The sequence below is a fragment of the Bidens hawaiensis genome, unplaced genomic scaffold (genome assembly GCF_021521415.1).
Source record: "Bidens hawaiensis isolate Kalapana, Puna unplaced genomic scaffold, B.hawaiensis_p1.1 tig00013519_1, whole genome shotgun sequence".
Classification (NCBI taxonomy): Eukaryota; Viridiplantae; Streptophyta; class Magnoliopsida; order Asterales; family Asteraceae; genus Bidens; species Bidens hawaiensis.
In genome coordinates this window covers 20,256-92,344 of record NW_027492147.1, presented here as the reverse complement: position 1 = coordinate 92,344, position 72,089 = coordinate 20,256, and the positions used below count along the sequence as shown (strand labels likewise).

Sequence of the window (72,089 nt, the reverse complement as noted above, 5' to 3'; positions counted from 1 at the left end):
CTAATTTACTTATTTGTTTATTGTTAAGTTTGTTTAAGTTTGAATAATTGCTAAGAACTCGGTCAAGTCAGTTAGAGTCCTGGTCTTATGCTTAGCCCTAGTATTATGCATTTATCCGTTGTAAAGTTCTCTATTTATGAGAGCTCTTTGTTTCCTTGATGTATGCAATTATATATTATCAATTCAATCAATAGCCTTCATCATTCCTTGATTAATCTTTGATATTAATGTTCTGATACTAACAAAACCTGATTAAGGCTGCAGACCCCATAAGCATTACACATGTTGTACTTATCACAGGCATCTCTAGGGAATGACACGGCCTGCTGCCACCCTCTACCATCGTCTACCCACGCCCAACTTTCTAGATGTGCAGAAGCATTCAAGGTGACCCTTGATAAGATTGAATTGTCTTCAAGATTATAAGCAAAAGACACCTCACTTTGGTTGACAATCACATCATACCTAAAGGTTAAGTTCTTGTTGAATACAGAAATCCACTAAACTGACGATTTCTCCATGGTCCACCATGAAAATGGATCACCGCCCCTTGTTTTAGTTTGCTTTCAGGATAGCCTACTGTGTCGGGCCCCCACGTCAATTCGCCTGGAGCGGGATCTTCACTGCTCTTCAATGATGATAGATGCCATTCCTTGCCTTTCAAGTAATTTCTCCCTGACTTCATGCCTGGTAGAAGAGTATCGGTCGGGTAATCAAAACTCTGCCAGATAACCTTCTCCTGTTGATCAATTACAACTAGATTTCCATTGTCACGAAGCTTTGCAGTGGCGTTCCCTGATGTTGTTGTGTTAGATGACCAAATCATGCTGCTATTGCTGAAGAGGCCAAGAGTTCTTTGATCAGAGAACTTTAACTCAGATAGTGATCCACCAAGAAGCGGACGGTCTCTGTTTGCAACCCAAATCCCTGTTCTAACAGAGATGTTCTTGTACCATATGCCAAGATACCTATTCTCAAAGCTACTTGGTTGAAAAAATCCCAATTCAAAAATTCCAGTAGCCGAGACCAACGTGTCTGCGTTTGTCAGAAACCTTGAATCTGAAATGACGTCGAGTTCAGCAGCGTAGCTTCTGTATAAAAAGAGTAAGGAAAACATAAGCAGGGGCGGACCCACATAGTGTGGATCGGGGTCCCGGGACACCAATGTTTTTTAAAAATTTATTAGAAGCGGTATATTAAATTTTTTGAGGACCCCATAAGATTTAATACTTGGAACCCATACTATTAATGTTGATGTGGTCTGATGGAAAGTCCCTTGTTTTATCTTTGAAATGTCATGGGTTCAAGTCTTACAAGGCTCAGTTTTTGGTTTTTTGTGTTAATTTTTAGTGTTAATCAATCATTTGATTGCTAATGTTGCAATGATAACTTTGGAAACATTCAAACACCTCTAAAATACATATCATTGTTTTCAACTTTATGCATGGTTTTCTTTAGAAACATTCAAACACTTTAAAATATCAGTTTTATTTTTCACTAGTTTAAGTTAATGGTTTTCAACACATGCTTATGAAAGGGTGGATCTAGGTTCTATCTCAAAAATGTTTAAGAAAGGGAAAACAAAGTGTTTATGTGTCAACCCGACCCATTTTGACCCGTTCAGGTAGTGATGATTGAAAAGAAAGTTTTATTATGATATTGTTTTTTATTATGTTCTTCGCCTCGACCCGACCTGAACAACGACCGACCCGAAAAATTTGAACACCGAAAATATGGGACCCCATTGGCAAAAAATCCTGGGTCCGCCACTGAACATAAGTATTGCTGCTCCAGCCATTGAAGTTTTGAGATTAGAACGTGATTTGTTTCAGCAACTGATGATTTAGTATGCTATTGTTATATCCTAGTGATAGTTAATTTATATTAAACATAAATGTACATTCATTTAACCCTGCAATATTAAATACACGGATCGTTTGGACCGGCATTTGTAACACATTACATCAATCTTTTGTTAAGACCTTTTTTTTTCCTTTTTTGTGTTTATATTTTTAAAATGATGATTTACCACTATAACTAAATGGCATTATTTGCAATTTTCAGAATTCTTTCTTTATTTCCTTCCCTTCTTATACTTTTTTCCCTTTTTTAGTCATCTTATTGCTTTTATTTTATAAATTTATATTAATAATAAATAAAGGCCCATTCATTTTTTTTTATTTTTTGGATGGCTAAAGGCCCATTCGTTTAACACTGGATTATTTGAGAAATGAATTGTCTGGACCGGCATTTGGTTTAACCATTAAACAACTTAAAACCAGGAATATAAAAGAATTTGTTTTTAATTTATATTTATTATTATAAAAACGTGTAACACATTATATTTTTTTCTACTAATAGATATATTTAATTGTATAATAATAACCTCCATGTAATTCGAATTATTATTTTTAACAAATCATTGATTCTAACATGATATAAAAACTTATGAAAGAAAAGATATAAACACTTGGCTTTTTAAAAAGTTTCGTTATGTTAATTTATATATTTCATAAAAAAAATCATTATGACAGTAAATATAAAAAATTCACAATTTTAAGTTCATTACAATACAATTGTTAAAAAAGAATCATACACTCTTTTCTATAAGTTTTTTAAAAGAAGCAAAAGAATAAATTATATGAAAAATGATAATATATTAATTAAATATTAAATTTCAAAAAAGATTTAAAAAAGTGATAGGAGGAGGAGGATACTCTTTTAGATTATTTGGTTGGACTTTAATTTGTATGTTTATACGTCATCAACACTTGACGATATTCTTCCACTAAACAATGAAACGGGGACCTCCTAGTATTTAGTTACCTTTACAAGACGTAAACTTAAAATAAAACCAAACTAATGTACTGGCGACCATACAGGTCCATGCCTTATGACAAAGGTCATCCCAACTGTGACAGCCATTTGAAAATAATACATATGAAACAATGTTCTTATATGTGGTCCATAGAAAGTGAAGTTTTCTACCGAGCATTAACCTCCGTAATTGTGAAATCGATCATTGAACCGCCTGTGTGACTACTTGAAGAGTAATTTACTACAGGTAGCTCCTTTTCGGTGAGAAATGATGGCTGCTTAGGTTCTGGCAATTCACTGTCGCTGCCCAGCATCAGAATTACAGATGACATGTTTGGTCTGTCTACCGCATTTTGTTGAACACATAATAACCCAATTTTGATTGATCTTAAAACTTCAGGAGGATTGAAGGATTCTACGCAACTTTCATTGATTAAATTCAGTGACTTGCCTTCACTATAGAGCCTCCATACCTTAATAAAAGGTGAAATATATAAGTTATTATGTTGTATGAATGTTTTTGAAAATGAAGGTATAGTTTGTGAGTATGCACATACATGTCCAATGAGATTATCTTCATTTTGAGGTTGGATAAATCCTCTATTTCTCTTCCCACTCACAATCTCCAACACCAAGACACCAAAGCTAAATACATCTGACTTTATTGAGAAAATACCATCTAGTGCATACTCCGGGGACATGTAGCCACTGCAAGCACATGGCTGAATGTTTATACGAGAATGCTAATGTTTCTAAGAAAAAATATAATGAAAAGTCGGTTCCATGTCTTACTATGTGCCAACAACTCTTTCGGTGTTCGCTTGGGTCTCGTTTCCTCCAAAACTTCTAGCTAAGCCAAAGTCTGATATTTTGGGGTTCATATCCTGGTCTAGTAAAATGTTGCTAGCTTTAAGATCTCTATGAATAATTCTTAGTCGTGAATCTTGGTGCAAGTAGAGAAGTCCTCGAGCAATTCCTTTGATAATGTCGAAACGCTTTGTCCAATCAAGAATCGTGCTTTGAGTTTTGTCTGACCAAAATGTTGGTTTACTAATTTTTAGTTTCTTACTATGGAAGTTCCTAAATTTAAACCAATGTATATAAAACTGGAATTTATGTAGTTTGTAGATATGATTCTTACCAAATATAAATGAGTCCAAGCTTTTATTTGGCATGTACTCATAGATCAACAGCTTCTCATGATCTCCTTGTATGCAACAGCCAAGAAGCCTCACAAGATTTCGGTGCTGAAGTTTTGAAATGCATATGACTTCGTTCTTGAACTCACCAAGTCCTTGAGTCGAAGTCTTGGAGAGACGTTTAACTGCAATCTCCTTCCCGTCTTCTAACGTACCCTGGAGATTTACTATTTACAATGTGAATAGCTATACAAACTGCAAAGGCCACTTTCACTGCCAACATACTTTTTTAATAGTTTGCATGACTATACTGAATGGTTTCATTTTCTTTGCACAAGGAATGACAAAGCAAATTTTTTATACATTAGATGTTTCAAAAGAAATTTCAATTGTATGGTACGGATCCTTCACATTTACTATAATCATACAGTATATACCTTATAAACTGGTCCAAATCCACCCTCTCCAAGTTTATTGTCAGGTGAAAAATTGGCAGTGGCATCAGCAATAGTAGAGAAGCTAAATAATGGTAGCTCCATGTCTTCTGCCTGGCTTTTAGAAGCATTGAAGACTTCCTCTACAAATTAGGCAAAATTTACTTGACACGTGGATAATATGTTCTGAGGTACCTCTATTAAAAGTTATACTACACATGTTTACTGGTTAAGATATGTAACTTCTTACCTTCCCCTGTCAGTTTAATATGTTTCCTTTTTCGCCGTGCATAACACAACCATGTCGCGATCATCAGGACAATGAGAAGAACGATCGGAATAACAACAGCTAAGATGATTTTATTGTTTTCTCCTGCCTTCTTTTTGGAAGTTGATTGAGAATCTGCAATGTTAACAGAGCAACAAAATTACTTTACCAACATGGTAACGGTAAAACAAAAATGAAAAGGCCTATCATAATTCATTCTCTTGGAGGTCAGATATTTACCTAAATCAGATGAAGCCATCCTTACAAACATATCAAGACCGCCGTCGCTGCCTGCTGGTAACGCTTGAATGTCTAGAAGGTCACTGAACCAATGCAAGCAAACCTTTCTACTCTTATCCGGATTTGCATAAGCCATACAAGAACAATTCTTTAGGCACTCTGCACCACATTCTTCCAGACTCATGTTCATGTTATACCAGGTCTTCTCTGTGTCTGGCAGTTTTACAACAGAGTACTTGTTAAACCCGTCTGATCCATTTTTGCATTCCAACGGTGTTCTCCTAATACAACCACCTGACCAATCAGCAGTGTCCCAAGCCTTTTGGTCTCTAGGAATAAACCTTTTCTGGTCTAAGCAAGAACATGACTGTTGGATCATATTAATGTTGCAGGTTCCATAAGCATGACAAATGTTGTACGTATCGCAGGTACTTCTAGGGAATTGCACAACCTGCTGCCAGCCTCTACCTTCTTCAACCCATGCCCAACCTTCTAGATGCCTAGAAGAATTCAAGGTGGTCCTTGATAGTAAAGAATTATCTTCAAGATTATAAGCGAACGACACCTCACTTTCGTTAACAATTACATCATAGGTAAAAGTTAAACTCTTGCTAAATACAGAAACCCCAACAAATCGTTCATTACTCCACGGTCCACCACGGAATACAATCAATTCCCCTTGTTTTAGTTTGTTTTCAGGATAACCGAGTGTGTCCGCACCCCACGTAAAATCACCTGGAGCTGGATCTTGATTACTCTTCCACGGTGTTAGACGCCATGTGATTCCCCTCAATAAATCTCTACCCAACTTCATGCCCGGTAAAAGAGTATCGGTCGGGTAATCAAAACTCTGCCAGATAACCTTCTCTTGTTGATCAACCACAACAAGATTTCCATTATCCAGAAGCCTTGCCGTTGTGTTCCTTGATGCGGTTGTGTTAGTTGACCAAATCAAACTGCTATTGTCGAAGAGGCCGAGAATTCCTTGATCAGTGATCTTTAACTCAGGCCGTGATCCAACGAGGAGCGGGTGGTCTCTGTTTGCAACCCACACCACAGTTCGTTCTGATATATTATTGTACCGTATACCAAGATACCTGTTCTCCGAACTACCTGGCCGAAAAAACACGAGTTCGAAAACTCCGGTAGTCGAGACCAGCGTGTCTCCATCTGTCAGAAAACTTGAATCTAAAATTGTGTCTAGTTCAGCAGCATAAATTTTGTGCAAAAATAGTAGGGTAAACAGAAGTATGGCTGCTCCCTCCATTGGAAATTTGAGATTTTAGATGGGGCTTTATCTTCAGCAACTATTAATTTAGCATTTCTTTTTGTTGAAATAAAAAAATTTATACTTTAAATAATAATAAACTAAAATACAGTTGGATATTTTGATCCCTGGTCCATTCATTTATATCTGCATTAATTGGAACGGCATTTAGGTTGACCATTGACGTCTGTTGTAACAGTCATGAATGTTAACAAGTGGCAGGCAATCCAAAATTAATATTTGATTGCTACTGCAACGTAATTCTCGGTGACGATAACTCTGAGATCCGACATGGGGCTAGCTCGATTAATAGAGGTTCTTGACTTTTAGTGAGAGGCATTAGGTTCAAACCCAGACAAAGGATGTATTTATATGACAGTTTTTTGAGTGTATCAATAGCATTGCAACTTTGTTGTTCAAAAAATGGTAACTCTTAGAAAATAAATGAAGCGCGACATTAGTGCCTATCGGTGAGGATATCTTTTTCGAACTTATAAACTAACAAATTGAGATTTACTAAAAGTCTAAAAGTTAAAATTGGTTCGCGCTAATAAATGCAAACGTCATATATCATTGAGAATTTAAAAAACGAGAAACTAAGTAAAATTGGATTTAACATTTCTTTTAGTAGTTAACCTTGCATGCGTTAATAACTACTACAGAATCCTTATCGAAATGATTTCGTTATGTCTACCTTATTCTAGGACACTTAGAATGCTAAGGCTAACACCTAGGTGGGTACTCGCAGTCTGGCACCTAGAGCTGACATATGTCTGGAAGAGGTGGATCGCTATGTTCAAATCGTCTCGTGCCGATTCATGCGTTCTAAAATGACTTAACGTATCACTTAAGTCCAGTTAAAAAGTGTTTTGGTCAAGCACAGAGAGGGTAGTCACAATTCACAAAATGTGATTTTGGTCATGTAAAACGATTCATGCGTTCTAAAATGACTTAACCGGTATTCTTTGATGACTTTTTACAATGGTTATTTTATATAAACGATGTTCTTTTTAATCACGCAGAGTAAAATAAATGAGTTGCGTGGTCCACTTGGCAAGTCCACCTCTTAAGCGTTGGTGAACAAATTAAATGAGGTAGTTGGTCCACTTGCCACTCGCTAGATCTTTCATACCCTCCACTTAATTGAATCTTACAAACTATAGAGAATATCATATTAGATCCTCTTCAAGAATCCCAAGATCATTGTTTTAGAGTATTCCATATCAATATGTGAAATTCAGAAATAAATATGTGGACAACTGTGATGTTGGAACCGTCATGTGTTGCTCCCACTAGCATACATGACGCGCTGTTCCAAAATACAATGTGGAAGGGAACTATGTGCTAACTATTCTACATTGTTGTTTTGGTATTGGTAAAAGTCAATATTGAACTAACCATAAAAAAAATATCATAGAGAAACTGCTGTAAAAGAAGATTATAGAGAAACCACTATATTTAATAAAACAATTGGATTAATATGCCTCTATAATTTTTTTTTATTGAGGTTTAATTGAGTTAATTAGAAATGTTTTAAATGAATTTATTATGGAAAAATTCTCAAAATGTTCTATTGTAGGAGAGATTCCAATTATATTCCTTCAAAATTCAAATTCCTTCTTTGTCCCCTTAGTAGCTAGCTGTTGCCTCTACGTTAGGAGTTCGAGACGATATGCTTATTAACTCACCGTCTCCCCGCCATGTTAGCTCAAAACTCGTCGTCTCACCGTCAAGTTAGCTCAAAACTTGTTGCCTCCCCGTCATGTTAGCTCAAAACTCGTCGTCTCCCCATCATGTTAGCTAAAAATAATTCTATCTTATTTTACTAAAAACATGTATCCTAAACTAATTTAAAAAATATTCAAATATTTTTAATTTTATTGGTTTTTAAATTATTGTTTATAGGATTTTGGATAATATTAAGAAAACTAACGCATACCATCAAAATCATTTTATGTGTACCTTGTTTAGATATAATTTTTTAAATAACAGAATTTATTAAATTTAATGTTTAAGCTAACATGGCAGGGAGACAACGAGTTTTGAGCTAACATGGCAGCGAGATAACGAATTTTGAGCTAACATGATGGTGAGACAACGAGTTATGAGCTAACATGACGGGGAGGCGACTAGTTAAGAAACATGTCATTTCGAACTCCTAGTGTTGAGCTAACGACATGTTAGTAAAGGGACAAACATGGAATTTAAATTTTATGGACATATTTGGAATCTATCTCAAAAAAAGAAAAATTTTGGGAATTTTCCCATTTATTATTTGTCAACACGCATATTTTTAACGGTCCTATAAACGTTGCATTAGATGTTTAGGCCATGGGTATACTCTAACCCCTCTTAACTCCACATAAGCACCACATAACTTATTTTTCTCTCTCTCACTCTATCTCACCCAAAGAAAAATGGTTTAATCCATAATTAATAACAAATCAATTAGTAATTAATATATAACTAGTTTTTCTATCCGCGCGTGTTACGCCGGTGCAGATGGAAAAATCCCAGCGTTAGTAAAACCCAACGGTTACGATGATTAGTTGACACAAATTCGGTCAGTACCGGTTGTGTTCGTTACGATATAGACACTATTGGTAAAATTTGAGGGTTAAAACCCAAAAAATTAATTCGTCAAATTAACATATAACAACATTAATAGAAGAAAACAAAATATTTAAAACGATGTTTATTTGGTTGGCAAACCCGGGTGGTGGTAAAATCCAAACGTTATCAGTTCTGAGCATTGAGGTGGTAATTTGACATAAATTCGATCGGTTTTGATTAGGTACTTTATGATACCTGAACTAAAAAATGAAAAATATAAAACTTGAGGTGGGCCAACGACCATTTGGGGGGGGGGGGGGTGTCGGTCTGTAGCGTCGTCGCCTGTCGGTCATGAGCATTAAATAAGGCCACAAGTACTCGGTCGGTTCCTTTTATATTTGTCATGGTCCCCGAACTAAAACAAAAAAAATTACTGTTTAGTCGGTTTCCATTATGTTTATCATGGTAACTGAATTAAAAAAAATCACATACAAATACGGTGCCGAAAGTGGCCTATTACAAGTGACCCAATAGGCCACTTTCGGCACCAAACTTGTTAATTGTATATACTAATAATAATTAATACATATTGTTCCTTTTAACCCATGCAAAGCATAATCCATGAGCCTTTGTAACAAGACAAAACAGCAAAACTAGTCCTTTATATTTGCATGTTTTTTCAATGGTCGTCCTTTCGCAAACTTAATGACAGAAAGCATCCTTTTTGTTTAAAAACTATATCACCTTATGTCTTTTTGGCCTAACCCAGATAACTTTTCTCGTTAAATACGGTCATGTGCAAGGCACATGAGGGTAGTTTTGTACATTTACATATTTATTTAATAATTGAAAAAATAAATATTATATTATATATATATATATATATATATCTTAAACTCACACACACACACACACACTCTCTCTCTCTATCACACACACACACTTCTTTCTTTTATTCTCTCTCTGACCACCGCCACCACACCGTCCGGCGACCACTCACACCGCCGGACCACTACCTCAAAATCCATAAATCCAAAGGTTTTGGATGAAGATGGTTCGGTTTAAAGATCTGGTTCAAGAACAAATTTAGGGTTTTGGGTTTACAAATCTAAAAGTGAGTAAACTTTCAGTTAAGAGATACATTCAATCTCCATCTCTATTCTCTCTCTACTTTCTCTACAACCTCCTTAACCATGGTCGGATTGATGAAATTAGCCGCCGAAAATACACAATTATTATCACGTTTAATCGTTCTAGATCTGCGATTGAATAAGAAGGATGTTTATAGATCTGAGATTGAGTAGGCCGGTGGTAGCATCAATGGGCGAATTGTAGGACACAGAAATTGGGGCTGAAACGACCTTATTAGGGTTTCTGATTGGTTGTAAATGAAAGCGATGAAAGAGTAGATGATGCAACGGAATAGGGATAATTGAGTGTGAAAACAGGTTAGTGGAGGTTGAGGGGTGAGAGTTTGGTTACTTTGAACGGTGGTGGTGCATTGCCGCAACAGTCGGACGACAGTGGTGGAACCTTCTCTTGTGACCTAAACCGTTAAGGCTTCATTTTTTCTTCTTGTTTTTCGATGAATTGAATCTGACGGTTTGAGGTGAGCGTAAAGACCAGGTGGTGGTGGTACAGAGAAGTTGGGGGGGGGGGGGCAGAGAGACGATGCGGTGAAAAAGAGAGAGGGTAAAGGAGAAAGAATATTTATTTTGAAATATATATATATATAGGGGATGGCTCATGCGAGAAGTGATATTAAGGCGAGAAGTGCGAGAAGTAAATAATAACCATTGATTATGTTTAATATATGGTATAGAATCAATATGGCAATATTGTAATTTTTAGCTTCTACATTTTAATGCATTTTAAAACAAAAGGATAGCTTAGTCCTTTTGTTGTATAGAAGTCATAAATGAAACGTACTTATCTCAAATAAATCCCAAATTTTTTGCTACAATTATCTCTCAATTTCGGTTACTTTAAAATTATTAAATCATCATCAGTTACAAAATAATCTACCTTTCAATAATTCAGAATACGGATTACTCATTTTTTATAATAATTGACAATGACTTCTAGTAATCTAGTTTGAATTTTGACTTTTAAAAATTAGTACGTGTGGGCTATTAAAAATATTAGGTAGTTTTATGTTGATCTTCCTACGCCTATACATATAATCTCTGAATGCTTATGTTAATTTTTTGTGTGTTTATGCTAATCTAGTTTTCTAATATGTATAATTTGGTTATGATCATACATTTAATTTGTGTAGGTTCTTTAAAATTTATGTAGGTATATATGTTAATTTGGTTCTTCAAATGTACATGCATACGTAACTACATATCCATACCTACATACATAACTACATGCATACATACATACATGCATGCGTACGTACATACATGCATACTACGTACATATATGCGTACATACATACATATCTACCTATGTACCTACCTACATATATACATGTGTATGTACATACATGCTTACGTACATAGATACATGCGTGCGTATGTACGTACATCCATCTGTACGTACTTACGAGGGGCAGCTATGATAATAAATATATAATATTAAACGCACACTAAATGACGATAAAAATCGCACCATGCTAACAACATTTAATGTGATTTCTACCCAATTCATTCGGTTGCCATCATTATTTGTTTTGCTTCGATTTTGTTGGTTAATCATCGTTACTTATGTAAGCAAAAACAATTAGACAAGTGTTTATGATCCCTGTTTATGGAGTTAGGATAAGTTTGAATTCTTAATTTTTGATGTAATTTGATGGATTTGTATTGCATTTTGGTGTAATGTGATGAATTTTTAACTTACACTAAGTTCTACACAATAAATGAAGACAAGAATCATGTAAGTTGGGGAATGCATTTGAATTTATGGTTAATCTTTTTATTATAAAAAACTCACGCCTTGAATTAGAGATATATAAGAAAAAGATTTCACTGTATGTTAAAACAGTATACAAATAACAAATTCTTGAGAGATGAAAAAAAATTAATAATAATAATTGAATAAAAAATGGTTATATTCATAACTAAAAAATGTTGGTTTATTTTCTTGACAAAGAAGTCGTGATACATTTCTGTTGATAAATTGTAATGTGGGAAAAAATATATAAATTAAAAAAGTATAAAGCAATTAATATGTAACTCTTTTCATATAATAATTAGTTACCAAACATAAAGAAAATCATTTGTACTAAAATTCTCTTATTATTAAAATAATTCATATAACAAAAGAAAATTTATGATTGGTTAGTGTTATTTCTCGCACTTCTTGCAATAAAAAAACTTTTGAAATGAACCTAATCATATATATATATATATATATATATATATATATATGTTCAATTATTAAATAAGTACGTAAATGTACAAAACTACCCTCATGTGCCTTGCACATGACATGATTTAACGAGAAAAGTTAACTGAGTTAGGTTAAAAGGACACAAGGTGATATAGTTTTTAAATGAAAATGATGTTTTCTGTCATTAAGTTTCCGAAATGATGACCATTGAAAAAACGTACAAGCATAAAAGACTGTTTTTGTTATTTTGTCTTTTAACAAACTTAACATTGGTGGGAAGTGGTTTAACACATATTTAAAATGTCATATTATCATAACTTATGTTAAACGTTAGAGTATACCCATGGCCTTATAAGTGCTTTAAAATGATTTTTTTGTTTTTCTTACAAGTGCTCCCACATGGTTTGAAAACCAAGTCTGAACCTGAATTACGTTTCAAAACGAATATCACTAAACAATTATTTATTGTTTGAAAACTTATTTCAAACAGATATTAAATAAATGTTTGTGGTTTAGTGACGAACACGTGACGGCAACAAAAAGGGAACAATGGCGGTCGAGGATTTAATTCATCAAAGCATCTTGAAAACTTTTTCCATGGTTTTCACCGGTCAATTCCGGTTAAGAATACTGAACCTTTTTCATCTTATTCCTTTGTTTACGATTGATTTATTACTCAAAAGTCCATAACTTTTTTCTTTTCAATTTTAGTCTTAAATATTAATAATTTACTAAATTGTAAATTAACATCAAAATATAAGGTATTTTCATATTTTGTTTTGTATATATAAGATATAAGATATATTAATATTGTTTTAAGTTTCTATATTTTTTATAACATCATTGATTTCTTAAATTCGATCTAACCGGTCCAAGCAGTAAACCAGTAGGACGGCTAGTACGATATCCGGTATGGTTCTAAGAAACATTGAGTTTTTTTTTTCCATTACGTGATAAACAGTCGTGGTGTTTAAATTGATTATTTTTTTATTATTAAATTAAAAATATCGTTTAAATATAAGCAAGGTACTGATTACATTGAAACAGAATGTAAGCGGGCAACAAGCGTTGATTACATCAAATTAATTAATCCATGTGTTCAGAGATGAAAAACTAATCAAAATCACCAAAGTTAAGAAGTTAAATTCGGTAAGCATTGATGCAAGGACGCAAACTGAGGTGATGCAGTGAAACTAGAAACCCAGCGCGAGGAGATTGACATGATGGTTGAAAAAGAATCTGCTCAGTGCAAAATAGCAAGATCAACGGTTGTGGTTTATTGGCTTGATACCATGTTATGTATTGTGCAAGTTCCCAAATCAGAGTTTCTTTTATTACTCACCGGTATAAATACTAGTAATGGAATAAATAATATTTAAAATAAATGCCCAAAATTGTACGTGCTATAAAATAAGGAAATGCTTATCTATCTAATCTAATAAAGTAAAATAAATATAGACATTTGTTATTTTTTGGTTAATTCTTACAACTTTTTCTCTCCAAAATTAATATATATGTAATAGATTAATTATTATTCACTTTCCTTTTACACTATATTTATATAATATCTATATATTTTTATAAATATAAATATTAACATATTATTTTACTTTATATTTCAAAATACTTGGTGAATTTCAAAAATCAACAACAAATCATGTTTCTCGAATGAAAATTGTTTCGGGTTTGTTGTGAAACCTAAATTTGATTTTATGGGTTAAAAGTTGGTAATAGATTGTTTGGTACAAGTATTTAGGTCAAAATTTGTTACGGATCAACAATGAAAATTTTGAGTATTTTTAAAAGTTTGAGAATGCAAATTAGATTTATTGTCAAATTTGTTATGGGTTCAAAGTATTGATTTGAAAATGTTAAAAGTATGAAAGTTAGAATTTTATATATGATTCGGGTTTCAAAATTATTTTTAAGGGCATTTTTGAAATAATTAAAAGGTTCTGGATTTGGCAAATTGACTATTTTTCCTTCAACTATTAAAATTTAAGAAAAGATTATCTATCAATGCTTTAAACTTTTATCAAATTTGAAATATTTATATCAAACATTAATTTTTTCTTCATGGTGATCCGAATGTTATATGGGAAACATGCCATGCAAAATTATGCTCAAATGAAACAAAATATTCACAAAATTGAATGGGATAGCATGTTATTTTTTATGTTGCCATTATAACAAAATCGAAAAGCTCCTTGAAACTTATCAAAATCTTTTTCATTGTGTAGTTTAAAAGAACATAGTTCTTGAAGAACATTTATCGTTACAATTTAATGTTCTATTTTCCTTTGATTGGTGGTAAATTGAGAAATATATCAATAAAGTTAACGCTCCTTTTGTATTTAGGCTGAGTGGTTAGAATTACTATCATATGAGAGGTCTTATTTCCGAAATTGGTTCATAACCAAAATTCTTTGAATTATACATATATGACACCGAGAATAAATTTTTCAGTAGAAAGATGCATTTTCAGGTACATTTTTGCACGGACATTTTTTTTATTCAGTTTAGTTAAAAAAATCATATTTAATATAAATAAAATCAATTTATGTACAAATAGTATAGGTACAAGCATAGATGTAATACATGTTTTTTCATATACACTAGTAATTATTTGTTTTACTTTTAATTTTATAATTTAAATTATTACGTGTATAACACGGGCTCTAAAACTAGTTATTTAATAACAGCAAATGAAAAATATATGCTATTAACCACCAAAAATATCTTTCACGTGCGTTCCCATGCTACTAAGGATAGAACCCAGAAATCTATGGGTTTTCAAATATGCACACCCATCCATATGGATTAATCATCTGTCGGGTGGGAGAAATCCGCATAAAACCCATGTGTGTACTTATACTGTAATTTTTGTTTTATCAATGTCATGTACATACGGTTACAACATCAATAAACATACCCAATAAATTCTTTAAATAGCTAACTAGTGGTAGAGTCTGTAAAGGGTGAGATATAAAGAAATATTACCTCTATCTCTGCAGATACACAAGCTATTTTCAAAGAGACCCTCATCTCAAAACGCACAATAGACAAATTTAAACAAACATAAAATATATAAGAAAAAAGATACAAATAAAAAAAAGAAGTGATGAAAGACTAGCATGGTAATAATAGCCCGAAATAACATATTCGAAAACAATATAAAGGCATAAATATAACAGACAATTACAAGTAAAGTCCATATAGAGCATAAGAGAATCTAAGCCTCTAAGTCATAGCTAAGACATACCTGAATCATCTCCAATAATTCGTTAACCTTAATTTTATATGTTCACGAACTGTAATCCTAGACCATATATGTCCTCAGAGTTATGCTGATATAGTAAATCATGCATTATTCGTTCATCTCAAATTAATTTGGGTATGCCTCTATTTCTCTTCCCCTCCATAGTGAGGTTTCCAATGCTCTAACTAAGCTTTGTGAATATCTACCTCCTCTTCACATGCCCAATCATCTCAATATATCCTTCTTAATCTTATCCGATACTAACCACTCCTAACTTTTTCCTAAAAACCTCATTTCTTATCATGTCTAACCATATGTGTCCAAGCATCCACTTTAACATCCTCATCTTAGCCATCTCCATTTTGTGTGTTTGTGCCTTCATGATAAACAGTTAATCCCATATAACATGAAAGGTCTCATTGCAACCCAAGAAATTTACGGTTGCTTTCCCAATCACGGCCTTCTACTTGTTTACTTTGCACATTGTTGCTATTCATGTGCCAGTGAACAAACCCAAGAAATTAGTCTGTTAATGCCCTTTTGCATATGAGACAATTTCATCATTGTTTATTAATTATGAATCTTATCGCAGATATGTTATCCATTCAACAAAATAAGAATTTGTAATTTTCAAATAGTTCAAAAACATCATGTTTTGGTTAACCCATATTAATATAAAATGAAAGCCATGCATATGCATGATAATTCGATATAGAAGATGAAAAGGAAACACGTATTTGTAATTATGTTTGAACCGGTGTTGATTCAATCTTTTCACTCCCATCAAGACGCTTCAACTTGACGATGCCTGGTAAGTTTCGAAAATTTAGAAGAAAACAAACAAATGAAACGACTAAACTAGGTCAAGATGTGTCCTCATCAAGTATAGTCTGACAAACCCAATTCAAAACTCTATTGGGCTTATATTTGGCCCAATATAACCTACATTATTACAAGTCCAATTCAAAACCAAATCAAAGAAATATTTTCACATAAATTCATAAAATACGCTTAACTTTTATTGGAATTGGGATTTAGACTTGGGTCAGACTAAACGTATGCCGCACTCTTGCTAAACGTACACTCCTTTAACTTTCATTTCACTTAACACTTGTAATTGTCTTGCTAGTCACTCTTATTTTATTTTATAATTCTATCAAATTTTAAATAAAAAACTATTAAGTTTTTTTTTATTTACAGTCTTTTTATATTTTTATTATTAGTTTTATTATTTAATTTTCTATAAAATCTTATTAAAAGTTTGTTTGCTTTTTACATGAATTAAAAAGTCTTGTATACTTTCTCTAGCTAGTTTTTTTCTAATATATATAAAATGTATTCAAAACAATTATTTTTTTTGTAAGGTTTGAATACACGAGATTAATGTTACATGAGAAAAGAGTCAAATTTGTTTATCAAGTTGTATGTTATGCAACCATTTTGTTTAAAAAAAAACAATATAACTTTTTTTTATAAAAGAATGTATACTATCTCTTAATTAAAAAAAAAAAAAAAAAAAAAACCTCTTAAAAAGGATTAAAACAAGTATATATAGAAGAAAATAGCATTTTTTAAAAACAAGAAAAAAGTTTCCTAAATAAGAAAAAAAAAGTTTTTCTAAAGAAGAAAAAGAAAATGTTTTTTAATGCTTTTTAGTATACATAAAAAGATAAATAGAAAACAAAAACTTTTAAATAAAAATAGAAAAAAATGCTTTTTTAAAAATAATAATGACAATAAAAGTTAACAAAATGACAAAAGAGATAACAAAAAAATCTGAATCATATTAGTGTAAAACTTGAACTTGGTGGTGGGGGGGAGTCGAAAGTTTAATGTCAAATTCATTTTACTTCATAGCATCATCATCCAAACCAATTCATTTTACTTCATAGCATCATCATCCAAACCGATCTTCATACCCGAATCTATTAAGCCCAATACACCTTCGTTGATGAAGGCAACATGTACGACGAAATGTCGTGTGGAGCCGAAAACTTCAACTCAAAACCAAACCCGATGGCTTGCTTTACTTCCTCAACCGTTTATGGGTTCCCGATCGTGACGACCTTCGTACTTTCATTCTTGGCGAAGCTCATAAGTCACGATATTCTGTACATCCTGGTGTGGATAAAATGTACTTCGATCTTAGTTCTATATATTGGTGATCCGATATGAAGAAAGATGTAGCACTTTACGTTTCAAAACGTCTTACAAGCTCGAAGGTTAAAGCCGGACATCAAAAACCTTTTGGTTTACTCGAGCAACCACCGATTTCCATTTGGAAATGGGAAGACATTGCCATGGACTTTTTCACCAAGTTACCCACCACTCAAAAGCAAAATGATACTGTTTAGGTAATCATCGATCGATTAACCAAATCAGCTCACTTCATCCCGATTCGAGAGAAGTATTATGTGGAACAACTCGCTCAAATCTATGTTCGTGAAATCGTGTGCCACCATGGTATACCATTGACCATTATCTCTTATCGTGATGCTCGTTTCACCTCCCATTTTTGGAAATCACTTCAAAATGCTTTGGGAACTCGCCTTGATCTTAGTACCGCATATCATCCTCAAATCGATGACCAATCCGAAAGTACAATCCAAACCCTTCATGATATGCTTCGATCGTGTGTACTCGCTCAATTCTATATTCATGAAATCATGTGCCGCCATGGTATACCATTGACCATTATCTCTGATCTTGATGCTCGTTTCACTTCCCATTTTTGGAAATCACTTCAAGACGCTTTGGGAACTTGCCTTGATATTAGTACCGCATATCATCCTCAAATCGATGACCAATCTAAAAGTACAATCCAAATCCTTCATGTTATGCTTCGATAGTATGTACTTGAATTTGGTGGAAATTGGGATTCTCATATTCCGCTAATTGAATTAACAATAATAGCTTCCATTATAGCATTGGTATAGCTCCATTTGAAGCTCTCTATGGTTGCAAGTGTCGTTCTCTGATTTGTTGGAACGGGATTGGTGAAGCCCAAATCATCAATTACGAGATGGTTCAAGACACTACCGATCGTATCAATCAAATCCGTAAGAATATTCTCGCTACTTGAAGTCGTCATAAGAGTTATATCGATAAACGGTGAAAGCCTCTCGAGTTCAACGTTTATGACCTTGTCCTTCTCAAATTATCCCCTTAGAAGGGGGTGGTCCATTTTGGAAAGAAAACAAAACTAGCGCCCCGCTACATAGGCCCATTCAATATCATCGAAAGGATTGGAAAGTGGCTTATAGACTCGAGTTACCACAAGAACTTATCGGTGTTCATCCAACCTTTCATGTCTCGAACCTCCAAAAGTGCTTGGCCAAGGGTAATCTTCCCATACCCATCGATGAAGTGCGTATCGATAAAACAATGCAAATGGTTGAAAGACCCGTTGAAATCATGGATCGTAATGAGAAACGAACCAAGAGAAGCCACATCCGGTTAGTCTACGTCCGTTGGGAATCACGGCGTGACGCATAATTTACTTAGGAATGTGAAGACGTAATGAAAGAAAAGAACCCACATCTCTTTGTCGCGGCTACTTCCTAATTTTGGGACGAAACTTCCAAAAGTTGGGAATACTATGACATTTGTCATTTTTTGTTCGTATTTGTACTCATTTTTGTATTGTAAACCCGATTCGTTTTGGCTTTCGTATCATTAGATATTAATAAAACAAATAATTTATGCTATAATCATGTTTCATACTTGTCGTTTCTTTCCAAAGTCTTTAATGGCGTTTAAAACGTTTATTTTGTGTCTAAAACGACCTAAAACGAACTATAGGGACTAAAATTGCCAAAAAAGCAAAGTTTGGCCGAGAACCTCACTTCACGTGACGCGTAGGGCTAGCCTCAGCCTGCTCGTGTTGGTTCGTAGTTTTTTTAATGTTTTTGGTTCGTTTAAGCTTGTTTAAAGCCCGAACTCGTGTTGCAACCATCCAAACCAACCAGGACTCCACCCATAATTATTCTAGAACTCTCTAAGCATGTTTTTATCTCTGGTTACAACTCGTTTTTTAAATAAAGTATCAAAATGTCCCGATTATCCATTGGATAAAGGTTTTATCCAACCCCTCAAACCCTAATCCTCTCCCATAAATACCACACTATCTCGTCCATTTTCTCTTGCTCATTTTCGTCTTCATCTCCCAAAGTGTTTAATCTTCCAAGTTGTTCTAGCTAGTTTTGCTTAAGTTTGAATTTAAAAGTCAATGGAACTGATTCTTGGATTTCAATCTTTTCCGGGTATATGTTTTTGATACATTTAGATGCTCTAAGTAATTTTATGTTAAGAAAACCATTTGCATATTTTTTTAAGACTAGTGGTTATTCAAACACATATTTATGCAGTTTAGGCCCGTTTGGGTCGTTTTCGGGAAGTTTACTCAATTAACTTTCTTGTTTAAGTTTAGATCTGGAAATATTTGTTTATTGTTAGTTCTATGATTTTGAACATATGGTAACTATCCTCGGTCTCATACCGAGTCATGAACCAAACCAAAACCTAACACTCGTTTAAACACTTTAATTAACCTTTAAACAACAATGTTGCATGAAAACATTCTAGATCTGAGTTTTCCTTTATATTTTAGTTCTATGGTGTTGGACATTTGGTAACCATCCTAGGTTTCATACCAAGTCAAGGAATGAACCAAACCGAAAACTCGCTTAAACACTTTATTTAACTTTTAAACAAACATATTGTATGAAACACTTTAGATCCGAGTTTTTCTTTATGTTTTAGTCATTATATGGATGATATAAAGTGTAGTACAAATCTTGGCTTGAGCCCAAGTTTCGGGTAAAAACCCATGAAAACCGAACACTTGTTTTAACAAGTTATTCAATGTTTAAACAGCCAAAAGTTCAACCTATCTTTTTAGTTATGTTTATTTTATATTTCGCATATTTCTAAGATTTTGGAAGTGTTGAAACAAATCTTAGCTTAACCAAAGTTTCGGGTAAAAACCAAGTAAAATTTGAACTACTCATCTTAACGAGCTCGTCACCATTCAAACCACCAAAAATATTTCCAAACCCTTTTAACTCATACTTCACTTTATATTATTTATAGTTCTAAGATTATGGTATGTAGGAACCAAACTTGGTTTTATACCGAAATCGGGCCGACTTACCTCGCTTAAACCTGAGTTTGGGACTTTAATTAGTAAAAATTCTCAAACTTGTTTAAGCTACTGATTTTATTGAAGCTATTCATATATTTAAAATTTTTGGTTAGTTGGACATGGATTTGTTACTTTATCAATTCCCGAACCGACTAAACCGAAGAAATCTTTAAAAGTCAGATCTTGATGCTTACATTAGCGGGATCGTGCACACTAGAATTAAACCAACTCCCTATGTAAAACTTAACAAAGGTTGAGTAAAACTAAACATCAAAGACCCGGTTTCATGTAAAACTCGTTTTAAGCTTACCTTATCTAAGCGCATTTTGTAAAATATAACTTAAACTCCCGAAAACCCAAGCCTTGTCTTTACGAACTTTTTTATACCATTTATATTCCAACTTCAATACCCAATATAACTCAAGGTCTTTCAATCTAGGACACGCATGTTAAATCATCGGCTCGCTTTCTTGAAGATTATTATTATTATTCTAAGTTTTCTTCATCAACGTCACTTTATCCAAGCGTGTAATTTCATCTTCGCTTTCGCTTTTATACTTTGGGGGTAGCTTACATACTTAAGCAAAAATGATTTAAGACTTTGATTATCAAACCGCAAACTCTAGTTTATGTGTTACTTAGAATAATTGCTCGATTTTGTGTTATATGCCTCATATATATGATTAATTGTTAGATGTTTATTGCTTTTGTTGGCTGGTCTCATCCTCAATAAGTATGATCATACGCTCCTCTTTGGAACTTGGTACTTTTACCTATTAGAAAGGAGCCTCATTTATTTATGATTTATATACCGCATTGTTGTTTTTATTTACGGTTTCGTATAAGAGTTGTGGATTTTGCCTTATATTACATATACATAAAAATCATGGAATTGTTCACCAACATTCGTATTGACAAAATATATTTTATACAACATTACAGGTTTGATTATTGGTTGACTGAAGATTTGAAGACGTTAGTTTATTTTGGATTGTTAGGTTATTAATGAAACGAACTATTTATTTTCTTGTACTTTGTTTATTTGTAATGAATGCGTTGTGTTGTATTTGATGTTAAATGAAATGAATGAGTTGCTTAAATATTGTTACTTTGATAGTGTCATGTACATTGAAACAATCACATCACGCTCCCGACATGTTTCGCTGCTTTTGGTCGGGGTGTGACAACTACATAGGCACGTGACACGTTTAATAAAAATGTGGACACGTGGAATTATTTTAGTAGATAAAGTTGTGTAAAATGTACAAGATTTCAAAAAATGGTTTGGTAACCATTTCGATAATTTTCTTTGATTAAACTAGTGAGAAGGCCCGTTGAGAAAGAACAAAAACTTAACGTCACTTTTTTGCAAACGACTCATTCGAAGTCACTAAAATGGACCAATTGTAATTCAACTTAGCAGTAAATAAAACCTTTATCTATATGATTTGTCATCTAGATGGAACCACCTACTATTTTTGACAACATATCAACCATAATAAACCCAATTTTTGTTAGGACTAATGTTATCGGTACCACTGCTAATATATTTAACACAGCCCAAAGTGTCGCAAACATATCTTGCGGGGGTTTTCGTTAAGTCTGGTCGCTCGATGATTGGAAATAAATCTTAGCTAGGAAAAAAATTTGCTACTAAATTAGGCATCGATGATCAGATACAGATTTTCTGACTGGAAGGTTAGCTACAGGCACTTGGCGATAAATTATGAAGGAACTAATGGCAGTGGATTCGGCTACTGCACGCATAACTAGCAACAGAGTTTTTAAATGACATCTTAGCAAGTAGCAACTGAATAGTACGTCACAATCATTCTCCAAAACTGGAAAAAAATAACTTTTCCTCATTTTCCTGTTAATAAACTTTCCAAATCTTTAGATATATATAAAATCAAACCAATACTATATAAATACATTTTGTTTTGTTTTACAGGTCCCTAGATCTATATATATAGTAGTGAATTCGGAAAGAGTGATAAGTCACATTCAAATAATACCCGTGCAAGTTTAATTTCTTGGACGTAAACACTATCGGCCATGTAATTCTGTAAAACTTACACCGTTGATTGAACCTGCTTGCTGATTAGCTACAGAAGCAATGCCATCTACAAGTAAGTCGTTTCCCATAAAAAATGCTGGTTGCTTAGGGTGTGGTAAGGCACCTTCACCGACCAACATCATTATTACAGATAACATGTTTGGCTTATCATCTGCATTTTTTTGAACACATAACAACCCGACTTGTATTGATCTTAAAACTTCGGGTGCATGACGGGATACCACTAAACTAGCATCAAGCAGTTCCATTGGCATGCCTTCGTTATATATACTCCATACCTAAGTATAATGCACAAGTTAAAGGTTAGTTGGTAGTGCTTTGTGAAACAAAGGAATAGTTTGTAACAAGTGAACTTACATGCCCAATAAGATTGTTATCATGCACTGGATGAACGAATCCTCTATTTTTCTTCCCACTCACAATCTCAAGCACCAAGACACCAAAGCTAAATACATCTGACTTTATTGAGAATATACCATCGCGAGCATACTCCGGGGACATGTAACCACTACATTCGGCATAAAGCTCATAAGAATAGACTACTAAAATGTGGATAAAAATATGAAGTAGTTGGTTGATATAGCTTACTAAGTGCCAACAACTCTTTGTGTGTTCGCTTGGGTCTCATTATCTCCAAAACGTCTAGCTAGGCCAAAATCCGATATCTTGGGGTTCATATTTGCATCTAGTAGTATGTTCCCTGCTTTTAGATCTCTATGGATGATTCTTAACCTTGAATCATGATGGAGGTAATGAAGCCCTCGGGCAATTCCTTTGATGATATTGAATCTCTTGGTCCAATCAAGTAGCATGCTTTGGTTTCTATCTGTTTAACATGTTCCTTTTGTAAGTAATTACTAGTGGGGCTGAAACATATATTAGAATTTTGATGTGAGTTTTCATATTTGATTCTGACCAAATATGAATGAGTCTAGGCTTTTATTTGGCATGTATTCATAGATTAATAGTTTCTCATCTCCTTGTATGCAACAGTCGATGAGCTTCACTAGATTTCGGTGCTGAAGTTTTGAAATGCAAATGACTTCATTCTTGAACTCGTCAACTCCCTGGTTGGAAGCTTTGGCGAGACGCTTAACTGCAATCTCTAGCCCTTCTTTAAGCACACCCTACAGGTTAGCATTTTCATGGTTAGTAACTTCAGAAACTTACATGTTTACTTTTACTTTTTAGATTTCCTTTCATATAATTATACAATAAGTATCATCAAGTTATTATACCTTAAAAACCTCTCCAAATCCACCCTCTCCTAGTTTATTTTCAGTTGAAAAGCTGGCTGTTGCAGTAGCTATTGTAGAGAAGCTATACAGTGGTAGCTGAATGTCTTCTTCCTTGTTTTTAGAGACGTGCATCGATCCTTCTATATCCATACATAACAACTTTAAAGTGAGACGATATATACAAATGCAATAGATACTCTTGTTAGTGATTTTAGTGCTATGGGGAGATTTCAAATGGGAACCCTTTTGAGTTTTAAGAACTCGAAAGAACTCAATGTTATGAATTTTTTTTTCAAATTTTCTTTTACACATGCGTAATATATGTAGGTTACATATACGAAAAAAATTACATAATTTTTTACCCACCGAGTCGACTTTTTACATATGTGTAACGGACGTAAAAGTTAGTGTAGTCATTTACATCTTTATTCTCTCTCCTACTTTGACTTTTTGGTCAGATTTAATCTCAACCACATATTCCAATCCATTTATTTAAATGTGTGGCCAAGAATTGAGTTCTTAAGTTCTTAAAACTCAATACGGTTCTCAAAATATCCCTCCCGTTAGTGCTATAAAGCTATTTTAGTAATTAGAATTACACTTGTTCATGAGTTTAATAAATGAAAGAAAAGAAACAAAATGGAATTAAGAGGGGGAGGGGGATGTAACTTAATTTTTTCTTCTAGAGTTCAAAGGAACAGAAAAGAAATTAATAATTTTATGTTTTACTTGAAAGAGAGAAAGGAAAGTTACAATTTTACAACTATACCCTTTAACATTTATTATTTAAATTAAGTGGAAAGATAAAAATCGGTAAATGACAAAATCTTATTTTACTCTCTCCAAATCCATCTATTTTAGGAGGAAAGTTAGAATGGAAGATTCTTCTTTTCTCATTTTCACTTCCTTTGTTAAAAAAATTCTGATCATAAATCTTTTCCGGTTCCTTACACTTACTTTCACTTCCCTGTTTAAAAAGAGCTAACGAACACAACGTTATAGAACATATACAAAGTAAGAATATAAGCTAATATGAAGTAGGAAGTATGGAGTATACTTTCATTAACAGTATTCCTATTTCTTGCAAATACTACCAGGGTTTCAAGAAGGGTTACATCCACGTGATAGGGTTCCAAGGGGGTTGCGTTACATGGGATTTTGGGGAAATGCTCTTGGCATGGTCGAGTCCATGGTTTACGTGCGAAACCTTATAGAAATGCCATTAGAAATCCTCTGGATTCATTGGACGGTGTAAACGTTGCATGGGAATGATATCAAGCTGACTAGATATCCCGTGGCAACGTAGTCCAAGAGTGAAAAAATGACTTTCATGGGCAACTAGGTGGTTAGTGGTAACATAGTAACATCTAATGGAGTTCATAACAACGGTTCCCACAAATGGTTTTAACTGCCCTACTGTTGATAGCCTAATCACCAATTGTATTTATGACAAAGTAACAATTGAAGAATTGTGATCAATGATTCCATCAAATCTATATATATATTTTTTTAAATTAACACTTCAACTTGTACAGAGAAGAATATCTCATTATTTGAAAAAACATTTTCTATTTCATCTGATTGTTATCTGATTATTGATTTCGTATACCCACAAAATATTTTAATCCAAAAGTAATTACATGATTCAAAAAGCCATCCAAGCGTCTGGTTTTGAAACACGAAACCTACGTTTATTGGCAGCTTTTTGTTACTGATATAATACATCAGGGACTGGAAATGTAATAATGAGATAGATAACTAGATCAAGGACTAGAAATGTATTAGTTAGGAAGTTGTGGATTTTACTGTAATCGAGTTGTTAGGTCATTAATGTCTGTACTTATAACGGAATTAACGGAAGGGAATGACAGGCTTTACTGATCGTTACTCTTTTCTCTCTGTATTCTTGTTTTTATCATATCAAGTGGTATTAGAGCTGTTCAATCCTTGGAACACGCTCTTGATTTTGAAACCCTAATTCACAAAGTTCTTCCCTAATTCGTTTAATTCTGTTCAACCAATTCGTCCGTTCCATTCAATTCCTTGAAATTGATCTTTTGTTCGATCAATTTCGTCTCTAAAACCCTAATTTTTGTTCAATTTCAATTTTATTCTTGTAATTGATCATCGATCGATCAATTCACCAATCCTATAATGATGCCATGATGGCGACTCGTAATCAATCACTAGAGCAACGATTGGTGATCATGATGCCGTGTTAAGCAAATTGGAATCGACTATAAGTTCTAACTTTACCGAGTTGGAATCTATGAAGATTCAACTGAGTCAATTAAATCAGACTTCGATTCAACTGAGTCAAACTTCTACCAAATTGGAATCAAAATTGGATTCTCAATTTGAAGTTCTTATGAAAAGCATTCAATCTTTGAAAGAAACCAATCTTAATGCAAACCGTGAAGGTCCTAGCACAAATCATATTCATAATCTTGACACGGGTGATCAAAGATTTCATTACCAAGGCTATGGAAGCTTTAACAGACTGTCCAAGATTGAGTTTCCAAAGTTCAATGGCACAAATGTGGAGGGATGTTTGTGCAGGGTGGAATATTTCTTTTCCATTGATGGTACTCCAGAAAACTCTAAGGTTCGGATTGCTATTATTCATTTGGAGGATATGGCACTTCTTTGGCATCAAGCCTTTGTTAGATCACATGGAGGCTCTATTGAAGGTATGCCTTGGTTTGAATATAAGTCTTCAATTGCACAAAGATTTGCTTTAATCATGGGCCAAAATGCTATGAGTGCTTTAGCATCAATTGTTCAAACCAGCACTGTGCAAGACCTTTCTCAAGAATTTGACCTTACCCTTACAAGAGTCACTTTATGTGAGGAGAATGCTATTAGTATAACAAACCATAATAAATAATAAACTAATCAAAGAAAGAAATGAAGAAATGAGAAAGAAAAGAGAAGTAAAAGGAAGGATGGAAAATGTAAAGGAAAATTCCATCCCACATTAGTGGAGGGAAGAAAATGGAAGGCTTCCACCATGGTATAAATAGGATTTCTAACTCTTGTCCCACACAGCTAGATTACAAAACTTGTAAGCTCTTTATAAGGAAGAGAGTTCACATGATAATATTCTTATGTGCTAAATCACACCTAGTAGTCCTAGCGGAGGGTGCGAAGCACCCAACGTGCACGGGAACGGGCTCGGCCGAAGTGCGATGGGCGCAATGTGGCGCTTTGATGGCGCACTTTGCAATTCGCATCTTCACGATATGCGAAGAAGTATGCTTAAGCTTCTTCGCGATACGCGAAGATGTGACGTGAAAGCTACGCAACATTGACACGTAGCCTGACACGTGTCACGCCACGTGGCATAGCTAGGGCTGACTCGGCAACCCTACTACAACTTCGCGATACGCGAAGATGCTCAAATTCAAGCATAAATAAGGCAGGAATCTGGATTTCACAAAAAGTCATCCCAAAAATCATACTTTCTCTCGTATTTCTTATATATAAGGCTAGTATTATACAAAGTAGCTGTAACGGTACCTCTTCGATTGAAAGGAACTTTTATAACACGAATCCAAAAGTTCTACCTAACCAAGGTATGCCATTATGCTATCGTGTAAAGTTTCATGTCTCGTGATTTTCGTTATGATTATGGGTTTATACTAATAGAAATATACTACATTGTGTTTAATCTAGGTGCTTAACACTAGAAGGCTTGTTAAATATCAATTTGCAAGGTGAGACATTCGAAATTTTTGCATAACTCACATTTGCGTGAGACAATTGATTTTCCAACACTGTCATGATGCTTTTCCAAAACCATCAAACTCATGATGGATAGTTTAAATATTTTCAAAGGATTTAAACTACATTACAGTGATTAAGTCTCTGTAGACTTACGGGATGGTTACTACTGGTATTGTGGGGTTTTGTATACAAGGCTTGCCTACTGGGCTATTACACGTTACTTATTGGACAAGTGTTAGCCAATAAGTAATATGACCACAGTCACAGATACAGTCGAGTGACAAGTACCTTTAGGTAATTTGTAAGCAGGCAGATGTAAAAACATCTTAATGTTGTAACTGTAAAATGTGTCATTTATAAATGAATGTACTCACCAGTATTTCCTGCTGATCAAATATTTTTAAACATGTTTTTAAACATGTTTCAGGTAACTTGTTAGAGACAAAGGAATGATGCATACGGGCTTCCAGCTTAAATAAGTGGCTTGTCACCAGAATAAAGAAACGTGTTTTGTAAATTAGGGTTTATCCCTATAAAACTTTGTTTGTATAAAAAATGGGTTTTTATCCCAGTTTATGAAATAAGAATTATGGTGTTTTTATAATTCTGATTAACTTTCCTAACTACGGTTCTGATGAAATATTCCGCTGCAAATTATTTTAATAAACATCGATACCACCACTCAACGTTCATGGCTCCCCTCCCGGGGTATGGGGGTCGGGGGCTGTGACAATTAGCCTATTCCTTAAAGCTTTAAAACCAGAAATTTCAAACCTACTAAAACTACTAAAAATTCCCACTCTTCCTAAAGCTTATGTCCTAGCTAGACAACAAGAAGATAATATCAAACTTCTACCAGTAAACACCTATAAACCATCTTATAAGCCTTCCTACAAACTTGCTGAAACCTACACCAAACCTGTTTACAACCCTGTACCATTATCAGCTACCAATTTACCTCTTTTGCCCTCACCTTCTTTTAAGCCAAGAACCATAAAAACGTTATCCACTAAAGAGATTGCTGATAAAAGAGCTAGAGGTGAATGTTTTGGTTGTAATGAAAAATACACCTCAACTCATAAATGTAAGAATAAGCAATTGTTTTCAATAGAAGTATGGGAAAATGATAAAATGGATGATGATCAGTATGAACCTGCTTTTACTGATCCTCAAATATCCCCCTGAATGCCATAATGGGAGTCACTTCTTACTCCACAATGAAGGTTACTGGTTCAGTGGGCACTAAGCGTTTGCATATCCTCATTGACTCAGGTTCTACACACAACTTTTTAGATGAAAAACTTGCTGTTAAAATGAGGTGTCCTACAAAAGATATGCCCTCTATGAAAATAACAATAGCAGATGGTAACCTAATGAGTTGTAGCAAAGTGTGCGGGAATATGAAATGGATGATGCAGGGTAACTGGTTCTCCACTGATGTATTACTCATTCCCCTAGCCAATTATGATATGGTTTTGGGCATTCAGTGGCTACAAAGTCATGCTGACATTACTTGGAACTTCAAAGAGTTGACAATGAAATTCAAGGTCAACAATAAAATCTTTGAATTAAAAGGGGCAAGGGACAACAGTGTGAGATTATGCTCTGGTGAAAAAATTGAATGGCATGCTCACTAACTACTCAAATATAGTTAGTGCACAATTATTCAGCTTGCAAGCGTTGCAAACTAAAGGTCCTCATATACCTATGGTACATGGGAACCAACAATTGCAACAAATTGAGGATCTGTTACAACAATATAGCATGGAATTTGATACTCCAACTGCTTTACCACCTAACAGACAATGTGATCATCAGATTGTTCTGAATGAAGGCATCAATGTGGTTGCTCAGAAGCCATATAGATATCCTGCAGCTCAGAAGGACATCATCGAAAAGATGACCCAGGAACTTCTTGATGTGGGCACTATAAGAGAAAGTACTAGTGCTTTTGCAGCTCCAGTGGTTTTAGTTAAAAAGAAAGATGGAACATGGCGCATGTGTGTGGACTATAGGAAGTTAAATGATGCCACTATAAAAAATAGCTTCCCTATTCCACTAATTGATAAGCTACTTGATGAACTAGGGAGCTCTTCTGTGTTTTCTAAATTAGACCTGAGGTCTGGTTATCATCAGGTTAGAATGTGGAACCTGATATTCATAAAACCGTTTTTAGGACCCATCAGGATCATTTTGAATTTTTGGTCCTTCCCTTTGGCCTCACAAATGCACCAACTACATTTCAAGCCCTTATGAATTCTACATTCAAACCCCTACTCAGGAAATGTGCTTTGGTGTTTTTTTGATGACATTCTAGTGTATAGTTCATCATTAACTCAACACCTACTTGATTTAGATGCTGTTTTTAAGATTTTTATAAGCAATAATCTTTTAGCAAAAAGGTCTAAATGCACATTTGCTGGGTTACAAGTAGAATATTTGGGTCATGTTATCACCAGTGAGGGGTTAGTAGTGATTATCTAAAATAGAAGCAGTGGTTAACTGGCCTTTACCTACAACTGTTAAACAATTAAGAGGGTTTCTTGGACTTGCTGGGTACTACAGAAGGTTTATTAAATCCTTTGGAAGTATTTCTAGACCCCTTAATAATCTTTTAAAAAAAGATTCTTTTCAGGTGCTTTTGAACAATTGAAGATTTGCTCTTACTACTGCCCCTATTCTAGCTTTACCTGACTTCTCTAAAGTTTTTGTTATCGAAACAGATGCTTCATCTAAAGGATTGGGTGTTATGCTTATGCAAGATAGCCATCCTTTGGCTTTTATAAGCAAGGGTATTTCAGTCAAACAGCAGGCTATGTCAGTCTATGAAAAAGAGTTATTGGCAATTCTAATGGCTGTCAAAACTTGGCACCATTATTTGATTATGAAACATTTTATCATTAAGACTGATCAAAGAAGTTTGAAATACCTACTGGAACATAAAGTTAATACACCTCTACAACAGAAATGGTTGGCTAAACTTCTGGGCTATGACTATGAGATTTTGTACAAAGAAGGGGTTGATAACAAGGCTGCAGACGCATTGTCTAGAGTAGAAGGCATAGCTTTGTTTGAGATGGGCCTCAGTTCCATTGATCCTTGCTTGTGGCCAAGGATTCAACAAGGCATACTGATGCCAAGTTACAAGCTTTATTGTATAAACTGCAACATACCTCTTAAGTCAAGAATTGGTCATGGGATGGGCACACTTTAAAAAGAAAAAACAAAATAGCTGTAGGAGGTGACCCACAATTAAGGAATGACATTCTGCACTTTTGTCATTCCTCACCTGTTGGTGGTCACTTTGGCTATTATCCCACTTTACAAAGACTCAAACGATTGTTTTACTGGAAAAAGTGTGACGGAGATGTGAAACAGTGGGTAAAAAAGGGTCACACTTGTCATAAAGCTAAATATGAAAGAGTTACTAGTCCAAGGCTATTACAACCACTGCCTACCCCTGATTCCATTTTTACTGATCTTTCAATGGACTTCATTACTAGGTTGCCTAGAGTTAAAGGAAAAGATGCTATCTTGGTGATTGTTGACATAATTACTAAGTACGGTCATTTTTTTGCTTTATCCCATCCTTATACTGCAGCTCAAATTGCCCAACTTGTCATTGATAATATCTTTAAGCTTCATGGGTGTCCAGATACAATCATATCAGATCGTGATCCTATTTTTCTAAGTCATTTCTGGAAAGACTTTATGAAGTTACAAGGAGTGCAGCTAGCGTTCTCCTCCGCGTACCATCCTCAATCAAATGGTCAGATAGAGGTACTTAACAGATGTTTGGAGACATATTTGAGATGCATGGTCATGGATGACCCTAAAATGTGGCCCAATTGGCTTACCTTGGCTGAATGGTGGTATAATACCACTGCTCACTCTGCCATTGGTATGTCTTCATTTGAGGCTTTATATGGACTTCCTCCCCCTATACACCTGCCTTATATACCAAATGACACCAAGTTGCAAAATGTGGAAGAATGGTTTAAACTTAGGGAAATCAAGTTAGTCACTTTAAAGGCTAATTTGGCTAAGGCTAGGAATCACATGAAGCAGATGGCTGACAGGAACAGATCTGAACGCCATTTTCAGGTGGGTGATTGGGTACATGTAAAGTTGCATGCCTATGTACAATCTACTCTTAAAACACACAATCATCATAAACTGGGTCCCAAATACTATGGCCCTTATTTGATTCTGGAAAAGATTGGGTCAGTGGCGTACCGTTTAGATTTGCCAGCAGCCTCTTAGATCCATCCAACATTTCACGTTTCTCTCTTAAAAGCTGCTCCTGGTCCTGCTCCCACGGTTGCCCCTTTACCCCAAGCTGCAGACTTTATTGTGCAACCTCGAGCAATTTTGGATCGCAAATTACTCAAGAAAGGAAATCAAGCTGGTGTTCAAGTGTTAGTGCATTGGCAAGATCTTCCAATAAGTGAAGCCACTTGGGAAGATCGTGAGGAGTTTCAATTGCGGTTTCCTCAATTCAAATCTTGAGGTCAAGATTTTAGTAAAATAGGAGAGTATTGTTACTGATATAATACATCAGGGACTGGAAATGCAATAATGAGATAGATAACTAGATCAGGGACTAGAAATGTATTAGTTATGAAGTTGTGGATTTTACTATAATCGAGTTGTTAGGTCGTTAATTTCTGTACTTATAACGGAATTAACGGAAGGGAATGACAGACTTGATTGATCGTTACTCTCTTCTCTCTGTATTCTTGTTTATATCATGTCACTTTTTATTTAAGAAACTCTACCAGATACGTTTGGAGCAGTCTATCGCTACCAAATAATATTTTTGATATTCTTACCTTCATTCCTTTGTCTCACATGGTTCCTTTTAACATGTGCATACCACATCCATGTAGGGACGAAGCCAATGAGAAGAAGCCCTGGAATTACTACAATTATGATGATTTTAATGTTTGATCCTCCCTTTTTTTTGGAAATTGATTGATCACCTATATGATAATTACATACCAACAATGTTAATTTAAAAGCATGTAACAACAATTACTAGCAAAAGATCTTTACCTAATTCAGAGGAAGCCATTTTTACAAATATATCCTGACCTCCACCGCCTTCAGGATAGCCTCGCATGTCTATCAAGTCATTGAACCAAAGCAGACAGCCCATGCCTTGAAGACTGTTATCTGGATTTGCATAAGCCATGCATGTACAATTCTTTAAGCATTTAACTTCACACTCTTCCAAACTCATACTCATGTTGAACCATGTCCTGTTTGTGTCCGGTAATTTTACGTTAGAATACTTGATAAACCCTTCTGATCCGTTTTGCAATCCAATGGTGTTCGCCTAACATAACCACCTGACCAATCAGCGGTTCTGGGCACGAATCTTTTCTCATCCAAGCAACCACACGACTGTTGGAACATATTAAGAGTGCAGATTCCATAAGCACCACAGATGTTGTATGTGTCACAAACATCTATAGGTAATGATAATACACGCTGCCACATTTTACCATCTTCAACCCATATCCAAGATTCTAGCTGCCCTGAAGAATTCAAAGTGATCCTTGGTAGTACAGAACTGTTTTCAAGATTATAACTAAAAGAAATCTCCCTTTTAGTAATAACAACACTAATTTTAATGGTTAAGTTTCTGTCAAATTGAGAAGTCCCACGAACCCGCCTGTTTCTCCATGGGTGGCTCTGGAATTTGATCACTGCACCCTGTCTCAGTTTACCTTCCGGATAATTTTGCGTGTCTGGGCCCCAAGTAAACTCACCTTGATCTGGATCTTGACTACTTTTCCATGATGTTAGACGCCATTCAATTCCCTTTGAGTAATCATTCCCTAACTTCATTCCTGGTAGAAGTATATCAGTTGGATAATCAAAACTTTGCCACAGAACTTTCTCGCTTTGGTCCAACAAGACTAGATTTCCGGTGTCGCGAAGCTTTCCGGTTACATTCCCTTATCTTGTTGACGTGTTAGATGACCAAATCATGCTTATATTATTGGATAGGACTAGAGTTCCCTGATAATCAATCTTTAACACACGTGGTGATGCACCCGTGAGCGGGTGGTTTCTGTTGGCAACCCAAACAACGGTTGTAACAAGCATTTTATTATACATAATACCAAGATATATGTTCTTAGAGCTACCTGGCTGGAAAAATCCCAACTTGAAAATTTTGGTCGGCGATACCAACGTGTCTCCATCAGTCAAGAACTGTGAACCGGAAATGTTGTCGAATTCAACCGGGAGGATTTTGGGAAAGTGGAGTAACAAAAACTGGAGAAGAAATAATATGCCTGCTCCCTTCATCAGGATATCAGAATTTGTAATTTAGTAAATGTAATTTAATATTTAACAACTGAATCAAAAGTTAAATATATGTGTATGATCATGTCATATATTCACACGTACCTGTTATTTTTTAGTCATCATAGTCAGTTTGGGCTGCTTGACTTTGACGGACTCAATGATATATATGTTGGGGGTTGACTGACACAACGAATCATTAATACCATACCATTACGGAATTACTATTGAAGAAACGTGGATCTACTCACTGGTAGCAGATCTACTTTCCTCGGGTGTGATTATACTATTTCACCGATGGTTCTTCTGGATCAGTGTTCTTCCACCTACAAAATGAACAGCGCCGTTACTTACCCCTCAGAAAGGGACAGAGGGGTCCTCTTTGGGGTAACCCTCCGGCGTGAGAATAAGTATGTGTAGGAGAAGATAATAATCTGAGAGTGAGGGAATTGGGAGAGTATTGCTTAATAGCTGAATACTGTATGTTACTCTGTATGATTATTCTGATTCTCTCTGTGTCTGAGAAAGTAACTGACTAGGGATGCCTGTCAGTGAATGTAATTGAATATGCTTCAATGTGAATCAATGTGTGTTCTGTAACTGTGTACGTTATGATGTATTTATAGTGCTAGGGTTTCCACTGATTGAGCTGAGACCAAATTAGGGTTTTGTTGGCCTCCTCCAATCGATTTGCGCCACGTGTCCCTGGAGACACCTGGTGCTCTTTCATTGGTTATGATCACGTGGTAACCCATGAGTCATGCTGAGCTGTCCAACTTTCATTTAGCAGCTGTCAACATCAGCATATCCTTATTCCTTAAAAAGATGCATTCTGGAAGGTTGTCTGACGTGCACAATCAAGGTTGCCCTAATCCTGATTTGGATAAGGACGAGGTCGATTATGTGCATGTGTGATATGCGCCCATCCTGAGGATGCGCGAGGTCTTCTCTTTATTCTCACGCGCAGATATTTCATGCGCAGATGTGATATGCACGAGCATGTGATATGCGCCGCGCGCATATGTGATGCGCGAGCATATGTGTGCCTGGGCATATGATGCCTGAGCATGTTTTGTATGCGCCATGCGCATAGGTTTTGGCTTTGTGCCTTCATAATGTGTTTATCTTGTGGGTTGACCCGCCTTGCTCGGTGTTGAGGCGGGTACATACCTCTTCAAGCCCCCCAGTCTAATGTGTGTCTTATCTCGCGCGAGCGCGGTAAGATAGATATTAGACTTACTGATTAGGTGTTTTAAAAGGGGTTTTGTCGTTTTCTTGGTTGTTTCCATCATTGCGCGAAGTTCTATCCATTTGGTTGAAACGAATCGTCCATGTACGTGACGGTTGCTGACGTGGGTCAGTGATGGAGACGTGTCAGACTTTTCGTGTGCTCGAGGTGCTACAGTTGCCTTTCGTGTCCCCTCACAAGCTGTCAGGGACACGTGTCGCGCTCGTGTTGGCCAAGACCTGCGAGTGGGGGCGCGTTAACTCTGGCACCCGCCGTATTTTCTTTTCGTGTCCTCTCATACAGTTGTCAGGGACACGTGTCGCGCTCGCGTTGGCTATTACCTGCGAGTGGGGGCGCGTGAAGTCCGTTCAGCACCCAAATTTCTCTCTCCTTGGCCTATAAAAGTCAGCCCTTGGAGTTCTTTATACTTCATCTTCTTGTTTTCTCTTCTGATTTTTTCTTTCTTTGTCTTCTGAAATATCTGTTCTTCAGAAGTTTCTGTTGTTAGATTTGACAGTTGTATGTCTGATAGCTCGGACTCGTCGAACCTGTCGATCACCTCAATCGTCTCCCGAAAACGCCGTGTTAAATCCGTAGTGATGTCGACGTTGAAGAAGAAAGGCAAGGGGAAGAAGGTTGCTGAGGGCTCATCGGAGGAGGTAAGGAGGACGAAGGTGGTGAGGAGGTGGAATGAAATCCCCTGCAAATTGAGGCAGGCTGATCTTGACAGCCTTATCGCCTCTCAGGGCTTTCCCACCCTGTTTGGCTGCATGTTGCCTGAGGCCGGGCAATCGGCGGCGGACCCGCCTGCCGGTTATATATCCATATATTTCCATTTTTTCACCCACTGCAACCTTCGTCTCCCGATTACCAGGTTTGTGGGTGCACTGCTGCAGTTCTATGGGATTCATATATCCCAAGTACATCCTTTTGGACTCGTGCGCATGACTCACTTTGAGTTCATGTGCAAATCCCAGCGCGAGGAGCCTACCCCTCGGCGCTTTCAATATTTTTATAAGGCCAAGATTCAAGACAATTGGATCTCTTTTATTCCTCGCAGTTAGAAGGTGAAGTGCTCCACTGTTTCATTCAAGAGCCTTCATGACTGGTCTGAGAGGTTCTTCTACATTAGGGCCGGTGTAATCCCCATCCGCATGACGATGCGCGCAATCGATTCTGCGCCCGCGGATGCGGATGTTATTAAGAACCCAACCGGCGCCTGGGTTAAGAAACTGACCGATGAACCATCCCCCGTGAAGAAAATTTGCGAGGAAGCGCTGGTGGGGGTCGGCATGAGTAAGCTATGGGCCGACAGCGCGCTTGAGCCCGTTATCCAAGTCGACGGGTTGTGTAAGTTTATTTCATTGCTTTATTTCTTTTTCTGCGCGAACATAATTCTTTTTCTGATATCAGTTGACTTGTTTTTGCGCAGTCACCAAGGATTATATCCACGCCGCTTATGATGATCAAGTGGAGGGTGGCTCCGTCGCGCTTGGCGCTGGGGAGGTTGGTTTCCCAGATCGCTTCGATGACATGTTCATCCCAGTGGATCTGGAATTTGACTTTGATGGCGACGCGCCTGGTAAGCCTTCACACTTATGTTTATTCCTTGAGAATACCAAATTTTGCTAACACTTGTGTTGCATGTATTATAGATGCGCTGGAGAACTACGAGCTGGAGCTCGCGGAGGAGGATGAGGAAGAGGAGGCGCCCCTACTAAAGCGCAAAGCTAAGGGGAAATCAGGCGCAGGGGGCAGTAAAAGACAAAAGAAAGATGACACCCCTGTCGCTCATCCCCATGCTCAAAAGAAGGGACCTAAGGAAACCCAGGTGTTTACCACCATGGGTTCTTTAGCTTCCCTGCCTGTGAAAGTGGGCAGACCTCCTGTCCACTTGAGGTATGATAGCGTCACCTCCTCCGTTCGCGCGGCTGAAGAGAGAAGCAGTCCCACGGATGGCGCCAATGAAGAAACGTGGATCTACTCACTGGTAGCAGATCTACTTTCCTCGGGTGTGATTATACTATTTCACCGATGGTTCTTCTGGATCAGTGTTCTTCCACCTACAAAATGAACAGCGCCGTTACTTACCCCTCAGAAAGGGACAGAGGGGTCCTCTTTGGGGTAACCCTCCGGCGTGAGAATAAGTATGTGTAGGAGAAGATAATAATCTGGGAGTGAAGGAATTGGGAGAGTATTGCTTAATAGCTGAATACTGTATGTTACTCTGTATGATTATTCTGATTCTCTCTGTGTCTGAGAAAGTAACTGACTAGGGATGCCTGTCAGTGAATGTAATTGAATATGCTTCAATGTGAATCAATGTGTGTTCTGTAACTGTGTACGTTATGATGTATTTATAGTGCTAGGGTTTCCACTGATTGAGCTGAGACCAAATTAGGGTTTTGTTGGCCTCCTCCAATCGATTTGCGCCACGTGTCCCTGGAGACACCTGGTGCTCTTTCATTGGTTATGATCACGTGGTAACCCATGAGTCATGCTGAGCTGTCCAACTTTCATTTAGCAGCTGTCAACATCAGCATATCCTTATTCCTTAAAAAGATGCCTTCTGGAAGGTTGTCTGACGTGCACAATCAAGGTTGCCCTAATCCTGATTTGGATAAGGACGAGGTCGATTATATGCATGTGTGATATGCGCCCATCCTGAGGATGCGCGAGGTCTTCTCTTTATTCTCACGCGCAGATATTTCATGCGCAGATGTGATATGCACGAGCATGTGATATGCGCCGCGCGCATATGTGATGCGCGAGCATATGTGTGCCTGGGCATATGATGCCTGAGCATGTTTTGTATGCGCCATGCGCATAGGTTTTGGCTTTGTGCCTTCATAATGTGTTTATCTTGTGGGTTGACCCGCCTTGCTCGGTGTTGAGACGGGTACATACCTCTTCAACTATGGCCTTGCGTAGTAAAGTATTATAGAGACATATAGTGGATAAAATCTCTACACCACCCTCGGAATTTTATGGGGTGTTATAGGGGCAATTGCGTTTTTACAATAAAATTCACGTATGCTTTCAAGTAGTAATGGCTGAATGAGCATTAAAGGGCATTATCCATTATACATGCATTTGGCTAAAAAAGTGATGATGATGATGATGATGATGATGATGTGGTGTCAAGTACCCCTTAAGAGGCATTAACCATTACGCATGGCTTACACATCAAAAACAATTATGGCGTAAAGGTCAACGGTTGAAAATGGCCAAAACATTTAAAAAAAAAATACATCAAGATGTGGCATAAATATCAAAAAAAATTTGCATGGTTTCAAAAAGAGTCCGGTCGATGCAATTTAAACGATTTAGTTGATATTAAGTTCGATAAAATTAAGTAATTATATCTCAACCTTTAGTTTCGAGTATATATATATAATATTTTGTTTTCAATTAAATTAGATCCAGAAGATATTGATAAGGTTAAATATTGACGACGGTCATTCGTTAAATATCCTGATGATTGTCCATATTGTTTTCATATATATATATATGTATGTATATGTGTGTGTAATATTTCTTATCAATCAAATTACAAAACAAGATAGTGATAAGATTAAATATTGATAACAACCATTCATTAAATATACCGATGATTGTCCATATCGCTTGATGGGATCAACAAGTAATTGGTCTAGAAGTACCACTCTTAATTCTGATCGGAGCATTAATGCTTCTTGCATACAAAACAAGACCTGACATAGTATTCCACATGCATGTATAAGCAAGACACCATTCTAATCCAACACGTTACACTATTTTCCCCCTCTGAACTAGCATCAACTTATATCCAATAGGTTTTAAAGTATCAACTTAACTTAATCAGGAAGCATGTTGTTAAATTATGTATAATATGCGCTACTCTCTTCTTTCATTAGTTTTGTTTGTGTCCCAATGTGTTCTAGTAGCATTCATGGTTGGGTATAAGTCTTGTATATATTTGCTTTATTTTGTATTTTTTTAATCAGTTTATTATGCGAACTAGTATACTTCATACTTGCTTATGTGTTTTAGGTCAATGATCATTAAAGATACTAATTTGCGACATGCACGAGCATAAAATGATGTCTTATGAAGCTCAGGTATGATACACGCATGCATCAAAGTGAAAACAATTAAAAAGAAGAAAGATTAGATTTGGGGTTGACGACCCCAGACCTGGGGTTGCTCGATCGCTGACGCTAAACCCTAATTGGGCCACGAATTCTTTGGTTTCGACCGGTTTTAATAATATAAGACTAGGGTTTCAGCCCCATTCATTTCTAAGCAGCTAGAGGCATTCTTGGAGCCTTTTAGACTATTGGAGACTTATTTTCATCATCCGATTGAAGATCCACCCCAAATATTAAAGAATTAAATATGCAAATCATAGCTATGAGAGGATGAACCACCCCAGCTCGTTCCCTGGTGTAGACTATTGTAGTCTTTTTAGTATTTCTCATGTTTAGAACTGATTTACATGTATTTCTTAATTGACAATCTATGATCACTGATGTTTGGTATTGTTTAACAATCAGTCGGTTTAGGGTTATTTCTATCTGAATGATTAGTTTGTCAACTACTGGGATACGTGCTTCTTTGGGTTTACCAATTAGTTCGAGTTTAATAAATCGTACATATTCCCTTAATTGGGTCACACTGGCAATGAACCTTTTTGTTGTATGTTAGCATTTGTTGATGCCTATAATTTGAGTTATTCAATTAAACCAGATTTGTTAATTGATAAGTGATTTTAATATATGACATGAGATTAGTGATTAGTTGCATGCTTAAACCATGGGTGTGGCTTACTTTTTATTATTGTTTACAACTTTGTTAAGTACTTGTTTATTCTAAAACCATTGCTAGTGTGATAGCACTCTTAATTTGCAACTTCATAAATTGATAAACCTCATAATGTTTAAAATCAGTTGCACTGCATACTGACCATACTCCTCATGATTCGACACTTTAGTTACCCGTACTTGTATAGGTAATTAAGAATCATAATTACTTTAGTTTAATTAGACCACAAGGTCTAGATCAAAATATCACCATTGTCATATGTTTAGTGTTTTGTGTGATTTGACTTTTGTGTTTTATTTTATATCATTTTTGTTTTTTTCCCTTTTACGTGAGATATATTAATTGTGTAGGTGACAGGTGCATGCATACTTGTTTCTCAGGAAGACAGACACCACTTGTTTTTTAGCCAGAAATTGAAAGGCTACAAGATGGAACAAGGCTCAACAAAGGCAATCGGGTTTACACCTAGAAATGGAAGATGTTAACAAAAACCAGAATTTTAACAAAAACCCATTGCTTGAAGCTTAGCAGTTCAACCCTAACAGCAATAATCAATACCAACACTCCCGACCTGAAACCCAAATATGTACCAAGACAATGACCCTAGACCACCAACTCCGCTTAGACATATTCATACCAACCAGACCAAGAACCATATCCTAAACCAATTAGTTAACCAATCCAGAAATAGATCAATTGCCAACCCGAACCATCATTCCTACACCCCCGGGTCACAGAAGATAAATGAATCAGAATGAAGATTATGTAAATATTCACGAAATGCTTGCATATGAACAAGGAGAAGGGGGTTAGGATTATCATAATGAAAGGCAAATTGGTAATAATTTGCATGTTCAAGAAAATACCGAGTATGACAAAGCAGATGAATTTGAGGACGCAAGGGGCGACAAGATTGAGTTGGTAAGGATTAAAATCTATATTTATTTCATTTTTATGATTGATGATCATAGACGGCCTCTTTACCATTATGTGTAAATAGACTATTCTAATTGTACAGATATGGTAAAGGGGCGCATTCAATCCTTGCTTGTATATTTGTTTTTTAGTTCTTCTCTTCGGCGGGTGGAAGAGCAGTTTGGTAGCTCGCAAAGCTCATAACCTTGAGGTCACGGGTTCAAATCCTGTCTCCGCAATACATCTGTCAAAAAAAAAGAAAAGGGATTTTTTACTTTGGTAACTTTAACAATTTTTCCTTTTGGGGTAGAAGATAAATAGGGGAAGGATAGAATCACTACACTATGACGACTAACTATACCAAATCTTTTATCATTTTCCTTTCTAATTTTAGATATGAATATGAAATAAATGACTTCATTTTGGGCGGATAGCGGGAATCGAGATAATTTTCATTACTTTACCACTTTATTCTTGAGTCGGGGGAGAGTGGAATTATCATCGGGCTAGGAATGGAAACAGAATGCGGGTGGTAATTGAAATGGTATTGGTAGATAGAGGGTTAATTTAGGAAATTTGAGACAGGATTAAGAACCGAAAGGTGAGGCCAAGTTAACATAAATGGTCAAAGAAGAAGAAACATCATAGTTTTAGCTTCCATTCAAGGTGTAAATTGTCACACTCTCAATTATCGACTAACGGAGTTTTATCGCGAGGAGTGTGACATACCAAGATCTATCCACGTGTCATACCAAACCACCATTTAATATAGTAAAAATACCATTTAATAAAACATATTAATGTGAGTAAATACAATTTCGATGTAAGTTACGTTTGCGGAAGCGTAAAACAACTACAAGTTGTAAATAACTAGTTCAGAGTTAAATTCTCAGACACTACAATTCATGTAACCAAAACAAGGTTGATTTTTTAATATAAGTCATGCAACCACAGTGCAATCCCAACTCCTGATGTGCACTTTAGTGACCTGAGAAAGATATGCTAAAAAGTGTCAACACAATGGTTGGTGAGTTCACAAGTTTGTATTTAAATAAGTTCTCAAAATGTGCATATAAAGTAAACAAAGTTTTATCACTAGTTAATTACTCTATATATCATGATACAATAGTGTGGGATCCATCGCGACCGAAGCTGACATGTGCTAGTTTGTGTGCCTCCCACCAAGCCTTACCGAACTTGGCCATGTGTTTAGGTTAATGTTACACCCGTCCGAACCCAGTCTAGTTTTAGAGCAAGTGGAGTTTGTCAGACCAGTAGTACTACTTATATTGCCTCACCGGTTAACCTTAGTTAACGGTCTGATGTGTGTAAGGACTTTCAGTTGGTAATTGCACTAAGTATCCATGAGATAAAATAGTCTTACAATATCAAAATGTTTGTGCATGTTTTCTCCCCCAAAAAGGAGTAAGTAAAAGAGAGGGGCCGTGAAACTCACCTTGAATGCGTGCTAATTAAGTAAAGTCAACTACTAAAGAGAATAATCCCGTACAAATATCCTAAACTGTACACGTACATAAGTAAAGGGGTAGCGGTTCCTAAAACCCCTAGTATCCAAACAATCCCATTGTTTATTCGTGTTTAACCAAAGTTTGACTTTTTTTGAATTTGACCAAAGTGTGACTTTTGTTGACCTTTGACCAAAAAGGTTGATCGAGTTGACCATTGACCAAAGTTTGATCAAGTTGACCCGACGACACATAGGTGACTTATTAATGCAAACATGCTTGTTTATAAGTGTTACGTATCATTTCCAACAAACAGTATTCGCATGCATGTAAACTAATAATGTTATCAAGGCAACAACTTGCTCACAAACTATTACAAACTCCTACAACATGTAAGGTTAAAATTTACAACATATAACTAATCTTTTTACGTTGTCTAACCACTAATATCACAATTTAATTCCATATAGTTTAGGTTTAATCAATCGCATACAATTTTCAGAATCTGCGTTTTGATGGCAGATTCAACGGTATTTTAATGGAAATTTTAATAAAATAATGAACATTCAAATAAAATCAAGAAAATAATTCAGAATAATACAATATATATCTAGAACATAAAATTTTGTATCACCAAAGGGGTACTTTCAGTGATCTTCCAGCGTTAGTTTACGAGTAAAATCATTATAAATTGTAAATTTAAGATATTAAGGTGAAACCACTTGGAAAAATTCAAAAACTCATAAAATTAGGTCATATTCCAATTTCATTGCATATGATTACACAAGGACTGAGTTACAACTTTTGTAATAGACCACAAGTTTACCCTATCAAAATCAGATTTGACACCTTAACTTGTAAAATCATAAAATCTATTCAAAACTCGTCTAAAAAATACAATCCTTAGCTTTCTGGAAACTAGATTCACTTAATTGCACTTTTGACTCAAGAACCAATAGTTTTAGTTAAGTTTTCAATACGTTATAACTCTAGGAATCAAGATGTCGAATCAGTTGCACCGCACACTAACCACTTACTCATCGTATTTTGACACCTTACTTATCCGTAGTTATATAGGTAATTAAGAATAATAGTTACTTTATTATTTATTACACCATGGCATCTAGATCATGTTGGACATAATTTCCATCTTAACAAGCCCATTATGTTAGGTGACCGGTTAGACCTATTGGGCCCGTGGGATTCATTAATATGTAATGGGTTTATAGGGTTGTAATTTGGGTTTTATTATATTTGGTAATGTCTCGGCTAGCAAGTTAGGTTAGTTTATATAAACCGAGTTATGGTTAGACATAAGATATATACACGAGATGCAGCTGACTTAGGGTTCATCTAGAGATACACAAATTACATGTAATAGGGGTTTTGAGTTATATTTTCTCTATAAAATATTGAGAGTTTTTCAATATTAATTATTGTATGTTTACGTTTTGGTGAGTTGTATCAATTCGTCCTTGAATTGGTATCAGAGCCAAATTCAAGAAATCGATAATCGACCAAGCCGCCACCACCGAAAGAAGAGCCCGCCGCCGCTATGTGATTTAGACACGGCCGCCAAAGAAAAGAAGACTGCCGTCGCCCACTTACGCCATCGAGACCAGGCCATGCTGGAAAGAAATTGTTGACTGAGGACCAAGTTCGTAGGGTTGCCATCGTGATTGCCGCTGGCGACATCGGGTTTCCGTCGCCAGCCACTGAATAACACGACGAGAACAACGAAAGTTTTTGGGATTCCGTTTTATTACGATTATTTTTTTTATTGAAGAAGACGACGATAAACAAGTTTTTTCAGGTGGAGACTTGTCTTGCTATTAAATAAAGGAAAGCAAATAAGCCATTCAAAGAAAATAAATAAAAGGAGATTGAATTTTATGGTTTCATTGTAATTCAGAAGAAGAAAAGTATAGGTGGAGTTCTTTTTCTTTTGACGACGAACTAGAAGGAAGAAGTTGGTTTTACTTCTATTTTATATTATTTTTTATTGTTATTCTAGTTGGACAAGTCAGGTTTAATTCAGAGTTTCCCCTTTATACGGGTTAAACGAGTTAGGTTTTAACCAAGGTTTGATACGAGCAAGTTGCTTCTGTTCTGAAAGTTGTATAGGGCTGGTTGATTGGTTTATATTTGTTCCAATGAATTGGAGAAAGGGTTGTGTGAGGCAACTACGGGACATCAATCTGAGTAATGCAGATTGCGTGAAAATTGATCACCTGCGAGTGCTGTGAAATTTACCCAAGCGTTTCGGGGTGGTACAGTGTGATACCGGTGTTTACTTGAGTGATTCAGGCGACGCGATATGATGCCAGTGAAGAAGAAAATTGTCAATCCGTTATAGATTGATCATAAATTGAGACTGATTGTGTGAAGCAATCAATAAAGAGGCGAAAAGTCGGTTATGTGAAGCAATTAAGTTTGTTATGAAAGCGGGATCGAGAAAAACTGATTTGGGTAAAAGCTATGTATAATATTATATTAATTCGTTAGAATTAGTTAAATAAACGAATGAATATTAGTACTTCAAGCATATTTATGTGTTTCAGGGCATTGGATGTTATGGAGGCTTAATGGGTTGATTTAGTAGATTGGAATGAAGGCTTAGAAGTGCAGGATTGGAATGGCACGCTTCACGAGGCATAAATAAAAAAGAAAACAATTTGGCTGATTCCTTTGTCCTTCGTGCGATGCGAAGGAGGTGAATATGTGGTTCGCATGATGTGAACCAACTCAAATAAAGCCCCTACTATTTTGTCCTTCGCGCTACGCGAAGGACAGGCCCATTACTCGTTCGCATGACGCGAACCGCCTTAAAATGAAGAAAATTAATCCTGATCATTATATAAACGATTTTAAGCCCTCATTCGTCATACCACTTGTTCCAGAGGCTGAAGAAGAACCCAAGGACAGATTTCCACCTTCCCGAGGTTTCCAGTTCAGCCATTGATCGTATGTTCTCAAAGATAAGTGCTGTAAACGATATATCGATGCTCGGCTAAGTTCCCGTGTTCATTCTAGGCTAGGGTTTTTGTATTTAAACTTCCTACCAGATTCATTGTGCCTGTATTTTATGAGTTTGATTACGTTTATGGGTTGATTGTTACTCGATTATTACTTTGAATGTTTAAACAGTTTGTGTGCTTGATTATTGATTATTGCATCACTTGTTTGGTTGGTTTCATCAACATTTAGGGTTAGCCTCTTGTGTCATTGAACGAGTAATCATTGATATATCTAATACTGGTAATTAAGTGAACTAAGTCCAATTGTGTCAACAATTTGGTTAAACTATCGTTTGTCATCACAATCAAACTAATAGGTCTAGTAATTACTGCGCAATTAAGTCAGCTGAATCTGTGATTAAGTTGAATGTTGCATTACCCTAACCTAGAGTGAATACCTTTCTTTATAATTGTTTGCAAATTCATAAGTAATCGTGTTGCTTTAGTATTAATCTTTAAAACTGCTTGGCATCGACTGTCAGCTTAGAATAATTAATTAACTAGTTTAAATAATGAAATTGACTTGCATTTTCCTTTGATTCCCTGAGGAGCTGACCTTACTTACCCGTACTCATATAGGTATTTAAGTCCTTAAAATAATTGATTTTTATTAGACCGTGACAATCTACATCACCAGTGTGAAAGAAGGCGATAAGCTGACCAGTGAGAAACCGATAAGAACTTATGTGAAACAAGTTGTGGAAGAGGCATCAAGATAGTCGAGTTCGGAAGAATCGAAAGAACACATCTATTGATCAAGGGAATTTCTGGGGAGATCAAGACCAAGACGGTTACGAAAACCAAGAAGGTCAACATTATGGTTCGAATCAGACATGTGAAGAAGACAAGTTTGGAGACAAAGAATCATCTATTTCGAGTCAGAAATTAGGGGGGTGATTGTTGGACACAATTTCCATCTTAATAGGCCCCGTCATGTGTAGGTGACCAGTTGGACCTATAGGGCCCGTAGGATTCATTAATATGTAATGGGTTTATGGGGTTGCAATTTGGGTTTTATTATATTTGTTAATGTCTTGACTAGCAAGTTAGGCTAGTCTATATAAACCAAGTTATGGCTAGACATTAGATATATATACACACGAGATGCAACCGAGTTAGGATTCATCTAGAGATACACGAGTTATATGTAATAGGGTTTGTTGAGTTATAATTTCTCTATATAGTATTGAAAGTTATTCAATATTAATTATTGTGTGTTTACATTTTGATGAGTTGTATCAATTCGTCCTTGAGATCAAGCATTGTTTTTAACGAGGCAACATCATTAAGCTTATTGAACGATAAGTTGATATCTTTAACGAACTCTGGTCATGGATTGTCCAAAAAGAAATATACCATGTTTCAAGTTATGATTATCCAAGATTTCTATCATACTTACACAAAGCTCGATCTCAATCCAAATGCGATTTTACTTATGGAGGTCAAAGATTTTAACATTTTAAGAAGGCTTTGGACTCGAGTCGACTGAAAGAAGACCGATTTTCCTATTTGAAGAATTACCAAAGAATTATCACATCTAAGATCAAGTCAATAATTCCTCATATATTTAGATATATATGAAAAATTAAGAGGGAGTTATACGCATGTTGTACTACTTTTTCGTTAACTAACTTTTATCTCACTATATTTAGTAAGGTATTTTAAGATGCGTCATTGTAATATCACTTAATATCAGTCATAGAGAACGGAGCCAAAACTATTGATCGACGTCAATAGGTTAATCAATAGTATATATAAGTTACTTATACCAGAAATAACAAGTAAGGTGTCGAATCCATAGGGAATCAGTGGAAAATGATAATCAAGTTCATGGCTTCTTAAGTAATTATGCTTGGTTGGATAAACGATTTCAAGTAGTCTAAATATCGATTCGCTTGATGAAAAACAACTGTCTGTTGGTTGTAAAACAATTTAAGAAAGGGTGACACACTTTAGGTTCGGGCAATGCAATGTACAGAACAATTGTTACTTCTATCAATTAGATAATCACATAGACATGACTCGTTAGTTAAGATGGATATATAATTACTAGACAGTGTAATTTGGATAAGATGATTCACCTAACCAAATTCAACGAATTGACATAATTGAACCTGGTCTGCCTAATTACCAATTTGTTAATATAAAACCCAACATAGATCAATGATCAATGGTATACCTTTCAATGACTATAAGAATTTAATCCTAAATGTTGATGAACACAACGAAATAATTGATAATGAACAATAATACCATAGAAACAACTGTTTAATCATTCAAAACAAACATAAAGCTAGATTAACAAAATGACTAATCAAACATCAATCTAATTCTCGATAGAAATCATATAAAAATTCTGTTTACACAAAAACATTACACTAAAGAAAGTTTTCACATAGCTCGCTTACGAGTTGGAAGGATGAAACCATTGAAGCTTTAACGATCCGAGAACTCTAGGGTGGTTTAAAATCGCTCTTCAGACTGTCTACAGCCACTGAAAAGAAGATAGGTCGAATGGGGGCTGAAAACTAATTATAATATCAACTATGGGGGTTTTGCCGCTTTTAGGTCCCTTACTTTTCACGAGGTCCTTCTACCAAGTCCTTCGCTTCTTGCAAAGGACAAAATAGTCGAGGTACATTTGGGATCTCTAGAGTGCCGTGATAGACTTAACCTTTCTAGCTCGCGTGTCGCGAAGGAATGTCAGTTAAGATTTTTATTTTTTTCACTCGTTTAAGCTCCGAAACACATGCGTGTCAACCTTGAAAATCCCAAGAGGTCAATATAAGCTTGTAACTAGTTCCAGTAAGCATCTTTAATTTTCAATACTCTGAAATGCAAAAGCGTGATTGAAGTACCACATTTCTAAGCGAAAACTTAATAAAATAAACAGTTAATATCCATTTTAATACATAGTTTATACCCGACCATCATTTATCTAGTAGTGTAATGTTGATAATGTTTAATATCAAATATATGAGAGGGTTGTCAAACCTTTTTTTATAGACCGACCCATATTTATAAACCCTTTATGCACGGGTCTACAATCACGTATACTCCTATCCCAACCATCATACCTCGGTGGAAACACCGACGCGATCTTTGGCTGCCAACCACAATCACCATCTCCGCTCGATAACAACCATCACTTGAAACTACCACCAACAACGCTAGAAGCGACCATAAATACCAATTGAAACTGTTGTCGACACAGCTCTCACTCGGTTATTGATAAGCACCACACGATCAACAACTCCCAATCATATTAGAGCCCATATATTTTTCATCAATGGTTTCTATCTCGACGACCACCATCACATATCGACTTCCTCCTACAGAAAGACAAAATGTCAATGTTTTTAATATGTCTTGTCGAGTGTTGGATTCTCTTGACTGTTAAAGATATGATCGTTTTCTCTAATGAGGTTGGCAATACACATGGAGACTGTAAATTAGGGTTTCAATCTAGGTAGATGAATGTAACAATCTATGGACTGAAGAACTCAAAGGTGGGAGACAATGACCCAGAGAAAAAACGAAGCACCAAAATGGTTAACGATTGTTAATGGGCGAGACGGTACAAAGATGGTTGACGAACGAGTGCCAAAAAAAACAAGGGGTGGGACGGGGAGGCATAGGGGTGAGTTCAAAAGAGAATTGAACTCCATAAAAGTGAAGAACTATGGAACTCAATCTTTGGCTATCCATCTAATCTTGTAGTGCACTTTTAGTGTTCTTTGATCCTACATATCTCACATGACATCATCATACCAAATAACCCGCAAAAACCTAACCCCCCCCTAAAAAAATTAATAATAAAAAACTAACCTAAACTTGAAGGCTAAACTGAAATGTTTTTATTTTATGAACGATGGGTGCCAGACAAACATTTTGGTATTTTTACTTTTTTTTTATTTTTTCATATTTTAGGTTTTATTACTTTCTATAATTTATTTTTTCTTCTTTTTTTGCTTACAAAAATAATGTGACATAGGTGGTCAAGGATGCACAGTAAGATAGATGGAGATGATTAAGGGCTGGGAAGGCTCCCTAGTTCCCCAATGTTTTGGAGATCTCTATGTGTGTGCCCCACACGCATATGTTAAATTTATAAAAAATTGTGGATCATAAAATTTTCTATGTCCAGGGGCATTTTGGTCATTACAACTTAACATAAACACTTAATTGTTTATTCACTCCAAGGACCAAGCGGATGTGCTTATGCATAAGTTAAGCTACTGGTGTAGTTTCTCATACTTGGAGAACCAAAAATAAAGCTTGAACAAACCACAAGAGCCATTCCTGTTTGTTTGCTTGTTTTGTTTTTTTACAAAACATTTTTCTAATCGGGTTCGGTTATTTTTTATTTTCTATATCTAGGGTTTTGGCCATTACTACTTAACATAAACACTTAATTGTTCATTCACTCTAAAGAGAGGATGACATGTTTATGTATAAGTTGAAGCCACTGGTGTAGTTTCTCATACTTAAGAATCAAAAGTGAAACTTGAATACACTACAGGAGTCTTTCATGTATTTTTAATATTCAAGAAAAATTGTTAAGCACGAGAAGGTATGTGTTGAGAATCAACACGCCTTCATTCCTTTTACTTTTGATATATTTGGATCTCTTGCCCCCGATGTTGCTACGTTTCTGAAAAGAGTTCAGGGGTCGTGCACAGTAACTCAATAACGCCGAAGAACGATAATTTTGTTTTAAGTATGATCGATTTTGCCATTCAAAAGAGAGTGACGTCTCAGCTTGTTGCCCGCTTATCTGCCTCTCTATTGAATCCTTTTATAATATCTATGATATACGAATCAGCTGATATTATATTGAGTCAAAAATATATATATATATTAAAATGAAAAGAAAATGGTTTTCAAATCTGGCCGGGTCCGGCTAGCTTTTAACCGATTCAGAACCCGGTTTTATTTTACCACTACTACCAAAAGAACCTAACAAGGCTAACTCATTGGGCTATAAAATATTGTTAATACCCTACAAACATAAAAGAAAGCCTAGCATCACCAACTTTTACCTAACGACAAACGTGCTTGACGTTAAATAGTCCACACTCCACACTTTACAATTCCATACTGTCCAAACAATTGACTCCTCCTTTGCAAGAAGCATCCAATGACCTTCTGATCCAGAAAAGACAACATACCCAATTACCATTCATGAACCAGCCCTCCCTAACACACCTTCGCCGTATCAACGAGGCAATTGCACCTCTAACAAAGACTCCATCTGTCTTCTTAGCTTTATCTCAGTTGTCATCCAATGGCCACCCCTCCTCCTCCATTATATAATCCCTCCAAAATATTATCATGCATCAAAATCCCATTTCCAATCTTCAAACTCTAACATTAGCAATGGCCTTGAACAATCAATCTGAGTTCCAAGATTTCTTGCCTTTGATGGCTGAGAAGTTGGGTGGAGAAGGTTTGATTGGAGAGTTATGCAATGGGTTTAATCTGCTCATGGACACCGATAAAGGGGTGATCACTTTTGATAGCCTCAAGAACAACTCAGCACTTTTGGGTCTTCAAGACTTGACAGATGATGATCTGTTGAGTATGTTGAAAGAAGGTGATTTTGATGGAGATGGTGCTCTTAATCAGATGGAGTTTTGTGTTCTTATGTTTAGATTAAGCCCTGAGTTGATGGAAGAGTCCCAGTTTTTGTTGGAAGAAGCTCTTGAACAAGAATTCAATTAATTGTGTTTTATTATGATCATCTATCTATTCATCTATTTCTTTTTGATTTTGTATAAAAGAAATAATTAAATTAATTTTATCAATTAGCTAATAAATGGTTGTTGAGAAATGCATGAAGAGAATTCAAGAATCCATATGTTATAGATTTTAACAGAATGTGTAAACAAGTACAAATATGCATATTATCTAGAATCTACCTCTGTAACTGTTAAATCACTGACTGAACCTGCTGGATAAGTACTTGAAGAAAAGTCTGCTACAAGAAAATCCTTATCCATGAAGAATGCTGGTTGTTTAGGCTCTGGCAAGGCGCTCTCGCCACTCAACATCATAAGTACAGAAGACATGTTTGGTCGATCCCCTGCGTTTTGTTGAACACATAACAACCCCACTTGGATTGATCTTAAAACTTCGGTTGGACTGTAGGATTTAGCTAAAGTTTCATCAGTCAGTTCTATTGATCTGCCTTCATTATACACACTCCATGCCTGAATATAATTTACAAATTAATGATTTAGAATTTGGTATTTTGGTACCGAGATGCAAAACACTAAACCAGTTTTGTTGTTTGTCTAGTGATTGAACTTACATGCCCGGTAAGATTATGATCATGCTCGGGATGAATGAACCCTCTGTTTTTCTTCCCACTCACGATCTCAAGCACCAAAACACCAAAGCTAAATACAGCTGACTTTATTGAGAAAACGCCATCTAGTGCATATTCCGGGGCCATGTAACCACTATAGGCATCAAAGTGTTAATGAAAAACAGACTAATGAGGTGAAGATATCAAGATAAAGAGAGATAATGGTTGTTTATAATAGCTTACTATGTTCCAACAACTCTGTGTGTGTTTGCTTGGGTTTCGTTTCCTCCAAAACTTCTAGCTATGCCAAAGTCGGATATTTTAGGGTTCATGTCTTGATCTAGCAGAATGTTGCTCACTTTTAGATCTCTATGGATTATTCTTAACCGTGAGTCATGGTGGAGATAAAGAAGTCCTCTAGCAATTCCTTTAATGATGTTGAAACGCTTAGTCCAATCAAGGGTCATGCTCTCGCTTTTATCTGTTTAAAAAAGGTTCATTTAGTTATTTTTATCTAGATTTATTGATAAGAAGTATGTAATGTGAGTTTGTGTATACGATTCTCACCGAATATAAACGAGTCTAAGCTTTTATTTGGCATGAACTCATAGATCAATAGCCTCTCATCTCCTTCTATGCAACAGCCAAGAAGCTTCACTAGATTTCGGTGCTGAAGTTTAGAAATGCTATTAACCTCATTCTTGAACTCGTCAACACCTTGGCTAGATGTTTTTGAAAGACGTTTAACTGCAATATCTATCCCTTCTTCAAGAACCCCCTGAAGTTAATGATGTTATACATATACAATTTCACTGTTTTTGACTCAACCATATCAGAATGATCATGCTGTTCTAATTACCTTATAAACTGGTCCAAATCCACCCTCCCCAAGTACATTTCTTTCTGAAAAACTTGCAGTGGCAGTAGATATTGTTGAGAAGTTAAACAATGGTAGTTGAATGTCTTCATTGTTTTCATGCAATGATTTCCCTATGCATATAAAACAAGATAATTTAATTAATCAACAAATACGCGTCTAGTTTTTATACTAATTATATTTGACTAAACTACGGGTAAGGTTGCACAAATTTCTTACCCCCGGCTTGTTTCCTTCTTCGCGCACACACTAACCATGTCAATATCAAGCCTACGAGAAGAACTCCAACGATAGTTACAGGTAATATGATTTTAACCTTCGCCCCTCCCTTATTTTTCATATTTGATTCATCAACTGTATAACATCATCATCATCATCATCATCAACAAATTTTAATTATCTGAAAACATGTAACCAAAATGAAACAACAACATATAGCTACCTAATTCAGAAGAAGCCATTCGTATGAAAATATCCTGACCGCCATTTCCTACCGAATACCCTCGGATGTCGAAAAGATCATTGAACCAAAGCAAGCAGCCCCTGCCTTGAAGACTGGTGTCTGGATTTGCATAAGCCATACAACTACAATTTTGTAAGCACTTTGCTTGACAATCTTTTAAATCCATGCTCATGTTAAACCAGGTATTTTCTGTGTCTGGCAGTTTAATATTAGAGTATTTAATAAACCCTTCTGATCCATTTTTGCAATCCAAAGGTGTTCTTCTGACACAACCACCAGACCAATCAGCTCTTTCCCAACTCTTTTGGTTTCTTGGTACAAATCTTTTTTCATCCAAAAAAGCACAAGACTGTTGGATCATATCAACACTGCAACTTGCATAACCACTACAAATATTATATGTATCACATATATCTCTTGGTAATGACAAAGCAAGCTGCCACCTTGTCCCATGTTCAACCCACACCCAATTTTCTAGCTGCCCAGATGAATTCAAGGTTGTTCTTGATAATATAGAACTGTCATCTAGAGAGTACGAAAAAGACATCTCAGTTGCGTTAATAACAACCACGTATGTAAATGTCAAGTTCGAATTGAACGTAGAAACCCCACTAAATCTTTGATTGCTCCATGGTCCGCCTCGGAATGTGATCTGAGGACCTTCTCTTACTCTAAGCTTGTTCTCAGGATAACCAAGTGTGTCAGCTCCCCAAGTATATTCACCTGGAGCTGCATCTTGATTACTTTTCCACGACGATAGGTGCCATTCGATATTCGTCAAGAAACTTCTCCCTAGTTTCATGCCGGGTAGAAGTGTATCGGTTGGATAATCGAAACTTTGCCAGATAATCTTCTTGTTTTGGTCCATCAAGACAAGATTTCCGGTGTCATGAAGTTTTGCGGTTGCTTTTGGTGACGGCGTGGTCATGTTCGACGACCAAATCGCGTTGTTACTATTGTTGAGAACCAAGATTCCTTGATCATCAACTTGTAACACAACTGGTGATGTATCGGTGATCGGGTGGTCTCTATTGGCAACCCAAACAACAGTAGTACTAGGTATGTTCTTGAACCAAATACCAAGATATCTGTTAACCGAATTCCCTGGACGAAAGACTCCCAGTTCGAAAACTCCCGTTGTCGACACCAACGTGTCTGCATCTGTCAAGAACTGTGAGTCTGAAATGATTTTGAGTTCAACAGCGTGCAGGTGTCGAAACTGGAAGAAAGGAACAAGAACAAGAAGAAGAATTATGGCTGCAGCCTCCATCAATAAAGACCCTGGTTTTTTTCAATGATAAATGATTTTGTACTATGTGATTTGGATATTTAACATTATAATCAACATTAAATATGTGATTTTGTTCAAGTTGATGCATCTCACCTATACTATATTCAAATATTATTATCTAAATAATCTTGCCCGGTTGATTCACACTTATCTTTTATCATTTAAAAATGTTACCCGAATAGACTCGCATTTGGTTTGGTGGTTCAAAGTTGACGTCTTTGGACATATTCTAGAAATTTGATAGTTCCCATAAGTAGTATATGTAATGTTATTGATTTGGCGGTTGTGGTGTGCAGCAATCGACTATATACTAACGTTATCGATTGCCGTTTAAAACAATTATTTTTCTTTTAACATTATTTAGTTTATTGTTACAACACAAATCTTTTATGTTATACGGAGCACTATATATGAAAATGATGCCTTCTTGAAACAATTTATTAAAATAGTTTTTTACTAGTATTGCTTGTTTTTTTAAAATAGATCGATTAATGAATATATTTATATTTTTAACCAATTTCTTATTTTATTAATTAATTTAATTTTAATTTCTTTTATATATATGTTCTGAATTCAAGAACACTTATTGTAGGTCCTCTAGATGGATCTAAAGACTTGACTCGGATCAATCCGTGTTGTTAGTTAGCGGAAATCACCAACGACACTCGGATCTCGGATCTTAGTTTGTTATTACAAAAGAGAGAAAATGAGAGGAGAGGTTTTGGAGAGAGAGAAACTTTATTTCTCAAAAGTTGTTTTTCTTGAAGTGAAAGAGTTGGAGTGATGGAGAAATGGGTAAGTGGCTCTTTTATAGGGTCCTTATTTCTCCAATACATACAAAATAAACGTACAAACTAAACGTACCGAGTACGTACTACATCGACTAAATGCAAACTAAAACGACATATACAATCCTAAAAACAATATATAATACTGGCCCTACAATCTCCCTCTAGGATTGAGTATGTCGAGGAACCTTCGTCAAGTTCTTTGCTTCGTCTTTATTTCTTAAAACTTGTACTTGTCTTGATCCTGTAGCTTGAACCAGATTGGATCTTGGACAAATCTTTATTTTTCGTTCTTATCTTCTTTTCTGGGAAGGATCGGCAACAGCAAATTTTAGAAACATCAGATGTGGGAGGCTCGACATCTAATTTTCTTTTGTTGACTTTCTTGAGCCGACTGGTTTATTTCCTTGTTTTCGAATGCAATCAATTCATTTTTAGCTTCAACCACCAACTTTCACGTTCTCGTTTTCTTTTAAACGCTTCAGCATCTACAACTCCAAGCAGACTTGATCTTGATCTACCTGTCCATGTATAACAACACAAAACTTAGAACGAATAAGATTCATTCACAGACCCTCTCGAGGGTCAAAGAAGAATTTGTTCACAGACCCTCCCAATTTCAGTCTCTCAACTTGTAAATGATTTGTTTAAGTCCCAGATTTCCAACGAACTTTGCATGAACGACCTTGACAACAAAACACATGATTTTGAATGAAACAAAGTTTAACAAGATATGTACGAACATAATAAAAGTTTAAAATCTTTTTGGCATTTTCATATGTTTTAAAAATAACGAAAATATATACATAACATTTTGAAGTTGAAACTAAAATAAAATAAAATCAAAATAAACAATAAAAGATAGGAGTGAAGATGAAATTAATATTATATATCAATAATATTTACAGAATTTTCTAACGATTTTAATATTTTTATGAGAAAGATCACAACATGGAATCATATTGATTTGCAAAGCCCTAGATCACGTTTCCATTTTGATTATTATGTCACAATTTCATCACCGACTGTAGATATCGTCCATTTGTTTAACCTAACAAGTGTTTTGATGCCAAAGTGATACGTTTAAAGTACAATTAGGCATGGTGCTTATGTGGTCCCCACTTAATCAGACATGTTACTGATTCCATCATATCTCAGGCTTACTTTGTGTTAACATATCACCTCAACTTGACTTAAACCTTTCTTATTTGATCACAGTACTCTTATTAACATACTTGACACTTTATGCTTTATTTTTGCACACTTGACTCAATCTAGAAAGATTAAAAGAAAGCAGAAGACTCTGGGCCTTAACAATCAGGTCTTGTATGACTACAAACAGAGAAAGTCCAAGGCTTGAATCAAAATAAATGAAGAAATAAAGCAGAAGTTAAAATCCTAAGATAGACTCTTTTTTTTTCTACTCTTTTTCTTGATTTTTCTTTTGTTTTTCTGTTTTTCTTTTTCTTTTCTTAACTCTTTTGTTTTTCTTTTTCTTGCCTTTCTATGAGGCTTTTCTTGACTCAATGAGTTAAAAATTTACACATATTTCATAAGACGACTGTGATCAGGTAAAGAGAGGCTTGGGTATGACATGTATAATTACATTTTTGCCTTCATGAATATGACTTCACGGAATCATGCAACCGCTTCATAATTGTATATCCACTAGTACCGGCAGGAATTTAAGTTTATATCACCCGACACTTACTTGTTTGTCAAGCCTACCTACACATCTGTGAGTGATTTTGTAGACTTTTGATCTACTCTTTTTATGCGCTAGGATCATTGCATATCAATGTACTATCATTTTCCAATGGTCGGATCAATTTCACAAAATTTGAAAAATTTAATTATCCGACTCCCTCTAAGCAGAAGCTCCCTCTAAACGGGACAATTCCTTTTAGATTTTCTTAAAAGTAATATAAAATATTTTTGGTAAATCAAATGATTTGTTTTTGCTTTTCTTTAGATGAATTGAAAATCTTTTTGGTGAGTTAAACTTAACTCATTTTCTCCCTCTAAAATTGTGACATATTTGAAAATATTTACAATTTTATATACAAAAAGATAGATAGGTTGTTTTAATCAAAATTGATCATGCCGAACGATTTGACCAGAAATTCAAATCGGGTATAATCGATGGCTTTAGTGAAAAGGTCAGCAAAGTTGTTATCATATGGACTATCTTAAGCAAGCATTATCACATTGTATGACAAAGTCGAAGAGATTCAAACCGAGACCCAACAGCTGATGCTGGATCCATCACTTGAGAGAAGCAGTTGGACGAGATTGGTTTAAGAAACGCTCGAAAAGTTGTTGTTGAACCATTTAAACAAGGCTTCCCTTCCATGAAGTTTGTCCTCCCATGTCGCTTATGAAAGACTCGAATCCGCCATCAAATGGTTTAGCATAAAATAGCAAGGGTTCGTCTCCCATCATATGCCGGGTGCAATCAGTATCTAAGTACCTAATACTATTGATAGTCCTCCTTGATTGACCCTGCATGCACTAAGCATTCAAATAGACATGGGTTCCCCGGATACTTTTGTCCCAGGAAGGTCAACCGTAAATCGACCAAACTTGATTTTATTTCCTGAAAAAAACATTTATTTCTTGGTGGAGCCTCACTTGATGAAGAACAGTCCTTAGGAATCCAAGCAAAAACTTGTTCCTTGATTTTGTCAGTTTTGGACTTTTCTTTTCTTGATTTTGAAACTATTTTTAGTGAATCCTCAGACTTTACAGTCTTAGGATCCTTTTTGATTTTATCCTTTTTGGTTTTCCAAAAAGGTTTCTTTTTGTGTTTTACTTTATTTACTTTGGATCTCACATCCATTTCACTGGGTTCACTATCAGCTTGATCAGTCACAGAAGTTGTATGGCTGAGGATTTCTAAATTGATTGGTTGTTTGAGAAAATGATCGTTTATTTGGTGGAACATATTTACAAGAAGTACTTGTCTTTTCATTTTCAAAAACTTTGCTTTTACTTGAATTATCCTCAGTCTCACAACTTGATGATGAACAACTTGATATGTTCACCTCAATAGGCCTACTTTCGTTGACACATTTTTCAACAAAAGTTTCATCACAAACGGTTTCATAATCACAACTCGTGTCCGTTTCCACCGACCCACTTTCTTCTACACAACCAGCTTCAAAAGATACATTGATGTTAGATTTATCAGACGATTGAACTGGAGCAACAGTTTGTGGTACTGCAGGAACAAATTTCACAGGTTTTGGTATTCTACCAACCCCACCATGACATTTCTTCCTCGGGAGAAGTATTATAGCTAAAGTGGGGCAAACTGGTATAGTTATCATTAAAAGGTAGTGGTACGGCAGTGTAATCGTACCCCAGCCCCGCTTTCACTTTAGTACTTCTCTGGGCTCCAATAAGATCATCTAATTTCTCAGATGATGCTTCAAATCTTTCAACTTGTTTTTCTTTTTCCCTTTTATCTGTAACGCCCGCTAATTTATCGGTTTAAAGATTTCCTGCATGTAGAGTATGTATATTTCTTGGGAGTTGTCCGGCATCTTTCGTCGACCCGACCATCTTCCTGGTACGTTAAATTATTCAACCTTTCCTTCAAGTTACCATATCCCTGAGGGCTATTGTGTAACATTTATTTTATATCATAAAATAATGAAATAACCCTAACCCTAAACCCCATGCGCAGCCGATCGGACTAGACCCCCTGGCGATTTTTCTTCTGTGCAGCCGTGTTTCAACTATAAAAACTTCAATTCAAGATCGGTTTTATGATTCCCCATGTATTTTACACCTTCATTGACCTTTGTATTGCGCGTATTGATTGTTAAACGACTTGTTTTAGGTTAACCGGGTGGCTGTCCAATTGAGAGTTTCCGGGACTGTTTCGAGTGAGGTTTTTGCACCAAAATCCTCCTAGGTATGTGTGGTACATAATGCTTAAAAACCATATTCATTGAAGGTGTTTAGGTCGGTCAATCAATTTTAGTTCGAAAACTAGGGTTTGTCGAGTGTAGAATCATCAATTATTGAGTTTAATGCGTTAATCGATTGAATGACCAACCAAATCAGTTTTCACAGCCCTAGGGGGTTTAAGGGCTGTGGGAAAATTATTTTTTTTGGTACTCGGGGCTGATTAGGTTGGTGATTATTCAATCGAGTCGGTTGTGCGCGAATTGTCGTTTAAACATTAAAGTGAGTGTTGTAAAAAGGAACCGTCGACCCTATCAACTCGGGTGACATAATTATGATGTATGAAAAGGTTAAGATGGGAATTTGGTCCATTTGGGGCTGATTTGTTTGGCAATTTGCTTTAAGAGTTATTACGCGCGTATTCGACTCGATTTGCATACCGACGGATGAGTTGTGCATCATGGTTAGCCCCGACCATGATCGTAGGGTGGATTTGGTTAATTGAAAGGTTTTAGGGGCTGAGGTAAAGTAAATGAGTGTGGGTTGGGCCTCGGGCAAAATTGTTGGGCTTGAACGGCCCGTTAGGCAAGTGTGTTCTTACGGTCTAGTTTAGTAACGCGTTGTGTACAATTTGCAGGCCCTTACTTGTGAGTGTGCACTTAGAGATTTCCTAGCTCGTTGCTGGTGTTTGGGTGATTTCAGGTGAGTTCATGATGCCCCCTTTTAACTCTTTTTAAATTTTAGGCTAGCATGCACACCTAAGTGTTTTCTTACTTGATGAAATGTTTTAAACGATTTTATATAGGCTTGCTAGTATATGGTAGGCCTTAGGATGTTAAATACATATATATATACACACACACACACATTATTGTTTGGCCTATATTTGGCGATGTTGTAGTCGTTTCGACTACTGATGTTGCGTATGCCTACTTTGTGTTTGCATGCGTTGATGTTACGTGTTTAGGTTGTATGTTTGCTCGACCCTGATGTTATACGTGGATGTTATATATATATATATATATATATATATATATATATATATATATATATATATATATATATATATATTGTTATATATATAGGGATGTACTTGAAAGGGTGTTTATATATATACATTTTGTATATGTATGTATGAGAATGTTTAGTCTTGGTAATGATGATTTAATGGATGCACTCTTTTTATTTTTAAACTTGTGGACTATCATAATTGTTATTACGGATATTGTTTACTTAAAACTTGAACTCACTCAGCTCAAGCTGACTTTGTGTGCATGTTAGTGTGAGTTTCAGGTTAGGAAGAGGATGCCTTATCGCTTGACGTGCACGAAGCTACTTGGACGGTGAAGGGCATATGTGGATGGAAGAATATATTTTGAACAATTTTATTTAAATAGTTTTATGAATTATATTTAAAATTGATTTTTGGGCAAAATTCCCGGGTTTTAGGGAACTTACTTTACTATTTATGTTTTCCGCTGAATTTACACTCTGAGATGTTTGTTTTAATGGAAGAAACCGTTTTCAAGTTTAATTATTTTAATAAGTATTTTGTATGAATACCAACTGTGGGGCACCCGGGGTTTCGAGGCCTTACATTACCAGAAGCATCAAGTTTCAACTTTTCAATTTCATCTTTTAGATCATTAATTTTGTTTTTATAATATATAACGTCATGCTACTTTTGAAAAATTTTAAGTTTAAGATTTGCCACATCATCACGATGAGTTTCAATCTTCTCAACGTAAATCTTGTCGGCCTTTACATATTCAGCATTTAACTCACGAAGTTTTGCATTTTCTTTCAAAACTTCATTCTGATGGTATCTATAATATGTGACCTTGTTAATGCAAGCTTGAGAACATAAATTGATGTACACCTCATCAGCATGTGATGTGTCAGGAATGATAGGACATGCACGACTGCTTTCACCTGCAGCACTTGTTCCAACTTTATTTTCTTTAGACCGATTGTTCATTTGGAGCTTATCTTCCATTATTTCAAAAGATTTGATGGTAGAAGCCAACTCTGAGAGTGTCATGGTATACATGTTTGTGGTTCTTTTTATGGTAACAACATTGACGCTCCATGTATAAGGCAGTGAATTCAACAGCTTGTGGTTGATTTCAGAGTTCGTGATATTGACACTAGCAGCTCTGATTCTTACCATCAACTTTTCAAACCTTTTTACCAAGTCCAACACATTTTCACCTTGACGATGGTTGAACATATTGAATTCTTCTTTCAGCAGAGCCTTCTTGTTTTCTCTAATCTCAACATTTCCCTCAACTTTTTTAACAAGTGCATCCCACAAACCCTTTGCACTTTTGTGTTCACGTAGAGTTTCAGTAATTTCATTTGAAAGACAAATAGTTAAAGTGAGGTATGCCTTCTTATCTTGCTCTATTAATGTCTTATCATTTTGATCATAATTTTCAACGGCTTTTGCTTGTCCCCCATTTGCAGTGACTACCACAGGAACATGAGGACCTACCTCAAAACATCTCATCAACTCAGAGTCAGTCAACGAAATAATGTTCATGAACCTCCATTTGAAATCAGCAAAGTTGTCATCTAAGGTCATAAACTTTGGAGGTTTAGTATTGGTTCCCACTAGGTTCTCAAGCAACAAGCACCCCTTCAACAGCTCAAAATCAGTACTAGCCATGGTCACAACAGTCTCAAACACTTAACAGTCCTTAAACAGTTTGATTTTTAACAAAAATAAGAATTTCGCGCGAAACAGTCTCAAGCGAAGCGAAACGTTTTGATGAGACGCGAAGCAGTCTCAAGCGAAGCGAATTTTCTTGATGCGAAGCGAAATGATCTGGTGCGAAGCGAAACAACTTTTAAAACCAGATTTTTTTTTAAGAAGAAAAAAAAATTAAGGTTTTTTTTTTTTTTTTTTGCTACACTGCCGAGTCGCCACAGTGTTTCGCATGAGTTGCTACAGTGCATGCGAAATCCCTTTTTTCGCATGAGTTGCTACAATGCCGAGTTTCTACAATACCCCCTGTGCGAAGTGCTATACCTCGGAAGCGACTGCTACAGTACCCGATGCGAATTATTTTTTTTTTTATTTTTATTTTTTTTTGAGAATATAACACCCAAACTTCCAAAAAGTCAAAAAGACTTTAGTCTAAAAATCAATAAATCGGCCTAGATCTGAGTTTTTAAGCCGAATATGAGCTCGGACACAAAAAGTTAAAACACTAAAAACTTAGATTTGGTGATTCTCGTGTATTTCCAAGGTGTAAGGGACTCCAAAAGAGGTGAGTAACACGAAATCAACCTCAAATCCAACAAAAACTAAGATCAAAATCCGAAAAGTTTGACCCGAAAACCACAAAAAGTTGAGCCGAAAGCTCTGATACCACTTGTTGGTCCTCTAGATGGATCTAAAGACTTGACTCGGATCAATCCGTGTTGTTGGATAGCGGAAATCACCAACGACACTCGGATCTCAGATCTTAGTTTGTTATTACAAAAGAGAGAAAATGAGAGAAGAGGTTTTGGAGAGATAGAAATTTTATTTCTCAAAAGTTGTTTTTCTTGAAGTGAAAGAGTTGGAGTGATGGAGAAATGGGTAAGTGGCCCTTTTATAGGGTCCCCATTTCTCCAATACATACAAAATAAACGTACAAACTAAACGTACCGAGTACGTACTACATCGACTAAATGCAAACTAAAACGACATATACAATCCTAAAAACAATATATAATATTGGCCCTACACTTATTAATCCAGACTAATTAACATTAATATCATAGTTGGACATTTTAATCACCAAAGCAGATTAAATAAAAAAATAGCTAATATTTGGCCCGAAACTGGTAATGAAACTTCAACAATTTGGATTGGTTCTCTCTTTTATCTTAATAGTGTTTGGGATATCCCCTTAATCCAAGCGAGCCTTCTTAACTTTCTGAATGTAATATCAACTGTTCATATTGATTTTGGCGCTCAAGACCTAGCTTATCCAGGAACACATTCAGGTTTCAAAACCTAAAAACTTAAAGATTCCAAACCTCAATCATCACCCTCATGCCATGCCATTAGACTAGAAGGCCACTTACAAAGAAAATTGGTACCAAATGAGACTCGAGCATGCACAACATCCGATTCGATGCGTTGACCTAACTAAAATAAGCCACTACACCAGCCATAAACACATAATTTTGAAGCTCATCCTATTTTTGTGGATAAGCAAGTTTGTAATTCTGAACCATACCGACCAAACATAATTGGTATTATAATCGATATTTGATTTGCATGTATATGATAGCCTTATAGAGTCATCTGTTCAGGTCCCGCCAAAAAACTTTTTTACCTTTGAAACTTAAAATGCCCGTAACACCCTCAAATCTCCAATAAAAATGCACCCCTCGGTCGGAGCCAAAAACCTCTACAAAAAAGGTAACTCGCATTAGCTTAAATACCATTTTGTAATGTTTGTTTTTAATTAAATGTTAATAAAAGTCAAACTTCATTAATTTATAATTAATATAATTTAGAAACTAGCATATATAGTAATTTTAACATAATTTTTTATAATTGTGTATTATTATTATTATGTGTACAACTTTCCGCCCGTAAGATATAATTAAAAGTTTAACCTGCCATCATGAATCTGTTAAACAATGTGCATATCGACTTGGAAGGATAAGTCGGCCTCATGGGGTGGTTCAGAGGAGACCAAAGTTATCGTTATCGTTTAATTCATGTTTTGGTTTATCTTGTATCTTGAATTTATTTTTATTAATTTAAATTAGTTTTTGTTTAAAAGTCAAATTATAGTATTTGATTTATAATGGGAGTTGATGTATGGGTATCTATATGAACCCAAATAGTTTTCTATTTTATGTATGTTTTCTATTTTCAGTAAGTAGCAAGAAAGAGTCATTATGTTTAGAGCAGATCATTGTTGTGATTGGCTTTTGATCTTTAATATAACTTGTTTCACGTTTAACAAACGGTATCAAATCCATATTCGCTAATCATGTCGGATTTTCAAGTCATTGTTGATATGAAGAAGTTGAGCAACACGAACTACAATAAACGGGTGACACGTATGAAGTCATATCTGCAAGGATAAAATTTTTGGGAAGTTGTCAATGGAGAAAGCACCCTGGATCAGATGAACGACGAGAACGAGACTGTTGGTAAGTGGTGAGTGAAAGCTGAGAAAGCCATGTTTTACTTGAAGCCAACAATCGATGAAGAGCTGTTGGAGCATATCCTAGATCTTGACACACCGAAATGGGTATGGGATGCTTTGGCTTCCTTGTTCTCCAAGAAAAAACATGCCAAACTCCAACTTTTGGAGAATGAGTTATTATTGATAAGCCAACGAGATCTTACTATACCCTAATACTTTCACAAGGTGAATATGTAGTGTATGGAAATTGAAGAATTGGATCAACAAGCTAGGATCGAGGAGGCAAGAATGAAGATAATTTTTATTCGCGGGCTCAAACCCGAGTTCCGAAGCTTTAGTGCAGCCCTACAGGGATGGGTGAACCCGCCTATGCTCAGTGAGTTCGAAAATTATTTGGCAAGTCAAGAAGCATTAATTAAACACGTGGAAGATGTTTTGATTGGACCATCAAAGGTTGTAGATTAAGCCTTGTATGCCTGAAGGGAAAGAAACTTTCTTGATATGGGAAATTTAAGAACCAGGCCAAGTATGACGAAAAACAGAAACCATAATCAAGAAGGAAAAAGAAAAGAATGAAAGAGCCGGAGACAAACGTAAGAATACTGAAAAAAGAAAGTTGCCGCTCAGGTGCTAAAGTGTGGCCAAAAGGGTCAGATGGCTCGCAATTGCCTAGAAAATAACCAAGAAGAGAGAAATATTTCGGTAGTTGAACAGGAAGACGAGTGGGATGTGGAGGCATATTTTACTCAAGAAGCCGATGTTAATGCATATTCGGCAGCGGTTCAACAAAAGTCTAACAACCTCGATGATTGGATAGTCGATTTTGGGTTCTCAAATCATATAACAAGAGAGAAAGACCTGTTGTCAAATCCTATAAAATGTGGAGGAAGTAAGGTGGTTGTTTTTACATATAATTACAGGCACTCAATCACAAATATCTGGAATTTGCGTTTCCCGCCGGATCGAGCAAAAAACGAGTCAAGCCTAAAAGATGTTTATCACATACCAGGTATGAAGAAAAACCTTTTGCCAGTTCGTCAACTTACTAAGAAGGCCTTTCAGTTATTGATCTTTGTTCTGCATGTGCCTTGTCGAATGTCTTTCAGTTATAGATGCATATTTAAGTCGCTTACTGTGTGTTTGTGATTATTTTGTGTTTTTGCTAGACGTAGTAATCCATAGGAACATTTATTGGTGATTTGTTAGGGCTTTGTATTCTACCTATCTAGAGATTGAGAGGTAATAGATAGTCGGGTTGTATTTAGGATTAGGTGTTTAGGCAAGAACGCTCTTACTGGAGGTTTCCTAGAATTCCGTTGTTTCATTATAATTCTGTATCTTATCGATTGTTCTTAGGTTACCCCTTGCACTTTATGGTGTGTTGGGATAGTGAGACTGACAGGTAATATGTCTTTTAGGGTACTTTACACTGCATTCTCGGGTTTAAAATATTAGGAAAAGAAATGATAAGATTGGATATGGGAAGAAAGGAAAAGAACTTATATATTTAAAAGACATTCTCGAGTTAAAATAAATGAATAGAAAAGATAGTGTTAATTGAAGAAAAAGATAGGAAAAAAATTGTAACTTTACAATCATGTCCTCATTATTGAGTTAGATAGGAATGAAAAGATATGGTAAATTAGTAATATTGTACATGACTATAAACTTTTCTTCAGAATCAGGCCATATTTGGCAAGAAAATTTTGAAGAAAAAATGGCCTAACTTTTCTCTTTCCATTCTCTTTCTTTTCTTTTAATGAAAAAACTCAAGAATGAAAAAAAAAACTTTTCTTATCTTTTCTTTTCCAAACCCTTAAATAAAAAACTGTAACATCCTAAAAATTTTAATGATGAATAAAGGAAGTTATGTTTAGTGATTTCGCGTAATTAATTAATATCAGGTAGGGAGCGGGTCTTGGACTTGGATTAATTGAGAGGGGTTAAATGAGAATGGGATTTCAGGGATATAAATACCCCCAAAATCCCAAAATATCTTCATTTTTCACCAAACTCCCTAACACTCCAAAAAACACACACATACCACACTAACTTCGCCGCCGGACCGAAGGCAGATCCGGGCAGATCCGGCAGACCCGAGTGAGAGAGAGAGCGATTAGTGGTGATAAGCAAGTAAACGAGATCCAAACAAGCCCAAAAAGGTATGATTCTTGATCTTTGAAGTGTAAAGATCCAAGCTTTTTAGTGTATAAACCACCAAAAATGGTCTGGTAGCGTAGTGGGTGATATTGAATCATAGCAAGGGTGTTAAAATCGCTCCAAATGCCGATCAGAAACTAAAACAGCGGCTGCCTGGGCAACTTCGCCTTCATCTGGGCAACTTCGCCTTCAAAGTGACGAACTTCGCCTGCAAGCTAAGTTCGCCTGATGAACTTCGCCTGTAAGCTAAGTTCGCCTGATGGCAACTTCGCTGTAAAGTTAAGTTCGCCTAACTGGTAACTTCACCTGAGGCCAAGTTCGCCTGATGACAACTTCGCCTGAAGCCAAGTTCGCCTGATGGCAACTTCGCTGTAAAGTTAAGTTCGCCTAACTGGTAACTTCGCCTGAGGCCAAGTTCGCCTGATGACAACTTCGCCTGAAGCCAAGTTCGCCTGATGGCAACTTCGCTGTAAAGCTAAGTTCGCCTAGCTGGTAACTTCGCCTAAAGCTAAGTTCGCCTAAGGTTAACTTCGCCTAAAGTCAAGTTCGATTAGAAAATAAATTAAAAATCTAATGAAAAATGTGTTAAGACAGTTAATGGAAATAAAATTTTTCCAAGCTGACCTGGCAGCTCGACCCCAGCCAGGGGCTCTGCCCCTTGGACCCTGCTAGGGGCTGCCGCCCCTAGACCCCGCTGCCAGGGGCGCTGCCCCCGGACCCCCGTTCGTTGTGGGTAGTAATTAAGACTAGAGAGATGTTATAAGTAGTGATAGTTAAATTGATATGTATACTTGTTATACAGTCAGCCGTGCACAACTGAAGAAAGGGATTACGATCAACGGAGAACGTAACCGTGTTCAGGTGAGTTTCTAGCCCCATTTATGTGTTACGTTTTCGGGGCTGTGTGCATACTCAATATGTTTGTTAATACACTTATCCTAAGAGATAAGTGTATGCCTTATGTGGATAATGTGAAATGTATGAATGATTGCTTGATAGTACGTGAACGATCTTCGGATATTGCACGTACTGTCAGGTTGTAACGCTATGTATAAGGTAAGTATGTTATGTATGTTTATGTGTATGAACATGATAGAGATAATAGAAGAAAGAAATGATAATGTATGGTTACGAAAAGGGTACCGAGCCCTACTAATACTCGAGGTATGATGTATGGTTGTATGGTAACGAAGAGGGAATCGAACCCTTCTAATATTCGAAAACTAGGGACCAGACCCTTATAATATCTGTGACGATAGGGACCAGACCCTTATAATATCTGTGATGTTAGGGAATCGAACCCTTCTAATATTCGAAAACTAGGGACCAGACCCTTATAATATCTGTGATGATAGGGACCAGACCCTTATAATATCTGTGATGTTAGGGAATCGAACCCTTCTAATATTCGAAAACTAGGGACCAGACCCTTATAATATCTGTGATGATAGGGACCAGACCCTTATAATATCTGTGATGTTAGGGAATCGAACCCTTCTAATATTCGAAAACTAGGGACCAGACCCTTATAATATCTGTGAGGTTATAGGGCGAAAGGCTCTTTAAAAAGTATGATTATGTATGTAAGGAAAGCATGAAGGTAAAAATGAACGTATGATTATGAATGTAAAGAAAGTATGAAAGTAAAAATGCTTAGGTGTATATGAAAGAAAGTTAAGAGATTAAGTATGAAGCGTAAGAATGTATTGTATGATTATGTGATTAACTAGAACTCACTCAGCGTAGCTGACTTTTAGTATGCATGCAGGTGAGTAGGATGAGGCAGCTCGCTTGAGGAGACACATGGCACTGAACAAGAATCTGGCATCTGAAGACTTATGATGTTTTAATTTAATGCTTTAATGTTGAATGACAAAGGATGTTTTGAGACAAGTTATGAATTATGTAAAGTTTTTTGAAAGTTTTATATTCCGCGTAAATGTTTAAATTAACTCTGATCTTTAGAACTGTGTTTATGAGTAAATCCAACACGAAAGTAGGGCTACCGGTAACGGGGCCTTACAAAAACTCAAGAATGTAGTGTGGGTACTGTTGAAGAACACTGAGAGGTAATCCAACCAACCGATAAGTTTACATGCCCCTTAAGGTTTCCTTTTAGGTCACACCCGAAGAATTATCATGGATCCATAGGTTGTCTAAGGGTGTCGCAATTTAAGATCTCGGTTCCATCATAGTTCCCACAACTGAGAGAGATCCAAGATTCACAAGTAGGATTGTAAAGCTAGGTAGTGTTTCTTCTGTCTTTAAGTTAATCTACATAATCGAGTTAAAGTCTGTTATTGTTAGTGTTAGTTTTAGTTTAAGTCTTCTTTAGTTTGTACTTAATAAGTAAAAAACACAAAAACCATTTAAATCTATTTAATTAAGATAATTAGTCAGGGTCTAGTTTAGGTTTTGCTAGTCTCCTTTGGGTTCGATATCCCCTCATTAGGCTTTACTGCAGTCGATAGGCGCATTGCCTGTCTAGTGGCCTAGAATTAGGAGAGTCTAGGTTTATAAATTTATAACTAGAGTGTTTAGGTTATGTTACTATTTTATAGACCACTTTCAGTACATCAAGTTGTTGCCGCCGTTGCCAGGGACACTTACGCGATAGCCAAACTAGCTTTGATTGAAGTTAAATAATTAATTGGTCTTATTTATGTGCCAAATTGTTCACGTCTAGTAGTTCTTGGGTAGTCTTTTTATTGTGTCTAGCAATTTTTGTAAATATTTTTTTATTATTTATATTATTGGTTTTTGTGCCTTAAGTTGTGGTGTGTCTTGTGAGTCTGTGTCTTTCTGTGTTGTGATTAGCTTAGTAAGTCTATTATTTGTGTCTTGCATCATGTGTGAGATCTGTGGAGGACCCCATTTTACTATACGTTGTCCAAAAGTTATCAGGGTACTCCATGGACTACGATGTTAACCCGTATTCAAAGCTGCAGCCATATAAACACAAGAAGAATTATTTGAATGGATGAGAGTAGTGAGAGAATAAAGAGATTGGGAAATTTAGGCTATAATAGATCATATCAAGGCGATTCCGAAACCACGAAATGTTTCTTTGTATGATACAGAAGGAAACTTGATTGCAATTCAAATTGCCACAGGTGCGATAAAATCTTTTGTTTCAGACTCGGAGTTATGATGAATAACGAGGATCTTCAGTCAGAGTCAGAACCGGAGACGATAATGGATGATGAAGTCCCACCTTCGGTTCAGCAAAAAGTTAATTCAACTCATCAGTATTCCATGCCTTGGTACTATGGATCAGAACCCATTGATGATGATTTTAGGGGCGATGAGGAGATAGAGGTAGTAGAGTTGTGATGTGCTAAAAGCGGTCTATAAAAACTTAACCTAACGTAGACACCTTATTTTTAATATAAAAACCTAGACTCTCCTAATGCTAGATCACTAGGCAGGCAAGTATACCTATCGACCGTAGTAAAGCCTGTTGAAGTCCGGATATCAAACCCAAACGACACTAGCAACACCTAAAACTAGACTCTGACTTAAAACTTAATAATTTTATTTATTTTATAATTAACTAATTAAACTAGAATTTGACACTGACAGACATAGACTTAAACTCGATTTTCTAGACGATCTCAAAGATAGAAGAAGCACTATCAAGGTTTAGAATCCTACTTGTGAATCTTGGATCTCTCTTAGCTATGGAAACTATTGTGGAACCGGGATCTTAAAATACGGCATCCTTAGACAACCTATGGATCCTTGATCATTCTTCGGGTGTGACCTAAAAGGAAATCCAAGCGGGCGTGTAAAGTTATCAATTGGTTGGATTACCTCCCAGTCTCTCCAACAATACTAAAGTACCCTAAAAGACAGATTACATGTCAGTCTCACTATCTCAATACACCCTAAAGTGCAATGGGTAGCCTAAGAACAATCGATTAGACACGGGATTCTAATGAAACTAGGGAAATCTAGGAAAACCTCCTGCCAGAGCTTAAACGCCTAATCCCAAGGACAACCCGGCTATCTATTACCTCTCATTCTCTAGATAGATAGAATATAAAGCTCTAACAAATCACCAACCAAATGTTCCTATGGATTACTACGTCTAGCAAAACCATAAAATAATCACAAACACATAGTAAGCGACTAAACGTGCATCTATAAATGAAAGATATTCAACAAAACACATGCGTAACAAAGATCAATAATAAATTAAATCCAAATACGCAAACACATCAAATCAATTGTAAAAAGATTCTTTACCTTAATATTAATCCAACAATAAAAACCAAAAATAAGAAAAATCTGAAGTCACAAAGCAATCATCAAAAACCTAAGTAGCTAGCAAAACATAATAATTAGGTTCAAACACTAAATTCATAATGAAAATAATAAATTCAAACTGGAAAATAGTGTTATAAACGAGTAGGTGTTGAGCCCCAATGCTCTCTAGTTGAACCAACATGATTATTCCTTTTATGTTTTTATTGCGATGAACAGTAGCCTCTAAAGAAAATAATAGCAGCGTCCAAAATAATCTTCTTGCTTGACCTTCGAAGTTCTGTTGCTGTCGTTGAACCCCAACAGGGCGTTCCCCTCTAAATTATCCAACTAGGTCTTTAACTATTATTCACTTTCTTTCTTGGAGTCCACGTTAACCGACAAAACCCCTTCCTGACTTTGGGCTTCACTCATTTTATTCAAGAACCACATTCACGTGGGCTGCTTCTTGTGTAGAGATATGACATCTCAATAATTCAAATAAATGAAAGGCCCCATTCAAGTTATTATTTTTACTGTAAAACAAACAAATAAACTTTTGTTAATTTCATATATTAAAATCTTAATAAACTATGGCTTTTTTATGTTCTTTAACCATCATTAAAAATAACTAAATTGGTTTATTAAATTAATCTCTTATTGTTAAAAGACTGTGATAATGATAGTTATATATAAAACCACACGTACATTTACTCGTTGATCTCAAATATAGTTAAAGTACTTATTTTTAACTCATGGTCTCTCGAAACCTTTAAAAAACCAAATGTGAACCAATTAGAAATATTATTCAATAAAAACCAACTCAAAACAACTCAAAAGTGTAGTAAATGTAATTTGAATTTATATATAATTTAGTACATATCAAGTTGCCTAATAACACCGTGGTTGAAATTGAAGAGGATGATGAGGTGATGGAGAATGACACGGAGGAGGAGCACATTCCTTCTTGGGAGCTGGAATTTGGTGACGAGTTATAAGATTGCCCACTCCTTGCTGTGAAGAAGAAGAAGAATTTGACCCACTAGGTGATTTAAAACGTCTTGAAGATTTACTATATAACGAGCCAATTGTGGGGATCAAGAAGGAGCCTTGCGAGGAGAACCATGATGTAGTAAATGATTTGATTCGTATGGATTTACACATCGAATCTGATAAACCAAAACACTAACCATACTCAACTCCATTCGGGACATGTCAAGGTTTGAAAAATTGTCTAGAAGAGAAAGGATACCGAGGCTTAGGGATCGAATTATGTGTGGAAATTTTTCATACCCACCTAACTTCACCGAATCAGTATGTAGGGATGACCACCTCTTGTATTACATGCATATCATACAGTTCGGTCCTAGGAAATTTAAGAGTTGGTGGTCCAAGTTGAATTCGTATCTTTGGGCCCATAAGAGTTTTACAATTGGTTTCTTCTTGACCATGTGTAAGAGAAGAGTGTTGAGGAGTACAGATGGAAAGAGGATAAAAGAGAAACCTCTTGATTGAGGTTTTGGGAGCGAGTCCTGAACACTCTTCTGTAAACTTAGCGCTTCCCGAGAGGCAACCCGGTATTATGTTTTATTTTTATTTTATTTTGGTTTTACTTCTTTGGTCTGCCGGGTGGTTCTTCT

General features: G+C 35.9%; 3 protein-coding genes and 2 pseudogenes across 5 annotated transcripts; 1 reads left to right on the top strand and 4 right to left on the bottom strand.

The window, feature by feature from the left end:
• Window positions 1-472: 472 nt before the first annotated feature.
• LOC143544311 (G-type lectin S-receptor-like serine/threonine-protein kinase At4g27290) lies at window positions 473-1,117 on the bottom strand. The gene has a single exon (XM_077036434.1). It carries the CDS (start codon window positions 1,115-1,117, stop codon window positions 473-475), a length of 645 nt encoding a protein of 214 aa, XP_076892549.1.
• A 1,849-nt stretch (window positions 1,118-2,966) lies between these two features.
• On the bottom strand, window positions 2,967-6,253 carry LOC143544305 (G-type lectin S-receptor-like serine/threonine-protein kinase At4g27290). Its single transcript, XM_077036430.1, has 7 exons — window positions 4,899-6,253; window positions 4,641-4,793; window positions 4,394-4,533; window positions 3,959-4,172; window positions 3,610-3,847; window positions 3,375-3,525; window positions 2,967-3,290 (listed from the first exon to the last, which is right to left on the bottom strand). Exons 1-7 carry the CDS (start codon window positions 6,163-6,165, stop codon window positions 2,985-2,987), a joined length of 2,469 nt encoding a protein of 822 aa, XP_076892545.1. The 5' UTR covers window positions 6,166-6,253; the 3' UTR covers window positions 2,967-2,984.
• Window positions 6,254-22,505: 16,252 nt separating this feature from the next.
• On the bottom strand, window positions 22,506-33,893 carry LOC143544303 (G-type lectin S-receptor-like serine/threonine-protein kinase At4g27290; annotated as a pseudogene). Its single transcript, XR_013137229.1, has 8 exons — window positions 32,556-33,893; window positions 32,352-32,482; window positions 30,004-30,007; window positions 23,775-23,914; window positions 23,453-23,663; window positions 23,125-23,362; window positions 22,894-23,044; window positions 22,506-22,814 (listed from the first exon to the last, which is right to left on the bottom strand). The product of XR_013137229.1 is annotated as a G-type lectin S-receptor-like serine/threonine-protein kinase At4g27290 (transcript).
• A 16,730-nt stretch (window positions 33,894-50,623) lies between these two features.
• On the top strand, window positions 50,624-50,968 carry LOC143544310 (calcium-binding protein KRP1-like). Its single transcript, XM_077036433.1, has one exon. The coding sequence runs from the start codon at window positions 50,624-50,626 to the stop codon at window positions 50,966-50,968; it is 345 nt and encodes a 114-aa protein (XP_076892548.1).
• Window positions 50,969-51,143: 175 nt separating this feature from the next.
• LOC143544302 (G-type lectin S-receptor-like serine/threonine-protein kinase At4g27290) lies at window positions 51,144-54,164 on the bottom strand (annotated as a pseudogene). The gene is made up of 7 exons (XR_013137228.1): window positions 52,874-54,164; window positions 52,618-52,785; window positions 52,414-52,544; window positions 52,122-52,332; window positions 51,798-52,035; window positions 51,558-51,708; window positions 51,144-51,456 (listed from the first exon to the last, which is right to left on the bottom strand). The product of XR_013137228.1 is annotated as a G-type lectin S-receptor-like serine/threonine-protein kinase At4g27290 (transcript).
• Between the last annotated feature and the right edge of the window lie 17,925 nt (window positions 54,165-72,089).

Coding starts and splice junctions, on each gene's coding strand:
- LOC143544311 (XM_077036434.1), bottom strand. CDS start 1,117: ATGTTTTCCTTACTCTTTTTATACAGAAGCTACGCTGCTGAACTCGAC.
- LOC143544305 (XM_077036430.1), bottom strand. CDS start 6,165: ATGGAGGGAGCAGCCATACTTCTGTTTACCCTACTATTTTTGCACAAA. Junction 4,534..4,640: donor TATTAAACTGACAGGGGAAG/GTAAGAAGTTAC, acceptor CCTAATTTGTAG/AGGAAGTCTTCAATGCTTCT. Junction 4,173..4,393: donor GATTTGGACCAGTTTATAAG/GTATATACTGTA, acceptor GTAAATCTCCAG/GGTACGTTAGAAGACGGGAA.
- LOC143544310 (XM_077036433.1), top strand. CDS start 50,624: ATGGCCTTGAACAATCAATCTGAGTTCCAAGATTTCTTGCCTTTGATG.